This window comes from Paroedura picta, chromosome 8 (assembly GCF_049243985.1).
Source record: "Paroedura picta isolate Pp20150507F chromosome 8, Ppicta_v3.0, whole genome shotgun sequence".
Classification (NCBI taxonomy): Eukaryota; Metazoa; Chordata; class Lepidosauria; order Squamata; family Gekkonidae; genus Paroedura; species Paroedura picta.
Window position 1 is genome coordinate 21,252,103 of NC_135376.1, and position 52,288 is coordinate 21,304,390.

At 41.6% G+C, this 52,288-nt stretch overlaps 1 protein-coding gene and 2 long non-coding RNA genes across 4 annotated transcripts; 2 read left to right on the forward strand and 1 right to left on the reverse strand.

The window, feature by feature from the left end:
- Positions 1-752: 752 nt before the first annotated feature.
- Positions 753-45,047, reverse strand: GMPS (guanine monophosphate synthase). 2 transcript variants are annotated; one of them, XM_077348619.1, is made up of 16 exons: positions 44,742-45,047; positions 32,506-32,687; positions 28,550-28,664; positions 20,090-20,187; positions 18,934-19,037; positions 17,446-17,639; positions 16,970-17,135; positions 16,207-16,358; positions 12,938-13,111; positions 11,885-11,990; positions 10,902-11,017; positions 8,876-9,001; positions 8,276-8,391; positions 6,266-6,396; positions 4,856-5,028; positions 753-3,671 (listed from the first exon to the last, which is right to left on the reverse strand). In XM_077348619.1, the coding sequence occupies exons 1-16, from the start codon at positions 44,766-44,768 to the stop codon at positions 3,570-3,572; spliced, it is 2,082 nt and encodes a 693-aa protein (XP_077204734.1). In that variant the 5' UTR covers positions 44,769-45,047; the 3' UTR covers positions 753-3,569. The 2 variants fall into 2 exon arrangements, with proteins under 2 accessions (XP_077204734.1, XP_077204735.1); XM_077348620.1 differs by lacking the exon at positions 44,742-45,047 and adding an exon at positions 40,945-41,117.
- LOC143843066 (uncharacterized) lies at positions 13,107-16,775 on the forward strand. Its single transcript, XR_013233446.1, has 3 exons — positions 13,107-13,583; positions 13,717-13,838; positions 16,679-16,775. It is a non-coding gene; the product is annotated as an uncharacterized LOC143843066 (long non-coding RNA).
- Positions 45,048-45,128: 81 nt separating the features above from the next.
- Positions 45,129-52,000, forward strand: LOC143843067 (uncharacterized). The gene is made up of 3 exons (XR_013233447.1): positions 45,129-45,368; positions 49,094-49,154; positions 51,706-52,000. It is a non-coding gene; the product is annotated as an uncharacterized LOC143843067 (long non-coding RNA).
- The last annotated feature ends 288 nt before the right edge of the window (positions 52,001-52,288 follow it).

Below are 52,288 nucleotides of genomic sequence, written 5' to 3' on the forward strand. Positions count from 1 at the left end.
AATAACTCCAAGGGGAATCTGATCTGTCAGAGGGGAAGATGAAATTATTGCATATTTAATGCTTCCATCAGATCCTTCTCTTGGACCAGTCTACATTGTTACAACCTCTATATCAGTGGTCCCCAACCCCCGGTCCGGGGACCGGTACCGATCCGTAGATCAGTCGGTACTGGACCGCAGCTCCTCGTCCTCCTCCCTGGCTGCTGCCTTGGGGGCTGCCCTGCCACTCTGCTGCCGGCTCACCTTTGATGCTCTCCAGTGGCCGCCATAGCTGGGTCTTCCCCTCGGCATGGCACTGTGCAGCTGTTGCTGGCAGCGCCCCCCAGTGGGCAGCAGGAAGAAAGGGGCGCTGGCGGGAAAGCAAGTGGAGCAGGGTCTCAGGCAGAGGTGACGTCCCTCGCCAAAAGACTACCCCCCCCCCGGACCTCAGTAAAATTGTCAAGTGTTGACCGGTCCCCGGTGATAAAAAGGTTGGGGACCACTGCTCTATATGGTGCGTGGCTGAGGTCAGCCAACGACTTGGAATCCTCCTCCCATTCAACCTAAGAATACTTTCCTACTGCACAGACTTGAACTAGATCCTGAGTAGACTGGTTTAGGATTGCTTTCCTAGTCTGTGCTAGCTTCTATTATTTTGTACTTCTCTGTACATCACATCACATACTCTATAATATGGTTTCAGAGTGGAAGAGGTCATAAGAAAAAAGGGTCGCCAACAAAAACCCAAACAGCTTAAAGAAATCACACAAGTATCCAAATGGGTCACTTTTATTTGTGGATAAAAATTAAGGCTCACAGTACTTTTATCATTTACAAGCAGAAAATGTTTTTTTTGTTGTTCATTTTTTTAAAAAAATGAGAATGCTAGGAATTATTCCCTATACAAATTCCTTTGAAAACGTTGACATGTCTTACTGAAGACTAGAGGGTGAACAACAAGAGCAACTGCATTCATAAGCTACATGTTACATTCCCTTCTGGACAAGAGGACAATCTTCTGTGCACCTGTATCTGGCTGCGATTATAAGAATTAACACCATGGAATACATTCAAAAACTGTAAAGATGGCAATCAAAAGGTACGTTCTTTTTCCCTCCCAAAGACAATGTATGGATCACCAAGCAAAGAAAAACCTGTTCCTTACAACACTGGATTTTGGATTAAAATTTAACAATTCACTCACAACGTACTGACACCTTATGTACACCAGAGTAACTTCTGGTTGTGCCATAATTTCCTTTATGAAATTAGGAACCCTTTCCCAAACTCGTACATTCACCAAATCTTCTCTTTTAAATAAAAGCAAACAAATAATACAGAGGATACCATATCTGCAGATCTATCAGTGGTGAAACACAAATCCTATCAAGATTTCATTGTGTGTGTGCACCCAACATTGCAAATGTGAAAGCAATACTCAAACTCCAGCTGCAACCATTACCATCCACGGAGTTGCTGTGCAGTTAAACCTCTGGCATTGCTATGGCTATGTGTTATTATTCTCCTTCTCTTTGTTGCCTCATATGCAAAAATGATGTTACACTTAATCTCAAATGCTAGTTTAATGGCAGCATTTTAAATTTAAGCAAGTGCTACTGTCAATCGCCATAACCTCAAGTCTGGGTGAATGGACCAGGAGCCATCCCAGTACCTAAAAGTCCAGAGGAAGCCAAACACCATTAAGGTTCCGAATTCACACTTCCCAGTTAAGATGAACCACACCCATTGCCCACCATGAGTTGGGGGAAGAGTACGAAGGAGAACTGTACATCATCAATCTATTCCACTCCAAATGTCTAAACCCGCCCACCTAGAGCGCTCATACACGTGTTGCAAAATCAGGGAAGGCACAGCAGAGCAGTCAATACACTAAGAGCAAACCTCACCCTCTCCCAGCCCTCTCAAAACATCAGGAACAAATGTTTCCTATTAAATATATGAAGCCCTGCAAATTTCAGATAAGCCAAAATGGATTTCTTTCTCTTCCTCCCCAATTCTAAGTAGATGGTATGACAACTGTGTGTGTGTGTGGGGGGGGGGGGAGAGTGTGTGTGTGTGTGGGGGGTGACCATTAGGGAAGGAGATGACCCAAATGTTCTTATCCAGCCAGGACTTTGTAATTTTCACAGCTTCATCTTGAAGTGGGATCATCTTGCCACCAAGTCTTGCATTAAACAGAAGCTGTTTTCATCACCTCCTTTGCTAGGTTATAAATGTCCTGCAGTGTATTTAGCTAATGAGTGCAATTATACTGGGCAGCTTAACGTCTTTATTACAGACCATGACTACTAAAGTTTGCACTGATCTGTCACTGCACTGCTGAACTAGGAAAGTATGCAGTTCGGGAGGCAGTGGAAGCATGCAGTAGGGTTATCTTCTAGGAATAAAAAAAGTGCTTTTCTACTACTACACTGACAATATGCTGCCAGAAGCAGCTCTATGTGAGTGCAAGCTATTTGTTAGCCATCCCTTAAGTAGTGGTGATGATAAAACTAATTTATATTCAAATTGGCTTTCAGGTCCAGCTTAGCCAATCAGCATAAATATTTTAATACACCTCGTGAAGGATTTTATAAAAGCAACATTTCCCATGCCTTCAGAAAGCATCTAACAAAACTGATAGGAATAGCTGAAACGACTGGTAAGAATTTTTTTTAAAAAAATGGAGTAAGGTCACACAGATTATGATGGCTGCAAAGCAGATTTCTAACCACTCAGATTTTGCCTAAGCAACGTGACGCTTTTTCAACTGGATACATAATTCATATCTGTCTCTCTTTAATGTACATTAAATATAGATGTCACTCGATGGTGGGAAACGGCATGCTTTTACATTCTTAACAAAACCTATTTGTTTTTGTTTTTTTTAATGTTATGGGAGAGGGAAACGAGGGCAAAAGAAGGGGGAAATGCAGCTGTTAAATGAGCTGTTTAGGATTTCCACGCTTATTGCCATGGGCTTAATACTCCAAACAATATGGAACAGGGTTTACAATACACAGTGAACAAATACAATTAATTCCACAACTCGACGATACCCACTACTCCATTTGGCAAAATATTTATTTATAATAAATCTGTTTCAAAAGCAGTTGGTCACTTTCCCCCCCTCCCATTTTACATTATTAATAAGCTCTAACAATGGTTTTGGTAAATGTAAATAAACGGTCTCTTTTTACACAGTTTACAAAAAAAAAAATTAAAAAGAGACACTGAAATGACAGTAACAGTAAAAACACAAGGTGAAAACAAAAGAGAAAGCAAAACAGTAAGAGTCAATAAGACCAAAAAAACAAGGCAAAGCAATATGAAATCTATCTGCACATAGGCAACACTGCCCTAATTACCCGTACAGATCCTCAGCCTCACTTAACTTCTTCCCCCACCCCTCTCCCACATCATCACTCTTAAGTCGCAGATTATTTTCCAGGAGAGAAGGAAAAAAAAATCACATGTGATGTAGCAGCAGCTCCAGTCACTCTTCACAGTACTGCATGTCAACACTGGGAATGGTTTTTCTGATATAATTTAAAACTGCATACAGTACTTTCATTGAGGGGGGGAAATAATTACTCCCACTCGGTTGTTCCTGGTGGTTTTGAAGTCAAGTCATACATCACTCGGGAGATGCCAGGAATCTTCTTAATCTCTGTCACCATCTTCAGCACAACCTAGGTTTAGAAACAAGCATATAAAAAGGACAGGGAATGAATGACAGGATCCCCATTTATAAATGAGGGAGGATTGTCTAGATAGTTTTACAAACAATGTTATATAAAAATAGCATGCTTTAGTCCATCCCCAGAAAGGAACAGACACTTGGGGGTGTTTAGGGGGTAGGGTCTGGTGAGCATCCAATGAGTTAGCAGATGAGATGGCAACATTTATTATAGCAACTGCCTCGCCCCAATTTCCCTGCTCCCTCCTTCAGCCCAATTATTTGTAGGACAAAACCGAGATTACAAACTTAAAGGTAAAGGTAAAGGTATCCCCTGTGCAAGCACCGGGTCATGTCTGACCCTTGGGGTGACGCCCTCTAGCGTTTTCATGGCAGACTCAATATGGGGTGGTTTGCCAGTGCCTTCCCCAGTCATTACCGTTTACCCCCCAGCAAGCTGGGTACTCATTTTACCGACCTCGGAAGGATGGAAGGCTGAGTCAACCTTGAGCCGGCTGCTGGGATTGAACTCCCAGCCTCATGGGCCGAGCTTTCAGACTGCATGTCTGCTGCCTTACCACTCTGCGCCACAAGAGGCTCATTACAAACTTAAGCACACTTAAAATCAAATTTTGTACCATTAAACTGGAGACCTGCTTCTGTGTAAACATGAACAAAGGCTAGATCACCTGGTTTCCATGTTCAATCTGTAGCATCTCCAGTTAAAAATACAGGTGTGCAATTTGGCTTAGCACACCAAAAAAAAAAATAAATAAGATAAATGCTGATGGGGTGGTGGTAGGGTTGCATCTCCTAAACCGAATTGCAGTTTGCTCATTTGATTGAGGAGCCAAATTTTTTCCCAAAAGGCTGGAATGGCCTCCAAGCCATTCCAGTGATCTTTTGCATTTCCCTCCCTTTGAACAGCAGAAGCGAAAGAGAGCCCTGAAATGGCTGCCTGCCAGCCATTTAAACAGCTTGACCAGTTCGCTGTTCAGCTGTTAAGTTTAAATGTCTGGCAGCTATTTAAACGTTCCATTTGCTTCCCCTGCCATCCAAAGGGTGGGAAGCAAAAGGGAGTGTTAAGTTTAAATGGCCAGCTGCTAGCTGGCAGGGTGTGCAGGGAGACAGTTCAAACAGCCACCCCCCTTCTCCACCCCCAGCTCAAGCTGATCCTACAGAGAGATTTGACTTTACCTCTTCTGGTATCTCATTTCCAGGAGTTGCTGCAATGCCAGTCATGAAGTCACTAGTTATAAAGGTTCGAATAACAACTGATCTTTGACAGGAAGGCTGTTTCTGTAGGGGATCTCGATCAAAATGCAACGGTGTTAAGATGACTGGCATCTGGCTGATTTTTCCAGCATAACCTTTAATGAAAGAGAAAGATGGCTACAATTAATAACACTTAATACAGTGCCAGGACAGATTGTGCTCCAAGTATGACACAAAGCTGCCCTTGTTAGACCAAAATGTGCAACAGCAAGGATGGAATTTTAAAATATTCATGTCATTGTAATCTAGCACAGGGGTAGTCAAACCTGTGGTCCTCCAGATGTCCATGGGCTACAATTCCCATGAGCCCCTCCAGCGGTTGCTGGCAGGGCCTCATGGGAATTGTAGCCCATGGACATCTGGAGGACCACAGGTTGACTACCCCTGCTCTAGCATACATTCTCAGCTGATAATAGTGCATTTGCCATATCCTTGCCATAAGATTATCAGCTATACTGTCCACTTTATGATTCTATTAGACCCAGTTTAAATAAAATACTGTTTTGCATTTCTGGTTCAGCTGAGGACCAAATTAAGTTTCTTTTGTGGATTCCCAACAGTTACATTGGAGATAGCCACATTTATATTGCTATCCATGTCCATCAGGAAGAGATTTGTCTCTGATCCAACCCAGAGTTGATGGTATTTATTGTACAACTGTATGCTATTTTGGGATCTTAAAATATATATTAAGCCTTAATATTTTGGTCTGAATTTATTTTAATTATTGTCTTTTACTATTATTATTATTAATTAAATTTACAGCCCGCCTTCCTCTGAAGACCCAAGGAGATTACATAAAATATAAATCCCATAAAACCTCCTAACCCGTATAACTCCAAAGGTACCAAGATGGCCAGGTCCCTCCTACCTCCCACAGTCATCTAACAGCTCCACTAAAGGCTGTATAGGGAGCCTAAGGGGGGACCATCGCTCTGGCTGAGCTGGCCTCAACCACAGACCTGGTGGAAGAGCTCTGTTTTGCAGGCCTGCGTAACTTGCTTTAATTGTATATTTTTTAAATTGTTCTACTTTTGGTTGTTATGCATAAAGCTGCAACAATAAACTTATTGACAGGACAAATAATAATTGGCTGTACTAGCCTTTCTTTGGCTCTTTGAAGAATATGGAACTGATACCAAAACAAAACTTGCCTGTAATGGTTTTGAATGCCAAGGGTTTCCTTCCAGCAACACACTGCACATTGTACTAATCAAAATGCACATACAACCATTTTCTATTGGGAATCTTGCACTACTCTGCTGCAGCAAAAATCAGAAAAGCATTTTGCTGCACCTTAAAGACGAAATGGCTTTATTACAGTAGACTCACCAGATTCCCTGAGAATATTATGAGCCTCAAAATCAGCTTGCCGCAATGTGCTAAGGACTCCTGTTGTCAGGAAAGTGGGAGTAACGTCTGTGGGAGGTTCTTTGACTGGTGGGCCAAAGACATAAACAACTCTAGAAAGAGAGGAAATAGAACAACAAACAGTTTGTTTTATATCTAAATCAATAAAACATGGCCCCAAGTGACTTGTGTCTCTATTTGAGTAATGCATTTAAAGATACCATCGGACTATTTGGCAGTATTATAAGCTCTTGATTTAAATCAAACATACAAAAGACCTGAGTACATTGCTCAGCTATACCCTTCAGATGCTTCAGATGAAATGCCAACCCAACCTGAAGATTCCATGCTATTTTGGACATGGCAAACTCTAGTGGGGGGTGGCTTGCTGAATTTATTTTACTTCATTTATCATCCACCTTTCTCACTAAGCCTCAAGAAGAAGAAGAAGAAGAGTTGGTTCTTATATGCCGCTTTTCCCTACCCGAAGTAGGCTCAAAGCGGCTTACAGTCGCCTTCCCATTCCTCTCCCCACAGCAGACACCCTGTGGGGTGGGTGAGGCTGAGAGAGCCCTGATATCACTGCCCGGTCAGAACAGTTTTATCAGTGCCGTGGTGAGCCCAAGGTCACCCAGCTGGTTGCATGTGGGAGAGTGCAGAATCGAACCCGGCATGCCAGATTAGAAGACCGCACTCCTAACCACTACACCAAACTGGCTCTTTGGTAGATTACAATATTGTACATCAATGTAATAAATACCAATACAATATAAAAATGCAATAAACTTGAACCACAGAGTTAGAGAACAATGAAAAAAGTATAATATATCCAATGAATATTGCAACACCAGGGAAGGGAAATCCTGGGCAGTGAGAGGAAAGGAGGGGCAAGGAAGGTAGCTCTCATAGCCAATGGGATCAGATGTTAGGAAGATCTGCTTTAGGATGCTTTGGGCTGATCCTGCGTTGAGAGCAGGGGGTTGGACTAGATGACCTGTATGGCCTCTTCCAACTCTATGATTCTATGATTCTAAGATCACTAGAACTGTCTGCCAGTCGTTATGATTCTCCATGGCTCTCTGAACATGGGCAAAGATGATAAAAACCAATTCTGAAGCTAACCATTTCAGGGTTAAATTTTTTTTTTGAGTGCAACTGCTTGCTTCCCGTGGAGACCGCCATGGGCTGTATGGGAGAGCGGTATAAAAATCTAATAAAATAAATAAATAATCTGGTCACTGCCTTGTATTTCTGCTATCCATCTTGTTCTCTGACTGTGGACATCTTCAGGGCTTCTTTGCCCATGGTAGACTTTATTTTAAACTACAAGAATTTTTGTTTTGTTTTGCTGGAGGGTGGCTTTTTAACCCTTTCTGGTTATTTAAAAATAGTTTTTACTGTTTTTGTTTTGTGCCGTTTTTAAAGAGTTTTTCCACTTTGACTTTGATTCTCTTGGGCTTGCATTAGTCCTTGGTTCTGCTTTGCCTCTGTGGTTGGATATTCGTTCTGTCGGGCTTTTTGGTTTTATTTGCATTTGGAGACTTTTGTCCAGTAGTTGTTCTTGTATGCCTGGCTACTGGCTTCTTTGCCCTTCAGAAAGCAAACAATGGAGACTAGTGTGATGGGTGGGGGCATGGAATTGGATCCCTTGATCCAATCTGCTAGAAACTTGGGACTTTTTTGTGGACAGCCAGGACTGGATTCCCTGCAACTTTGGTGACATTTTCTAGAAAAACAGCTACTCCATCATCCTGGAAAGAGTCCCCCCCAAAAAGAATGAATAAACTGAAAGAATTTGGAAATTCTGAAAGATCCTAATCCAAATTCCAAACAATACTGGAGATCTAAATAATCCTGAATACTGGCACATATGACCTCCCCCAAATTTGAAATGTTCTGATGTAAATAAATTTCCCCCAGATTCAAAGTAGATGATTTAATAAACAGCAGTTGCTCTTGTTTTAAATACTATGTGTGCATATATATATATACCGATTTATGTTGTGACACATTCGTGGTATAAGTCTGGCTAGGAACATAAGGGACTCCCAGTGTGGAGTGTCTTTACTCGATATACCACACACGTAGCTGTAGGAACGGCAATCACCCTGTAAAACAGCAGGCAAAAAGGTCAACTGTTGAGAAATGCTTAATAAATAAATGCGTTATTCAAGTTATTTAAACAATGCCATTTCAAACTTGGGAACTATATTCATTTCAATCTTATCAAAACCAAATGATGCTCTAAGGCTATAATTACATAATAATTATAATTCTCAGCATTTAATTGGCTATGGGTCACCTAGGAGGGTTTTGGGGAAGCTGAGTTAAAATACTGTATCTTAACTCAGCTTCCAAGAGCAATGAGTAAAGGAACAGTCTCCAACAGCCTTCAACTGCTACTTCTGATCCAGCTGCCTGAACCTCATGCAACACAGTGCGGTTGACATTACTGGACCTTAATAATATATCACAGTTCTTGAAGTCTTCAAATAATATTTCCGAACAACACTCAACAGACTCTTTAGAAATATGAAATCCTTCACGTCTAAACAAACTATGCCTCGAGTCATTATGTATGGCTTCTCTAACCTGGACTCCCACAGTTTTGATTGGCAGCAAAAAGGCATTCAATGAATGTAGACTTGTGATCTGCATCAGTTTCTCCTGGTCCTCATCAGTTGTACAACTTTTGACTCTCTGCAACAATGTATGTGGCTAGATAGCAAAAAAGGAAGTGAAATGTAAGCATTTTAAGAGTTAGCACTGATAGTACATGAATTGTGTCTCAACCAAGTATCAATATTCCCTGCAATTCCTGGAAAACAAGAGATTCTTAGACAAAGAGGCCACATGCACATCTGGCAGGTGTATTGGGCAGACCAGCATCTCAACAAGTTGTAGTGAACACATGAAGCAGCTTTCTATGGAGTCATATCACTGCTATAGCTAACTCTGCCTGCTCTGACTGGCAGCAGCTGTCCTGGATAGAGAAAGAACTCTCCAAGCACATGCTACCTGAGAGGAGATGCCAAAGGCTGAATTGGGAATGTCTGCAGGCAAAGCAGGTGCCCCACATCACAGTTGTTTCTATATTCATTCATGTATTTTAAATATATATATGCCCATATTCTCAGCCAAAACGGGTTCCTCAAGATGGCTTGCGATAACAAATGACAGCAGATTAAAATACAGAATACTGATAAATCCGCAAAAATCTCATAGGGCCTAGCAGCAGCAAATGTACAATAAAAGAAGCGCCTCATAATGATAAACAACCATCATTAGGAAATATACAGCAGAAGAAAAACAAGCATAGGCATATGCAGATTATAACCACTCAAACACAAGGCCTGGAAGAAAAATTTCAATCTGAAGCCTAAAACTAAAAAAAAAACCCTGTGCCAAGCAACTAGACGCAGAGAGTGCATTCCACATCCAGAGAAACACAGCTGAGATGGTTCCATCTTTTCTAGCTGCCCACTTCATCTCAGTAAGTCAGGTCAGGCAGGACAGGACAGGATCTCTTTAAATGTGCTCGGCTGGTGGGCAGGCTCAGATAGGAATACGTGGCCTTTTCAAGTGCCCTGGACTTCGACTGTTTAGAAGTGTAAAGAGTCTGCAGACGGGCAGCCCGTGCAATGCTGTTAGAAATGGTAAAGTAGGTTCTTATAACTAATATCAGTCAAAAGGTGGACTGGAAGCTTTTTACTCAATGTCGCTTCCGAGCAGTTTTCAATGGTGCCTCCAGTAAAGCCCTGTAAATCTATCAAGCACTGTACAAAAATATCAAAGACATGCCTTGAAAGCAGGTGAGTTGCCTAAATAAGACAGATACAGAAGATTTTATCTTCTTCCTGGAAGCTGTTTCCCAGAACAAGATTTGTTTTTCCTTTTATGTAATGTAAAATAGCAGCTTAATGCTATTTGTATTGTCTTTAAATAAATGGAATTTAAAAAATAAAAATACAAAAGATAATGGGTAAGAAAACAAACTGATAACATTTAGAGGGGGAAATGGAGCAATCAAGATTAAACACTGTAAACAATGAATTTTGCTATTTTTGAAAAAAGAACATTGTTTTTAATTAGATTTTAACTAATCAAATCTTGATTAAGTTATAAAAAGTGCCTAGTTGCAAGTCTGGGTGGCATTCTAATATATTTTTGATTTATATATTTTGTTATATGCTAACCTGCCCCAAATGCCTTTTGCACTAAGGAATGAGATAAAATTTGATTAAATACATGCAATAACTTAGAAAATGTACTAGACCAGTAACTAATCAACAGTGCTCCAAAAGCAAGGAATTTAAGAGATTTAATTGGAGCTGTTATGGACTGAACTTGGGACTTTCTGCAAGCATAGGAGGTGAACTGCCCTTGAGTCATGGCACCTTCCCAGAAAAAAAAACATTCAGTATCACTTGCTATGCTTCTTCTTAAAGACCTTTAGTCCAGCACAATATTGTGAAATATAGAAGCTATTCACTTAAATAACTGAAACAAGAACTCTGCCATATTCATTACTATGTAGCCATTACATATGTGAATATGTAGCCATCAAATAATTTATCCTGACAAACCCACCTTTCAAATATAAAATATGATTACTTACTTTTTTAACACTAGCAGAAAAGTCTGCTATGATTTTCAAAATGTTGTTAGTTTCAGGGAAGTCTTTGCAAACGTATGGTTCTTCGGCACATATTACCCGAATTGCAAGGCCAGGACCTGAAACATAGTATCATATAGCGCACCACATGACAGTAACTCATATGTAAATGATAAAAGTTATATTTCAGCCAAGTGAAGTAATTGAAATTATGAGCATTATGTCCATTCCAGTCAGTAATTAATGACTTTGCAGATGAAATGGAAGGTGTAAGTTAACATCGCAGGGTTGTGTGATTCAGCAGCTGAAGCAGCCGTTCCCGCTGGTAGCAGGCAACGGCACACTGGCTGCTACCGGTAGGAACAGCTGCGTAGGCTGCACAACCTTAATCTGCATTAGTGACCTACAGTCTATTCCAAAGAGCTTCATGACCACTCTTTATCATGTAACTAGAAAAAGAGGAAGGAACTGCTGCCCTGCTTGAAACCCGTTTCTTTACTGACCTAAGGATCATACCTTGAATAAAATTGTTGGGTCTTAAAGGTGCTTTTGGACTCACATTTTGTTCTGCTACTTCAGACCAACACAGCTACCCAGCTGAATCTACACACTTGAGGGTTTGGGATATTTTATAGTAATAGTGATGGGTTACCCCCATGATTATCCCCTTATTACAGATGGGCATGGCTGACATTGCCCAAGCTGATGGCTGAAACACAGTTTGAACAGGGATTTCACGCCTCAGATTCCTGGCTCTTTTACCTCATCTTCTTACACAGGAAGTAGAGGAGATAAAACTTCTATAGTACACCTGCTATCAGCAAACCCCTTTTACACAAGAACCCCACTGAACCAGAGCAGTGGTCTACCTAATCCAGCCTCCTCTGGATGCTGCACCTCTGAACTGGTATCTAGCAGTTTACTGCCTCTGGAGGAGGAGGTTCCATTGAGTCATCAAGACTAGTAGCCGCTGTGAGGTCTTTTACCTGGGAATGGATGTCTTGAGACCAACTCTTCAGGCAGACCCAGTTCTCTCCCAAGCACCCTGACTTCATCCTTGTGGAAATCCTTCAGTGGTTCTATTACTTTGCCCTGTTAGGAAAAGAGCAATTCTGTATTTAAGGCCCCTCTCTGAAGCAGCTACAAACCAGCAAAAAGCTGCTTAATGAGCAAAACGATTTCTAACATAATTCAGCCACTATTAAAGGCTATAATTTAAACCATGCCTTGAGTGCCAGCCCAATGAAATATCACAGGAACCAAGGTAACAATGAAGTGATTCAAAGCACTCAATAAGGAGGCTTAGTAATTGCTCCCATGTGATTATGTGTGTGTGTGTTACGTCACTTGCATACACATATGTATGCATTCCACAACATTAATGCATTCAATAGGTGATTTGGCCTCCTGTTGCCTAAGCATGCAGCGATAAATTCTGGCCTGCAGTTAATACTGAATCTTACATTGTCCTGCAGGAAAAAACCTTTTCATTTATTCCGTCTACAATATCATCAAAGCGTGGCTGTATATATAAAAGGGCCACCAATCTATCATTTGAACATGTGTGACTAGAAATAAAGTGTGATCCATTGCTGTGTGTACTCATTTATTTAAATATTTCTTAACACATCTTTCTCCTGACACAGCTTGGTACCTAGGACAATTAACCATATGTAAATTAAAAATTAAAACGTCAATTAACACACAGTTAGCAAGACAGGTAAATATAACCAGCAGAGGCTGTGACCCTCAAAAACATAGATTCTTAGTCTTTTGTGCTCTCAGACCCCAAATCATTACTCAGCTGGCTCCAAATACTCTCCTCTGGAAGGATACAGCAGTTCTGGGAGGCTGTTTCAGAATACAGGGCAACATGCCTGAAAAAGTACACGTCTGGGCCACAAGTCATCCTACCCCTGACTATGAAGATAACAGGGTAGAAATGCTGCATGGCACATGTCAGAAGAGGCAGTCACTTGTGTGTTGCTTACCACATTCAATTAGCCTTTGAGAGAGCCTGAAAAAAAAGTTCTGTTTACCTCCTCCCTCAACTTTCTGATGAGTTCCGTGTCATTGTGATGAGTCTTGATGACCTCAGCTTTGCCACTGGCAACAACGGAAGCACTTTCAATGAGATCAGGCCTCAAGGTTCCCTGAGCAAGGAAGACTTCTTCCGGTTTTAGGTTCATTTCTCCAATAACTTCATTTGCAATCTGGAGTAGGGGAGAGGGGAAGGAAAAAGACAAGAAAGTATATCACTCTGTAATCCGGCATCTAAACCTTTATAGCATGAACTACAGTCTTCGGTTCATTAATAGGATGTCTGCAGTAGCTAGTCAATAGACAGAAGGAAAAGACTCTTATCTAATCTGACTCCATAAATATCCACTCTGAGCTCAATTTAACAATAAATTTTGCCATGGCCATGAACCACACAACACAGGGCTAAAACAGTGGCTTGGACATAAAGAAGTGAAAATAGAGTGGAGTTCACTGAAAGGCTCTCTGCTGCCTATCCTCATCTATTACAGACATCAAATAAGCTGTTGTGAACAGCCTGGAACCTCAGCTGGGGAAGGAAAAGTACGTGACAGGGGAGTGACTTGAGCCTCCATGCAGCCTCCCTGTGCCATATCCCAGGACACATTCCTGGGGCTCCCCCAACACTCAAAAGTGACATTTAAGGTAAGTCCAAGGGAACCCCTGTGTGAAAGGGAAGCTAACAAAAGACCCCTCCAGGGATCGGTTCATCTTCTATTCTCAAAAGCCAAGCCAGCACACTGTTTGACAATGCCGTCTTATTAATTTTTCACTATAGATACAGCACTACTAAGCTATGCTAATGAGAGATGCTTTGCTGGAGTTCACTGCTTCATATCTCAAAACTGCCTTGCTCCTTATCTATGAAAGTATTATGAGGAAAGCTCCAGTTACACAAATGTAAGTTTAAAGCAATAATTTTTCAATGTGTTTGTGTGTGTTTGCAGTTCAGCTTTCATCTGGCAGGCCACCTTTGCTATGCCCAGCCAGAGGGATTCTCTGACATGTGAAAGGTAGCTCAATAAGCATCAAATGCTCCGACTGAACTTGGATAACGTGAGCTGTCTGATTTATCCTCAAATAGCTTGATTCGTTGAAGCTTAAATCCCAAGTGGAGGTGGGGAGCTTGCCAATCTCGCATGCTAATATAGATTTTTTCTTTAGGCCCTCTCTTCTCGATGTAAGGATAGGGATGAATGTTTAGTATTTTATTCACTGTGTTCCTATCACATTTCCTATTTGCAATAAAGTGTTAATGCAAACCTGCTCATCGTTTTTGGCTGATACTGCAATAAGTGTGTTGTAAGAATTTGTTCCAGCTGCAACACAAACTTCCTTCAAATAAGGTACACTGCCATTTACATTATTTAAGAAATAAGTTGAAGTGGGTTCTGGGTTTGAAAGAAGAAGCTGAAATGTCACAGGTACTACTGATTAAAGTGTTCCCACTGGATTGTGACTGGTCATTTTGAATTTACAAGATAGAACGGGAAGTGGGTGACCTCTACTGGTCAAAACACTGGACCTTACTTGAAAGCGTGTATCAACAAGCTAACTTTCCTGACAGCATGTAAAGATACAGAAAGCAGTACTGGGTCTACTGTGTCACCCTGTGCAGAGCTACACTCTTCTAGGCCCAGTGGATTCAGCTGACTGCCATGAGGCAACACAAGCCCAGACTCTGCTAGAACAGATGGTGATGGGGGGGGGGGGGAGGAAATGCAGAATTGTTCTACTTAAGCAGCAGCATAGAAGTCTGAGCATGGAATGAGTAATCCCAGCTCTCGCGTTCAGGGGGTATGCTTGGAACTACTGGATGTTTACATTACAGCGGTTTTGTACAATACATGCTCCAATCAACCCCCCTATCAGGAATATATTCACAAGGTCAGTATTTCAAAAATGTATACAATGCAGGGAACCTGCTAGAGACTGCTTACCAAGGAAAACATTATGCAATGTCTAGCTTGCTAGTTGAGATCTGCCTCACAAGCACTGCCCCCTGGGCTTCTGCTTTCAGAGGTGAAGTGAGTGACAACCAAAACCGGGACTTTTTCTGCAGTTGCACCACACTTGTTGGAATGTCCTTCCCCCTTGAGGATCACCTGATGCCTACTTTTGTTTTCTTTTAGGCACAAGGCCGAAATATATCTGTTCACCTGAACTTTTAATTAAAGGGCTGCTCTGTTAATACTATTTTGGCCTGGAAATTGTTATTTTAAGCTGCTTTTATTACCTGTGTGTTTATGTTTTAAGGAGGAGCTATGGCTCATAATCTGCTTTGCTTGCAAAAGGTCCTAGGTCCAGTCCCTAGAATCTCCAAGTTAAAAGGAGCAGGGAGTAAATAACGTGAAAGTCCTCTGAGATCCAGATAGTTGCTGCTAGTCTAAGTAGACAATACTGACCCTGTGCACTGCCAAGAGAAAAAGAGTTGGTTTTTATACCCTGCTTTTCTCTACCCTAAAGAGTCTGCAAGTGGCTTGCAATCATCTCTTCTCCCCACTACAGGCACCTTGTGAAGCAGGTGGGGCTGAGAGCTCTGAGGAAACTGTGACTAGGCTCAAGATCACCCAGCAGGCTTCATGTGAAGGAGGAGTGGAGAATCAAACCCAGTTCTCCAGATGAGAGTCTGCTGCTCTTAATTGTTACACCATGCTAGTACTCAGCTTGGTGTAGGGATTAAGAGTGATGGCCTCTAATCTGGTGCCAGGAAAGCCTCAAGGGAAAAGGAATTCCATAGGTGAGGTTGCCACCACTAACAAAAAAAAATCCCCTTCCTTGGTTGCCTCCCTCCTCCTATCTATACCAAGGAGTACAGAGAACAGGGCTTGTGAAGAGAAATCTGGCAGATTGAAATTGTTGAACAAACCTGTGCATCAAGAAGCTTAAGTCTGGAATAAAAAAAAACTACTATTTTACCCAACAGGCAGTTTAGTACAAGCATACTTCACGGTAGCTGACCATAAGGAACTGGTGATGGTAGAAAGGGCCATCAATTCACAGCCAAATGATAGTAACACCACAGGATTTTCAAGGCAAGACATGAATGGAAGTAGTTTGCCACTGCCAGCCTTAGTGCAGCAACCCTGGGCTTCCTTGTGAGATTGAGCTCCCAAGACGCAATGAGAGTGGGTCAGGACATAATATAAACAATCACAATTTAATACAGTGAAAAATAGAGTCCTGTATCTATATTAATGGAAAGTGTTTACAGACATTTGCTTTTAGGTACATTAAAATCAAAACTGGCGATGCTTAAAACAGATACCTTCACAAAGGTGTCACCAATAATTTTTCTTTTTTCCTCAGGGCTAGTAGTCATATTTAATGTTTTGCTGATTCTTTTTCGTGGAGTTCTGTCTTCCTCAGAGATAGGCAGGGTTGTCGTACCATTGTAGAACGAATGGGCTGCATTTACCACTGTACAACATGCAAGATTGTTTTGATGAGAGACATTCCAAAGATTTCTAAGATGCTTGAAAATAATTCACTGAGGCATTCTTGTCTACTTCTACTAACAACATCTGGCACCGGAAGAAATTAATCAAGCTAGCCAACACAATTGGAAAAAAACTCCTGACAGATGTAAATCTGTGTTAATTGTGAACTATTACATACTTCATGTTTATAAGTTCAAAATGGTAACATAACAATTCGATCTGTAACTATCTATGGCATGAAATATAACTGATATATTATAGCACTCTTCTTCTATGATCATATCCCCATAATTATATCAGGCACTTGAAAGAGTTAAAAGAAGCAACACCTGACAAAGATAGCTTAAAAGTGGCAGAATGTAGAAGCCTCTAACACCTTAAGGAGAACTTTTTCAGGTACGCGCATTAGTTTACAGACTAATATACAGATGAGTAAATTTCTGGCATTTATTTTCCAAGAAAACTTTTAAAAACCCTTTTGGGTGAGGGAGGCAAATAGAGAGACTGAAATGAGATGAACCAAAGAAATGGACCAATGAAATGATTGTTTTTTCCACTTTTCAGATTAATACAGACACTGTAATGCAGTACCTTTGACTTGAATTCCTAACTTTTTGAGTGCTTCCTCCACCGACTGACTTTCCCTCTTGCGCATAAATCCATTATCTATATGCACTGCTATCACTTGATCTTGGTTCAAAGCACGATTCAGTAAAGCAGTACATACTGTTGAGTCCACACCTCCACTGAGTAAAACCTACAATGATTGAGAAGGAAGGAAATTAACTGAATGTATTTAGTAAATACAATCATCCCGTAACATGAACACCGCATTTCATTTGCATTACTACTATTCACAGTCTGCAACTTCACCAAAGTCATAAATACACATAGGTCATGATGCACTATGCAGGAAAAGCAAGCCTCTTTTTTAAATGTACATATTTTAAAGCTATATTTTAAAGGGATTATTTCATTTGTTTAAAATAAATGAATGTTGAAGTATCAAATATTGCCATTATGAACAATGTGGATTAATTTTCCAATATCTTTAATAGCTTCCTTACCAGGACCTTTGATGAACCCACTTTGTCTTTGATATCTTGAATGCACTCCTGTTCTCGGTTCTGAACAGTGAAGGTGCCACTGCACCCAGCAATTTCATAAAGGAAGTTTTTCAGCATTGCTTTTCCATTTACGGTAAGGCTAACTTCAGGATGGAACTGGGCTCCATACAGTTTTTTAGATTCATTTGCTATGGCTGGGGAGGCATTAGAAATAGAAGAATTATTAACAATATATATATTGGACAAGAAGAGCTAAAATGGGTAAATTGAGGCTACTGAACTTTGGTCACACTATGAGAATACATATTTTATTAATAATTGGCACTTAACAAACACACATGAGAATTTATATATGTATCAGAAAGTCTTTCATATGTAAATTCAACCATTATAAAGGATTTAGAGAATTATTAATAAGATATGTTCTTGAAAATCACACTCAAGCATACTCTCATCCAAAGTTTACAAAACAAATCCTAACAAAAACAGGTCAAAAGAATCAGTTGAAAGTACTCAGAATAAGTCTTTGTAATGCTGAAACAATGAACTGGTATTTAATCTACAGTTGATTTCCCTTAATACTTTATTCAGTTTCCATTTTCTCAGTTCCCTGGGGAGAAAAGAGGCACAAAATGCCCAAATAAACTGATTCAAAGGGCCACCAACAAAAGATAAATAACTGCTTGGGCACACAAGCAAGGAATTGAGCACTACAAAGCTCAAATTTGTTAATCTAGGACAATTAAACAAACAGCTGCCAGTTCTGATCAAAAGTTAGCTCACACACATTGAACAAAATCTCTGGAGACTTTATTTTTGTTAGTACAAGATTCTACAACAAAGGAAGTGCATCTGTCAGTGGTAGATTAGACTGCTGCTTTAAGAATCAAGCAGATCCTCCCCCACCCCACCCCCCATTCAATCAAAGGCAGATTTAAGTTAAAATAATACTTAAGAAACCTATAAACTGAATTTTTCATTTATCTGCTTTCATAAATCAATTTTTAATTTAAAAAATAATTTTCTTTTTTAATGTTAAGAAATTCATAAAGCTTTCTGAAGGCTTCATTCACAAAAACAGCTTTTACAATGATCTTTTGCAAAAAAGTGAAATATTTTATCAAGATTTGAACTGTGAAATCAAATTCCAAACATACTGACTCCAACTTATGCACACACATCATTCCTTGCTCCCCACAAAAACTGCTTTGGATTTTACATTCTTAGAACCACAAAGCATGTTTGCTTCCCATTCACAATGTTACTCTAATATAAATACTGAAAATCCAAATTTGTATAATTTATCACTGAAAACAGAAATGATACACACATTTTTTATTGCAATTTGAGGTTGCTGACAAATGTTTTTCAAAATCGTATCTTGTTTGGAACCACCAAGATTACAAATAAACATCTGTGTTGCAGAGTTTGATCAACACATTCCTGGAAAGGAAGTAGTGTCAACATAAATTAAATGTTAATACATACCTGCTATAACATTTCCTGACTGTGCAACAACTTTGAAGCCATCAGCTACCTTATCTACACTGTCTCCATGGGTGAGGAGTACACACTCTTCCTTCTGTAGCCCCCTGAGAACAAAATCAATAAATACAAGAGCAGCTTTATTAAGTAAGCCATCAACTAAAACTGGTGAAGATGCACCATAATACTTGCAACAAGTCCTCTGTTTGCCAGCCACCACCTAAAGCTGCCAGCTCTGGGATGGGAAATATCTGGGGGCTGGTGTTAAAGAGTCTGGCGAGGATGGGATTTGGGGAAGGAAGAAGAAGAGTTGGTTCTTATAGGCTGCTTTACCCGAAGGAGTCTCAAAGCAGCTTACAGTCACCTTCCCTTTCCAATCCCCACAACAGACACCCTGTGAGATAGGTGAGGCTGAGAGAGCCCTGATATAACTGCTTGGTCAGAACTGTGCTGTGGCGAGCCCAAGGTCACCCAGCTTGGCTGCATGTGGGGGAGTGCAGAATCAAACCCGGCTCCCCAGATGAGAAGTCCGCACTCCTAACCACTACACCAAGCTGGGTATCCTTAACACTATTTCTCTCCCTTATATATTTGGGAAACAGCCTCCTGGGAGGAGACTGTCTGGGGCCCTGTCCGTCCAGGTCCACCCCGATTGGCCCTCCCCCTCCAGCTCCCACCCTCCCTCCTTGCCTGCTAGAAGCCTTGTGGCTGCGGCCTCCATTGTCACCCACGAGGAGAGAGGCAGCGACAGGGCCTTGCAGCCCACAGGTATGCCCCTGCTGGGAGGGAGCCGGGGGGGGGGGAGTTTGAAGCCTCCCTGAGGGCTGCAAAGCCCTGTCGCCGCTGGCGGGGGGGGAGGGATTTCCACTCCCTTTAGCCCGCTTTTGGCTCGCTTTTAAAATGGGCTTTAATACTAGTATTGCCATAAAGTCCATCCTCCAATGCAGCTGTTTTCTCCAGAGGAAGGGATCTTGGTCACCTGGAAATCAACTGTCACAGAGGGAGGTGGCCAACCCTATCACCTCCGAGTGAAACACTTTGCCAAGCAAAACGTTTCAGTTTTAAGAACTATTTTTAAAACTATTAGGGCTAACTCCAAATGCCATTGCCGCATCAATTCCCCTTCGTTCCTATTTTGTACTTACAAGTGCATGCATACCTGAACAGTGAGCAGGTATTATCCAGAGTAATACTGAAGACTCCATCTTCTCGAACATCTTTTTTGTGAACTGTACCCCCAAATACTTTGTTCATCATCTGTCAAAACAGAAAAGCGAATTGAATTACCAGACTCCACTTTGATTACCACACTCATATTTATCCCCTTTTCACTATCACTATATTGACACATGCCAGAAACCAGCCAACCTCTTCAGCCTGTAAGACACACAGGAGAGCTTCAGATAATTTGTATCATAATTGCTAATAGCAATGAAACTGGTCACCCAGACTGCTCTGTTCATCTGTACAGCTTTACTCCCTGCCCCCAGTACACTAGTTTGGTTCACAGTCTCTCCTCTAGCCTCAACAGGTTCTTGGCTCTTTAAATCTGCAGGATGTGGGAGAAAAGAGAAAGGCAGGAGAATGCAAAGTATGCAACCTCTATAATGTTGTGCTCTTGCCTTTCCTCCCTATCTAATTTGTATTAGAAGTCTCTGCAGAATAGGGCTATTTAAGTAATTACCAATAATAGTTCCATCAGGGTGACAGTCTGCTGTCAGTAATGTGTCATTTTTGGTTTATTCCTGAGCAGTCTCAAGATCTATCATTTCTTGACTAGGATGGATCCGTTAGTATTTCATTAATTTCTTTACTGGGTTTTATATTATTTCCTTACTTTAAAGTATCATCAGAATCATTTAAAATGTATGACCAGAGAACAATATTTTAAACAAAAGATCCAAACACTTAACAGATTTCACAAGAACTACTTTTGGTTACTTATATGAAAGTAGCACTTCACAGAATTAAATGCATTTTAACTACTCAGCACACTTGCAGATACCTTGGATTGGAAGACCCAGTAGGTAGCATTTTGTATAGCCTCTGTAAGATTTTGCATTATCCTTTAACAGACAAATCTTCCCCTTTATTAGCCTCCCCAAGACAGTGGCAATAATTCACATTATTGTACCATGGACTACATAGCACTGTCTGGCCTCATCATTGGCAGCAGGCTTGTTAACACAAACAAATGCATGCCTAGAAATTTTCTATGCCCTAATTAGTTCTTTTACATTTGATCCTAGGGTGTCATTGCGATCGAGTGGCTTCTTTTCATGTGTGCTGATGGAATGTATTTTACTACTGCATAAACCTAATATGTGTTTCACCACAGTTCACGCCATGCTACAATGTGAACTATGAACTTTCATCCACTGGCACATATACTCTGGAGATTTCCCAAGCACTTCCTCCAGAGGAACAACAACTAAGTCCCCTCACTGCTTTTAAATCCTCCTGATTATAAGATGGCAATTTTAAGCAAAACTTGCAGGGAAACATCTGGTGCATAGTTTTTGCTATCACTGAACCCAGGGGACATTTACTTTTATGCTGTTAGGTCTAGGTCACTTCATGAAAAGTAAAGAAAGTGGTAAATCTCTTTCTGGATTGCAGTACTCTAGAATTTAGCTGAGGATTCACATCATTGAATGTTCTCCAATATTAAAAGCAAATCAATCCCTGCACATGGAACTAGAATTCTAGGTTATAATGCTTTTGTCTGGCTCCTATGTTTTCAAGGTGCAAGAAATTTCCACATGGAGAAATAATCAAGTGAATCCACACCTGCCATCTGAACTGGTACAGCTCAGACACAGGAATTTCAATGAATGCCTCTATCCAATTAGTCATAAAAAATAATGTAGATATATGCCTGCTTTTGACACAGAAGTAATCATTATTTCTGGCTTCTGAGACCCAGTTCCTTAGTGAGCTGTATTATAAAGTAATCAGATGACACTTCCATTTCTCTTATTACAGTGTTCATCCAGATGCAAAAAACCCTCAAAAAACATTCATTATTCCTTCACCATCACATCACAGTGGAAGATTATCTGTTCCACTCAGACCACCAGTAGACCAGCGTTTTTCATCTTGGATATCCAGCTTCACAGACATTTCCTTCCACATATAAACATTACTATGACAGTTAGCAATTTAAATGCCTGTTTTATTATTGTTTCTTCCTATATTGCATTTGAACCCCGCACAAAGCCTCACTATTGGAGGGTGTTGTGTTTTGATGAGGCATTTGTTATGCTTGACTCACTCCACATTGTCACTGTGCATTTGAAGCAGTGGTTTGATTTTGCAGAGATTAACAGAACTGACGCACCACCGTCTTGTGCAAACTTACTGAGGGAGGCAGAGTTCCAAAGTGGCTAATTCTGGGCTTGTGTGCAAGAGGAAAAACGGGGACACAGCAAACAAGCTGTGACACTGCCCTTTGTGGACTGACACAGGTTTGTCATGACTTCTGAGCACAGACATAATTTCTTTCTCTTGTCTCTCCTTACTTTCCCAGAAACCTGGATTTCTCCAGTGACAACAAACCCCTGCTGCTCTTTCTTGCGCTTCATTAACCTTTCCCCGACATCCTCTTCCTGCAGGGAACAGAGGTGGCTTATCTTCTTGCTAATTTCACCTTTTGCCCCAATTCAATTGCTGTATGTTTTTGTTCTGTGCCTAGTAATACTTTATTTGTTCAGTTTTCTAGAAGAGAATCTTTGTCCTACTTTTCATTATCTTTAAGTTGTCCCTTTTTAATGCTAGTTTTGCTCTTAAGGCAAAGCTGCTGAATACCTCTTTCTAACAATGTTATTTATTTTATTTATGTTTCGATTTATCCTCCTCTCGATCATGTTACACTATCATCCTATTCATATATTTTTATTTTTCTGCAACAGAAATCATACATCCAATTCAGTCATCTTCATTTTCCCTGCTTATTCAAACTCTCTTTAATCCATTTTCTGGTCCCACTCTGCTCATTCTTTCATCCTCCTTGCAATTTGCATCCCCCCCCAATATTTTACTTATGTCTGTTATTCCACCTTTGTTATACCTGCTCCCCCTTATTGATCGTAATATTCCTGTTGCCAATTTGTCTCTCCTTTTTTTCCCGTGCCTGCCTTTGTTCTTAGTTTCATTTTTTCCCCTAAACCTATCACTTATCCTTTTGATTCTCTGCCAGTTATACTAGATTTGGGGTGGAATTCTAGCTTGCCTTCTCATAGCATACCCTGGATAATGCTAAAGAGCTAGAACTTGTAGCTGCCAGATAATTGTAGGATCTCCTGGCTACAGCACACACATGGAAACAATCAACCAATCCTTCTCAGGAGTACTTGACAAGGGGTAGTGGCATCTGAATTTGCTAAATTAATATTGAGGGTATAAGCAAGTCTAAATACCAATACTTGTTTGTGAATCTTGTTGTTGTTGTTATGTGCGAAGTCGTGTCCGACCCATCGCGACCCCATGGACAATGATCCTCCAGGCCTTCCTGTCCTCTACCATTCCCCGGAGTCCATTTAAGTTTGGACCTACTGCTTCAGTGACTCCATCCAGCCACCTCATTCTCTGTCGTCCCCTTCTTCTTTTGCCCTCGATCGCTCCCAGCATTAGGCTCTTCTCCAGGGAGTCCTTCCTTCTCATGAGGTGGCCAAAGTATTTGAGTTTCATCTTCAGGATCTGGCCTTCTAAAGAGCAGTCAGGGCTGATCTCCTCTAGGACTGACCGGTTTGTTCGCCTTGCAGTCCAAGGGACTCGCAAGAGTCTTCTCCAGCACCAGAGTTCAAAAGCCTCAATTCTTTGACGCTCGGCCTTCCTTATGGTCCAACTTTCGCAGCCATACATTGCAACTGGGAAGACCATAGCCTTGACTAAACGCACTTTTGTTGGCAGGGTGATGTCTCTGCTTTTTAGGATGCTGTCTAGATTTGCCATAGCTTTCCTCCCCAGGAGCAAGCGTCTTTTAATTTCTTTGCTGCAGTCCCCATCTGCAGTGATCTTGGAGCCCAGGAAAATAAAATCTGTCACTATCTCCATTTCTTCCCCTTCTATTTGCCAGGAATTGAGAGGGCCGGATGCCATGATCTTTGTTTTCTTGATGTTGAGTTTCAAGCCAACTTTTGCACTCTCCTCCTTCACCCGCATCAACAGGCTCTTTAGTTCCTCTTCACTTTCTGCCATTAGAGTGGTATCATCTGCATATCTGAGGTTGTTGATATTTCTCCCTGCAATCTTGATCCCAATTTGTGACTCCTCTAATCCCGCATTTCTCATGATGTGCTCTGCATACAAGTTAAATAGGCAAGGCGACAGTATACAGCCTTGCCGAACTCCTTTCTCAATTTTGAACCAGTCAGTGATTCCATGTTCAGTTCTCACTGTTGCTTCTTGACCTGCATATAAATTTCTCAAGAGACAAATAAGATGCTCTGGTATTCCCATCTCTTTAAGAACTTGCCACAATTTGTTGTGCTCCACACAATCAAAGGCTTTAGCATAGTCAATGAAGCAGAAGTAGACGTTCTTCTGGTACTCCCTAGCTTTCTCCATGATCCAGCGTATGTTGGCAATTTGATCTCTAGTTCCTCTGCCTCTTCGAAATCCTGCCTGTACTTCTGGAAGTTCTCGGTCCACATATTGCTGGAGCCTAGCTTGTAGGATTTTGAGCATAACTTTGCTAGCATGAGAAATTAGTGCAATGGTGCGGTAGTTTGAACATTCTTTGGCATTGCCCTTCTTTGGGATTGGAATGTAAACTGACCTTTTCCAATCCTGTGGCCATTGTTGAGTTTTCCAAATTTGCTGGCATATTGAGTGTAGCACTTTTACTGCATCGTCCTTTAAGATTTTGAATAGTTCAACTGGAATGCTGTCACTACCACTAGCTTTATTGTTGCTCAGACTTCCTAAGGCCCATTTGACTTCACATTCCAGGATGTCTGGCTCCAGGTCAGTAACTACCCCATTGTGGTCATCAGGGATGTTAAGCTCGCTCTTGTATAGTTCTTCTGTATAATTTTGCCACCTTTGTTTGATCTCTTCTGCTTCTGTGAGGTCCCTACCATTTTGGTCCCTTATCATACCCATCTTTGCATGAAACGTTCTCTTCATATCTCCAATTTTCTTGAAAAGATCTCTGGTCCTCCCCATTCTATTGTTTTCTTCTATTTGTTTGCACTGTTCATTTAAGAAGGCATTCTTATCTCTTCTAGCTTTTCTCTGGAATTCTGCATTCAATTGGGTGTATCTTTCTCTTTCTCCCTTGCCTTTCACTTCCCTTCTCTCCTTAGCTATTTGTAAAGCTTCCTCAGACAGCCATTTTGATTTCTTGCATTTCTTTTTCTTTGGGATGGTTTTAGGTGCTACCTCTTGTACAATGTTGCGAACCTCCGTCCATAGTTCTTCAGGCACTCTGTCTATCAGATCTAATTCCTTAAATCTATTTGTCACCTCCACTGTGTATTCGTCGGGGATATGATTTAGTTCATACCTGAGTGGCCTAGTGCTTTTCCCTACTTTCTTCAATTTAAGCCTAAATTTTGCAACAAGAAGCTCATGATCTGAACCACAATCAGCTCCTGGTCTTGTTTTTATTGACTGGATAGAACTTTTCCATCTTTGGCTGCAGAGCACATAGTCAATCTGATTTCTGTGTTGACCGTCTGGTGATGTCCATGTGTAGAGTCGTCTCTTGGGTTGCTGGAAAAGAGTGATTGCTATGACCATTGTATTCTCTTGACAAAATTCTACCAGCCTGTGGCCTGCTTCATTTTGTACTCAAAGGCCAAACTTGCCTGTTATCCCGGTTATCTTTTGGCTTCCTACTTTAGCATTCCAATCCCCCATGATGATAAGCACATCATTTTTTGGCGTTGCTTCTAGAAGGTGTTGTAGGGCTTCATAGAACTGATCAACTTCATCCTCTTCAGCAGCAGTGGTTGGGGCGTAGACCTGGATCACTGTGATGTTGAATGGTTTGCCTTGGATTCGAACTGAGATAATTCTGTCATTTTGGGGATTGTATCCCAAGACTGCTTTTCCTACTCTCTTATTGATTATGAAGGCTACTCCATTTCTTCTGTGAGATTCTTGTCCACAGTAGTATACCTGATGGTCATCTGAATTAAATTCACCCATTCCTGTCCACTTTAGTTCACTGATTCCTAAAATGTCGATGTTCAGTCTTCTCATTTCTTGTTTAACCACGTCCAGCTTGCCTTGATTCATGGATCTGACGTTCCAGGTTCCTATGGAATAAAAATCTTTACAGCATCGGACTGTCTTTTCGCCACCAGTTACTTCCACAACTGAGCGTCCTTTCGGCTTTGGCCCAGCCGCTTCATTCATTCTGGCGCTACTCGTACTAGCCGTCTGCTCATCCCCAGTAGCATATTGGACACCTTCCGACCTGAGGGGCTCATCTTCCAGCGTCATATCATTATACCTATTGGAACTGTCCATAGAGTTTTCATGGCAAAGATACTGGAGTGGTTTGCCATTTCCTTCTCCAGTGGATCACCTTTTGTCAGAGCTCTCAGCTATGACCTGTCCGTCTTGGGTGGCCCTGCACGGTATAGCTCATAGCTTCACTGAACTACGCAAGCCCCCTTGCCACAACAAGGCAGCGATCCTTGAAGGGGGAATCTTACTGGCCAATAAAATAGATTTAGCTCTTGTTCAAGAAACTCATCTTGTTAACAAAAATCATGCCAGCCTTAAAGTGAGAATTGTGGGATATGATATTACCGGCATAATGGCATGCCCAAAGCAACACTGAAAATGTGAAGCTGGTATTGACCAACATCCACAATGACATCCACACAATCAGAGTAAGTTAGGGGAGTACATCTTGCATCACATTTTCAATGCTAGAGACAGAGGCACCTTCAGATCAGTGACCTGGAACATAGAGTTCAACCCCAATTTAACATCTGTTTCATCTGACCAGAGCTCTTGCCTATACCCAGACTTTTTAAAAGGCTTTCCCACATAGCATCAACCTGCAATCCTCAAGTTAGGAATTAAAATAACCAGTTATCAGCTCTTTTCCAAGATCGCAATGGAATTTAAAGAGGGAAAATTGGAAAGAGGGCAAATATCTGGTTTCTTGGTGTCTCCAACACATAACAACTATCACTGAATCACTGGAGATGTTGTATCTATGGTACAATTTGGGCTGTCTCTGCTATAGCACCTAGATACTCAGCTTTGAGACTGAGGTAAAGCACTGTGGAATATGGTGCTTCAGTGTAGCTCAATAGCCCCGATGTACACAAGCTTGATGTCCAACTCAACAAAATGAAAACCCTCAGCAGTTGTACTAAACCCACTCTGACCTACTGGCTACCCACACTGTGCCACAATGGGCTTCCGTATCTCCGAAGAGAAGTCCTTCTTCCTGAATACAGAAAGATCATTGAGAACAGACTGTTGCTGATGTGAGCTTATACAGACTAAGATCCCAACATCCAGCAATAACAGCTGCACAAGTCCTGCAAACACAGAATTTCAATCTAGGGAACAGATGGTTGCAAACATGGATGCAATCAGTTCTACCACATATCCATAACCTGCTGCTCCTCATTAAACTTTTTCTAACTTTAAAGCACCTTAATAGTCCCTTGAACCATCCAAACTTTCACTGCTTTCTATTGTACTTGTAGGTTCATACATTAATTACGCTAATGATCTTACCAGGCCTACACTTCCTTGCACCATTCCCTTAACTGCATGCTTCTCCTTTTTTGGTTCCCTTATGTGTAGAACTTTCCCTTTAAAAAAATGGCAGGTTTCCTTGTCCACGCTTAACGGATTATTAAAAACACTTTTTTCTCTCCTGTTCCATCCTTCATGTTCTATTTTTATTTATTGTTTCTGTTAGACCTATCTGAATATAACTTTTTCTTCCTTCCAGTCTTGCTGAACTAGCCCTGTACAGTCCTTCTCCCTACCATTTTCCCACTTATAATGCCTCATGCGTTTAACTGGATCAGCAACCTTGGGGAAGGAACACATATATTTTATTCATTTCAGCACTTTATAGACTTTGGTGCTTCTATAAATGATGCAGCAACAATGAGGATGAAAGAAAAGTTCTTTTTGCAAGTATTAAAACTGCCCCTAGTATCTTAATACTTCCAGAACTTCTCAAGGGCACAAATAAATGTCAAGCTTAAATTAACTACTAAAACCTAAGCACTTACTGCCACAAAAAGGCCAGACAGATAGCCATCATATTTATTCCTGCACATATATAATGCTGCACATCACACATTTCTGCATAACACACAGCAGACACATCGGCAGAAACCTTGTGTCTATACACAGACCATACCTTGCTTGACCAGAGTAACAAGTTAATGAACAGGAAGAATCTAAGTGCTACATATGATAGGCATGGAAGAGGGAATTCATCATTTCTCAGTTTCTTCAAAAATAAATTGTCACCACTTGCTTACTTTACCTTCCAAAACACAAATTTCCCACATTTTATTGCTATAGTCAGATGGCGCATACACTAAATTAATGGCGGTAATTTGTCCTTAAGTCTATGACATATCACACAACCATTCAAACAACAGTGAAGATTTGTAACTAGCACCTGCATGCCATAGCAAATTCCAAGAACTGGTTTGCCTATTGTAAATATTGCTGGGTCAAACCACGGGGCATCTTCTGCATAAACTGAATTTGGTCCTCCAGATATGATGATAGCCCTGCAAGGAAACAGATTTTTAAAAAGTAATTAGTTCTTAAACACACACACACACACAGCACTTTAACAAAAGGTATTTTTACTTCTGCTTCCAAAGGACATTTATCATGGCAGCAGGACAAACTTCATATGCATATTCACATCTTCATCCATAAATGTCTACCAGATTAGAATAACAAATGGTTTGGTTTCCCTGCCCCCCTCCCCAACAGTTAATCTGCACAATCAGTTCTTAATCCAAGCCATCATACAAACTACTGGCTTTAAAGCACAGGCTTCCAAGCCAATTAACATAATTTTTTTTCATTCTAGCAATTAGAGAAACAATATTAATTACAATAATTTTAAAATATATATTATTCTTTGTAAAATATAGAAAGACTCTGAAGTTTTGACACTATACTGTAGAGCTCCAATGTACATTCTTCTGGTAGCTTTTGCCACATTTAGTGCAATAATATGGGGTATATTTCCAATGAAATTAAGAAAGCAAATAAGTTATTAGGGTGATTGCAAAGATTTCTATAGCTTTCAACTATATCATTCATGACTTAATGGACTCCCACAGTGGGAGAATTTCCAAAGCGAGATTAAAGAATCATCAGCCCTTACTTGTGCCCAGTTTATGTATTACCTATCAACATAAAGATTACACCATCTGCCCACATGATCGCTGTAGATCATGTAATTAGACACTGCATGACAGGCATACAACCCTTCTAAGAAAGACAGCAGTCGCTATGGTCCTGCAGTCTGTACTTCAGCACAGCCTGATATAAATTTCATCATAATTTATACCCCCTATTTTAGACACACACTCAAGTTGATTTACAAAGAATGATAAAAATTAACCTGTGTCTTACACAACTGAAACACTGCAGCAGCACTGTGAATCCTTTGCCACAATGACTAAAGGAAACTTTCAAATTCAGAAGAAGTAAGCTGTCGAATACAAGTGCTAAAAGGAGGGGCTTAAGCTCTATGGCCTCTTGTTTGTTCGATCTCCAGGGGAATTGGCTGGCTACTGTGTGAAACAGGATGCTAGAGTAGATGGACCAATGAGACTTTATGTTTGCCAGTAATATTCCACTTTAAAAAAAACCTCATCCTCTAAAAGATCAAAGCTGGTAACCCACTTACCCTACTTAAGATCTTAAAATGTGGAATAATCTGATAATATCCTACCAACTAATACTTTACACATTTATTTGCCATCTTTAGTCTCAGAAGATGAGGCAAAAATATTTTCAATAAATAAAATCTGTGCTTTAACCTATTTAATTAATCTATTTTATTCTCAATACTTATCACAATTGGTTTCAGGTTTACCATGCTGTTACTCAACAGCTTATGAAATACTGTAGCTTCTGTTTGCTGGGAAGTGTACGTACAATGTTCAATAACAAAAACAAGCAGTGCTCTGCCTCCGCAGGCACATGGATCTGCTGTCCACACACTGCTCATTTTGAGACTGATGTCTCACTTAAACCAGAAGCTACACAGGCTTGAAACGCAATTCTTGAGGCAGCTAAGAGATCAGTACAAGCTTATCTTTAATAGGAGAAAATCTCAGTGGGTAGGAATGAGCTTTGCAGAGAACAGCAGAGGAGTTCTGACTTTCCTGAGGGCTCTAAGGGCCTATTTATACAATGAACTGAATCAAGTAGCAAAGCTTTTCCTGAATAGGATATGGGGGGTTGCATGGTTTTAATATTCTCTCATGAGGAAAAAAAATCACTGTAATGTTGTACAGAGAAAAACAGCCTGTCAAGGAAATGGGTTCTAGCTTACCAATCTTTCTGAAGCTCTAACCTCAAATATGCTGCCATTCCCTGACCCCACAGGAGCCTGAATTATTGCTAACCTCAAAAAACCTTCACTACTTGGGTCTACATATGCCCTTAGAAAATGTCACGACTCCACAGGTGTTGCCCCTGTTGAGCTTACTCCTACCGAAAGAAATTCTCTATCAAATATACGTGTTCAATGTATACAATCAAATGGTGAAGTGTTTCCTTCAACAGTGTCATTTCAAGCTATAGACAACTGCATTTTATTATTATTATTTTATATTTTACATCAGAGCTTCCACTCTACTTCCTAATTAAAAGAACCCAGCCAACTGCGAATTACACAGAATGAGGGCATTATGACGCCATGAAGACAATGAGATATCACTAACCCATGATATTACACAGTGAGGGCAGAGAGCACAGGCTCTACCTTGTCCCTAAAAATCTGCTTAAGCAGCACATTTTTGAATGTTGAAAAACAGTTTCTAAACAAACTCAAATCCATTTTCTTACTGAACAATCACACTTTATATTTACAGAAACAATTAATGAACCAAGAACTCTTGTGACAGAGCAAGTTACGAACCATATGAGTGAATACACTGGTGGTGATTTAATATGGAAATCCTGCAACATTCCTTAGCACCATTTGTTTTGTTTTGTTTTGAATTCCCAACACTGAAAAAACTATTTCTGGTCATATTTGGCCACTTATTGTTGATAACAGCAGATTAAATGTGTACAGTCTATTAAATGAAGTAAATATTTATTTTTATTTATACCTCACATTGGCTCACATTGTTTTCCACTCCTCCATTTTATCCTCACAATGACCCTGTGAGGTATGTGAGGCTGAGAGTATGTGACTGACCCAAAATCACCCAGCAAGCTTCCATGGCAAGTGAGAATTCAAACCTTCATTTCCTAGATCTTTATCTGACACTGTAACCACTATGCCATGCTGGTTATCACACTCTTTTAAAATCTGTTAGCTGAACTCACTTCCCTAATGTTTTATATAGTCATAATTCAAGTTGTGCTCAGTACATGTCTTTGTTTGAATTTGTGACAAAACTGGGACCACAATATCAATTTTTCTCAGAAGAAAGGCATACAAAAGGCATCATCTTTCCTACAGATGTATCAAAAGTGAACGTAACAGTTGTTGTTATACAAAAAGAGAAGTGGACATGTTTTAAAGGCAGAAAAGAATTTGTCAGACAAAGGACAGGTGAAGAAGATAGAAAAACAAGTGTTACAATAACAACCCTTTTCTGAAGTAACAGATCTCTGTCACCCTTTATCCCTGTTTCATTAGCAGCCCAACAACACTGGACTGAATGCCTTAAAAGAAAGTAGGAGGGAAGAAGGGGCAAAGCACTGTCATTCTAAGAAGAGCTTTTTGTATTCCAGATCCACTTGAATTCACTGAATACTATCCTCACTGAAATGTAGACTGTATGCCTACACTGGTCATCTAAATGTACTAGTTTGCTACTTCACTAGTGGAGGCCCTTCTACTAATGGGAAAAAGAACAAAAATACAAGTGATGCTTGACATACATGAAAGCCAAAAACCAACTGAAGCACAGTTCTAAAAAAACACCATAGAACTGCAACTCCAGAAGGGAATAAAACCCACTGCCCCTGAGGCCACTATATTTGCAATGTTCTATTCAGCAGAACTTTCGTGGGTGTTGGCGAACCACAATGGGAGCTTGCATAGCCATGCTGTCTATAGTCAGTTGCTGAGTTATCTGACAAACAATCTGACTGAAAGTGGATCCAGAGAAGAGGACTGTAAGCATTTGCTGGCAGGGGCTCATGGGAATTGTAGTCCATGGACATCTGGAGGACCACAGGTTGACTACCCCTGATGTAGATCATTCAAGGTTCCCAAAGTCTAAACTGAGATGAGAAAAAACAAAAAATTTTCATAGCAATTTGGCAGCCCAGTGGTTTAAGGTAAATGAAGGCACTGTTAGAAGTCCTATTCTGAGAGTACCATTTAAAGTGCAAAAAAAGTGTCAACACAAAGACAAATCTTACCGGAATCCCTGTTCTTTGATGGCAAAGGCTGGCGTTTCCAAAGGGAAGATCTCCGACTGGACGAACAGTTCTCGGACTCTGCGATCTATCACTTTCCCATACTGAGCACCGGCATCAAGTATGACTACAGCTCCCTCGTAACGGCAGAGACCATCCTTGAGATCTCCTCCGGTATTCTCCAACTGTGAACATTATTTAAATAAGCACTTTATCATAAACAGAAGATTACAAGAGCAAATCAAATAAAGTCTTTTAAAAAGAGCACTAACTGGGAATTATTAGCAAAGCATCTTGCAGTGTCTTGGTATAGACAGGTCTTCAACATAATTAATAAAACCTTGTAAACAACTTATTATTTACAATGCTGAAAGACTCTTTATACTGAAGTTTTAAAAAATTATAGCACCCTATGAAGTGGTGAATATATAAGAAACGACTTTTAATAAGCAAAGTTCAGCACATAGTGCTTTCTGCAAATAAAGTTTTTAATTCTTTTTGGCCTTCCCTGAGCCTTCAAACCTTCTTCCCATTCACTAACCCAAGCCCTGGAAGGCACCTGGCATTTCTGGAAGTTGTGCACAGCAAGTCTGAAGAACTGCTTTTGCCTTATAACCAAAGTATGGGAAACAAACACATTTCCCCCTTATACAGATCCTTGGTATGTTACATTGTGAGAGCTGAGAAGAGTTTTTTAAACTATCAAAAAGCATCCCAAATCAGCTTACAATAATCTTCCCTTCCTTTTCCCAAGACAGACATACTTGAGGTATGTAGGGCTGAGAACTCTAACAGAACTGTAACTAGTTCAAGGTTTCCCAGCTGGCTGTTAGTGGAGGAGTGGGGAATCAAACCCAGTTCTCCAGAGTCCACTGCTCTTAATCACTATACCACACTGGCTGTTGTGGAAGCCAAATTTCTATGGCAGAGGCGTATGGGAATTGTAGTCGATGGACATCTGGAGGGCCAGTTTGGCCACCCCTGTTCTAGAACCACCAATGCTGCAAGAATCAGCAGCTATCGCTGCCATAAAGAGTGGTACCAACTTCTACTTAGCAGCTGGTAAAAGACTGGAGGCCCACAATATTCAGTTAGAAAGTAGGAATTTACAGCTTAACAGCTCTTTAACTGTCACAATATGACTGCAACCTGCAAGCAATAGTGGGTTTAGTTATTTATTATTTTATTTATTTTTGCTGCTACAGGAAGAGATGACACAAGTCCCTGGAAGGGAGCAAGGAGGGTCATCAGAGAGCAGGCTTGTAAATAGCCCTGCCTCTGGCAAGTAACAGTTGCTTCTAGGGCAAACAGGTGAGGAAGTTCCTGTAAAATAGATTTTACTGGATTTATTAACTACAAAAAACTGCTAACTCAACTTTTTCCTCCTGCCACGGGGGAATTAAAAACAACAACTGAAATATATATCAATGTTTACAATATACATAATCATTCAGGTAAAGGTAATGGTATCCCCTGTGCAAGCACCGGGTCATGTCTGACCCTTGGGGTGACGCCCTCTAGCGTTTTCATGGCAGACTCAATACGGGGTGGTTTGCCAGTGCCTTCCCCAGTCATTACCGTTTAACCCCCAGCAAGCTGGGTACTCATTTTACCAACCTCGGAAGGATGGAAGGCTGAGTCAACCTTGAGCCAGCTGCTGAGATCGAACTCCCAACTTCATGGGCAAACAGCTTCAGACAGCATTTCTGCCGCTTACCACTCTGCGCCACAAGAGACTCTACATAAGAGGTATTTGGCTAGTGTTCATCCAAAAGCAGACAGGCTGACTTCCAAGGGAATCTATTCCACAAGGATCAGGGAACTGTTAAAAAAAACCCAAGAATGAGCAACAAACTATTCTCACCAGCCTGGTAGATAGCACCAAAAGTGAAAGCCAGATCAAGATGCTTTTTCAGGTAATACCATGAATGACTCAATTGTCACCTAAGTTGTTCACCCCTAGCAAACCTTTAAGCGTGGCCAAAACTCAGACAGGCTATATCTGCACCCTCGTGCAGCATAAGAAGTGGTGCTCATGGGGGAAAGGTATGAGGCCATATAAAAATACAGAACCCTGTCCACGTATTACATCACTAAGCATTTCATGCAGAAAGTGGCATGGCCTGTGCATATTTCCATAATCCCCACCCCTGTAGTAAAAAGGCGATTGTGATTCAAAGCATGCCAGAGCTGTACTGCAAAGCCTTCTTGAACTTATCTATGCACCAAATAGAAGATCAATATGGCTCTTTAACATGGAGGGCATTTTCAGACACTAGAGCGGACTATGTTTTATTCAATCTAATAACGTTTAAACCTTCTGGTTGCGATCAAAAGATTTTACTCATTTATTTAAAGTAGTTATAAGCCTATCTTTCAGCTAGAAATCTACAGCACAATGAGGGTAACAGTATTACCCAGAATTAAAGTGATAAAAATACAATTCAGTCTTTGGCTGGAAGCGAGTCACAGAATTCCTATATCAGTTTGCTATCTAAAAAATGCATACTGCTGCCCTTCTATGAAACTGCAGACATCCTTCTAAACCAGCCTTTCTGAACTTTTTTTACCACTGAGAAACCCCTGAAACATTTTTCAGGCTTCAAGAAATTCCAGAAGTGGCACAATTGTGCAAAATATGGTTGGGAGGCATAGATGTGTACATGTCCACCCGAGGTTCCTCCCCTTCCCACTCCAGGCCATTAGCCATTTGGGGAAGAGGGTTGACATGACCATATATGGTCATCGTGTCCAATACATAACATCTGAAAACATTATTAAAAATAATTCCCACCTATTCAAGAAACCCTTTCAGAGCTGTCAATAAACGCCAGGGTTTTTTTAAAGATTTTCTCAAGAGTTCTGGGAGGTTGTTCCAGATAATCAGGGCAGAAGGGAAAGGCCCAAAATTAAGCCACATTTGACACTACTCCATTATGAAGACTTGTGTAATGACTGAAACTGTTGTACAGTTACATTCATGTTATTCTTTATCACCCAGCATTTTTAAACCTCCAAATTTTACTACCATGGTAAATGCAACTCAATTGTACATTGATTTTTTTCTGTACTATCCTTTTTATGCCGAGGCCCGAGTGGAGTTCATCCATCCCTTTGTAAAGCAAAAGTTAGGACAAACTGTAACACATATGACAGACATTATCAATAAACTACCGTCTGATGAATCCCCCAAAATCACTAAACCTGTTGCTAAATTTTGTTCAATAGTATGTAGAGTTCGTGAAACTGGTAGGAAAAATGAAATACGAGGATTTTGTTTCAGGCTCAAAGTTATTTCTGCTCTAGTTTTAAAAATCCACTATACATTTTACTACCAAGTTTTAAAGTTACTTTTAATAATACATATACATATTTGTATTTTAACATTATGTTTTATCTGGGATGCATTGTATGATTTCCTCTGTTATATGTCTGATGCAAACCATAATAAAATTTCTATATCATTAAGTGATTATTTGTAGAAAAAGATGAATAAATAGCATTGGGCCATTTCCTATGCCAAATAAAAAGAACAGTTCTTTGAAACCTATACCACGTTTCTCTCCTAGGGTTAATAGCACCTCCAGGGGGTACCACTTGAAAGAAAAAAATGAAGGGGGGGGGAATTAAACTTCATCTTTGCCCACTTCTACAATTCAGATGCAGCTCTGAACGCCCTGCAAATTCTACTTTTAAAACACTTAAAAGAAAAAAGGAATCTAATCACAGTCTTGCCTAGTTCGGCCCCATAACATATATCCCAATTAGGAGAGGCCCATGGAGAGAAACTTCAAACTGACCTTTTAAAGTTCCAGACTTAAAAAGCAACTTGGGAGTGGATACGACCATGGAGATACACATGAACTAGGATGGGGGTATAGATCACAAGCACAAGCAACAGTTTCACTACTGCCAGTTTTTTGTGCCAAGTCTAAACTATTTCCACCCTCAAAATGTAAAGAACTTTGGAGGGTCATTACAGCGGACTACCATTTAGGAAGCAAATGTGAGCGGTTGTTCTCTCAAACCCTCTGAGCCAGGGGTAGTCAAACTGTGGCCCTCCAGATGTCCATGGACTACAATTCCCATGAGCCCCTGCCAGCATTTGGGAATTGTAGTCCATGGACATCTGGAGGGCTGCAGTTTGACTACCCCTGCTCTGAGCCTTTCCTCATAAATACCATGCGGAGGAGGAGAAAGCCACTAAAGGATGAGATGAAACACAGGGACAACCATGAAGGCATTTGCCATGGTTAGCATCACAAATGTACCTTTTCCCTCTGAGAATGATGAGGATATCCTGTTTCTCTCTCCAGCTCAGAGGTGCTGCACCTTCATCTGCTCCAATGGGCAAGGTATTCTGCTGCCTTCAAAGTTTATCATGACATTAGTCATTTTAAAAAAATTCCTCTTGGCAGTGGACAGATTGGCATGAACAACAAGAAATTCTGGTTAGCTGTTAAGTCCATTCAAACTCTGTAAATCCATGAACTAGTGCAAATCAATGGTGAGAGACTAAGATCTGGGAGGCCCAGGTTCAAATCCCTCCTCTGCCATGGAAGTTTGCTGGGTGACTTGCAATCTACGTTATTGACAGGGCTACTGTGAGGAAAATGGAGGAAATGGGAACGATATTGGGTCCCCAGAAAATGTTTCCCTGAATCTATTGCCTTTTCCCTTTCCTAACCCCCCCCCCTCTTTTTTTTCTGTTTGCTGAATGTTGAACAGGTTAACTTGCTTCAACATCACAGTCAATCATGCCAGGACTTCTGAGATTTTAAGATACTGAACCCCCTTCACCTACAATGTACCGTGGAATTTTAAATGACAATGGTGAGCAAAGGCTGATTGAGTAGCTTGGGAATATTCTCATTCAAAGGGTCCAAGAACATTTGCTCCTTAGACAGGACTGCTTTTTTGAAGCCGCTGCTATGTGTGGGGAAGGGGTATCCACAAAAACAAGCGCTCATCAAATGCTTTGGTTCATCACACCAAAAACATTTAAACCATGTCATATTCTTGATCATATGAATGCATTCTAAGAGCATTCACAGAGCATGATGGTCAGTAGTTGGTACAGCAGGACTTTGTAATGAATAGCATGCAAATACTACTGAAATTAAGTAAGGGGGGAAATCATTAACAAGCTAAGAGCTCTTTGGCATGTGAATCAGAAACCTTCTTTCAGGAAAGAACACTGCAATGGTGAAGGAAGAGGTCAGAGTAAAATTACAATAGGCCCCTTTCATCCCTTTTCAAGCTATCAGATTGTGGACATTAATTTAAATCACAAGAGCGGACACTGAAAGAAATAATCTCATTCATGAGAAGTAAGCGGCTGTCCGTGGCTGATCAACCAAATAAACCAATTACATGACAAAATATTTTATAGTCATCTCATGATCTGCTTTGCTGGCAATTTCGAAGAACTGCGTAAATCTGAGGGAAAAGCTAATCACAGAGTGATTGAAATGTGGAATTCATTGCCAGAGGATGTAGTGATGGCCATAGGAAGAAACAGCTCTATAAGGGGATTAGATAGATTAATGGAGGATAAGTCTATCAATAGATACTAACCATGCTAACTGAGGGGAACCTCCGTGTTCAAAAGGCACCAGGGGAACTGGCTGATCACTGTGTGAGACAAAATGCTGAACTAGATGGACACTGGTATGATCCAATAGGGTTTTTCTTATGTTCTTATGTTATGTCAAATAAATAATAAAGATTAGTGTCCACTTCTGTTAATTTATGCCATGGAATAGACCTTTCTTGCTCTAGTGCTGAAACATCTCTGCTGTGGGGGGGGAAGAGGGCTCTGTGGCAGAAGTGTGTTGAGCAAGTGGCAAAGGCAGGGGCTGGGGAAGTAGCCTCATAAGGCCCATGATGCTGTGGCCTTCAGAGATCTGCACTGAACAAAAGTACCACATTTCAGTGCCATGTCATTTATTATGCAACCACGTTCCATGTGTGAAAGCAGCGAGTAGGATAGTGGCTGCCCAAGAGAAGACTGGGATTTCTTTTAACGTCAGCCACTAAATTTAAAGTTCAGCTATACATAGGCTGGTTCACATCCTGGATCCACGATACGCTTTTTACAGTATTCAGAACTGATTAACAATTCACGGCAACATATTCCCAGCACGAATCAAAGGACACAATCCTAAGAATGCTTTTGTGAAAGCAGGCCCACTGAAAAAAACCTGGACTTACTACTGAGTAGACTGGCTCAAGATTGTTCTTAAACAATCCAGTGGCCTATTCTGTGTTCAGGAGTAACTACTTGCGTGCATGCACATTTCTTCATTCAAATTAGAATCTGTTAGCGCAGAAGATATAAGGTAGATATTGAAGACAATTCATACAAATTTTGGGTTCTTTTACTGATTCACCTTCCCAAAGCCCAGTTCCAATGTTCACTTCTAATACAGCAAATCTGCTGCAAAATTATTTCATTCCATCAATTTATTGTGGAGAGTATTTCTCAGTGTTCCTCAACCCCCAGGCCGCAACCCGGTACCATGCCATGATGGGGGGGAGGTGTGGGTGTGGAGCAGGCTAGCCCCCCCCTGCGGCGCAGCCTAGCCGCACTGCGGGGGGGAGGCGCGGGCACAAATGTGCAAGTGTGGCAGCTTCGCGCCTGCGTGTTTGTGCCCGCTGGCGAGCGCCATTCTCCCTCCCTCCCCCGGTTCCTGGGCCTCCCCCCCCCCCAGTCCCTGGCCTGAAAAAGGTTGGGGACCACTGTCTTATATAGTGACAATCAGTACATACCTCACCAAGAGGATTGTCACATGTTAAAACTTTTCACCTGTCAAGGCTTATGAATAACAAATATTTCCCAAAATGTGGAGGTGACAAGGTAAAATAACTTCTTTAAGGCTCCAGTGAAGAATATAATGTAAAAATCCAGGGCCAGTTTATCCATGTGGTACGTGCTGCAGGCTCTGCACTTCCGGGGACCCCACACTATGCCTCCTCTCCTATAGACCAGGGAGCATGCCAGTAATGGCAGCTGGCAGGAGAGTGGGGTCGGCTTGGGAAACAGGCAGCTCGCGCCTTGAATAGGTGCGTTGCTGCCATCTGAGGCTGACCCCACCCTCAGGAGAGCTGGAATTCTCCTAGAACAGATGTTCAGTTAACTGACCTCAATAAGATTCCTGGACCCTTAAAAAAAACTGGTATATTTGTCACTTTGTGTCACCTAGCACAGAGGCCAATTTTAACAAGTTACATTTTGGTTGGCAGATCCAACAGTTTTACATTGGAGTTTATGTCCTTAGGTTTTTGCCATGTAGACTTAATGGTTTTCAGTTTTCTTAGTAGTCCCAGAACTTTGCCTCTCATTGCCCCAATTTGGTTCAATTTTTCAGATACCCTGCCCAAACCAGCAGCTCTGCTGTGGGTATGTGAAAATAGATGTAAATAATTAATTTAGGTCCTCTACCCTCATCACATCTTTCTTAAGCAATCCTTTCATTCCTTTGTCATTCAAAGGGCCAGTTTCCTGCTCTTTGTATATTTGAAGGAATGTTTACTGTTCGTCTTAACCTTTCCAGCAATCCGCATGTCAAATTCACTTCTTGTCAACTTACATTTGTAATGCCCGAACCTGTGCTTCTTTCTATTCTCTTTGTTGAGGTGTTTACCTTCCAGTTTTAACAGAAAACCTTTTCTAGCTTTTATGGTTTCCTTGAACTGGGTTTTAATAACCACACAGGCATCCTTTTAAACTTGGTAATACCTTTCCTGCCTTGAGGTATACATCAATTAGTGCAGTTTTCTAGTTTATTTGATTCTTGGCCCTCTTTAATACTGACAGCAAACTCCCCACATGTCCCTCTTGTCTGTAAAGTTATTTCCAGGAATAACTATTTCCCATTGATTTTCCCTGTTCCACCAAGTTTTAAAGAGACATTGCAGTATACCAAACAGCTGGCCAGGTCTACTTAAAAGAGGTTTTATCTTCTGTTCCTTAAGAATTAATTCAACTTTCCCCTTTCTTAGCATTCTGCAGGCCTGCTTCTTCTAGTATCCCTAAACATACACTAGCATACCTTTTCTATCTTTTCTCTTGATCTGAAGCATTCAAAAGATGCCAGTGCTTCCAGTAAAACATAGTGGTAGCAACTATGTTACCTACTGCATACATAAAATCATATGTTTTCTTTTACAAATCTTTAAAACTACAATCCGGGGGAAATATTAATGTGCTCAGGTGTACCTCAGTCTGTAAATGCAAAAGCATCTCTGTTAGGTTCTCTATCCTAGGAATAACTGAGCATGCCTTTAACTAAAAAGAATAATTTATGTGTTGCATCGCAAAGTAAGATGGCAGCCTTTTTTTACAGATGTCTTAGGTGGAAATTCTGAACCTGTATCTGGGATTAGTGACACACTTGACTACAACAGAAGTTTAAGGCAGACAAGGCAAATGGTATTGACCTGGAGTGGGTGTTATGCTCCTCTGGAAAGTTCACATCCAAAACTTGTAGCTATTCCCAGGTAGTCAAGGAGTGTCTGTGGCTTTTAATCGTTTTGGTCAATTCTCCTGCTGTGCCCTGTCCTAGACAGTGTACACTGACCATGGTTAGGATACAGTTACACCTTCTACATGGCACTAACTGCCTTTAAGAACATTCAGAACTTGCAGTTGATTCAAAATATAACTGACAGAATGCTGATGGGAGACAGCCCATGAAAGCCATGGGACTGTTCCACCTAGACTGACTGCAGTTTCTGGGCCCATTTCAAAGTGCTGGGTGTGACCTATAAAAGCCCTAGACCAGGGGTAGTCAAACTGCGGCCCTCCAGATGTCAATGGACTACAATTCCCATGAGCCCCTGTCAGCAAATTGTAGTCCATGGACATCTGGAGGGCCGCAGTTTGACTACCCATGCCCTAGACAGTCAAGGGTCATGATGTTGTAAGGATGACCTCTCCCCTACAATCCCATCCAGACCATAGAGGTAATATGCTCCATACAGTCCTTCAGAAATACAATAGGAGCTCCATGATTGTGGAATGCTCTTCCCACTTACATCACCCCTTCTTGTTTTCTATTGCATGCTAAAGACTGGGTATCTTTAACTATACACTGGTAATTCTGCTGGCTATTAAGTCCAGTGTTATAGGCACCTGAGTTTGTTATAGTTGGATTTTACTGACTTTGAAAAAAGTCTTGCACCTTTTCCCAGTAGGCTGAAAAATAGTGGATGTTTATATTTTTCTAATGGTTTGTCTTTTTAAAACATACTGTTGTTGTGCTTGTATTGCACAGATTTTATAAGGGGTTTCTCTGCATTTTTAAATACACTGTGACCTACAATCCATATGAACAGATAAGGCTGAGATAGAAATACTTTTAATAAAGAGTGCAGATACCGAATCCCTTGGAAGGAATCTCTAAAGCAAACTTGTATTTTTGTGACAACTTGTTGAGAATTAAAGGACAATTTCTCAGAGTTAAGATGAAGCTGCAAAACTTATGAAAACTACCTTGATCAGCAAAACCTCAAAAACAAAATCAAGAGAGAAGTTAAAAACTTTGCATTTTAAATAATTACTTGTGTAAAGAAACACATCTGACCACAGGTACTTCTGTCTGGCATAGACAATAGTTATTTGTCCCTAAATCAAATAAATAATATTTCTTCCACCAGTCCATCATCAATGCATGATGTCTGCAACTGAAGAGAAAGGGCCAAAGAAACATCTTATTGCCTTGAATCATAAATATATGACAATTCATTAGGTAAACAAGCCTCGGACAAAATTCAGCTCATTCACTCTCTCCTTCCTTTTCCTTAACCAGGCAGAAATATAAACATTTTTGCTTCCACAGCAATTTATAAATCAATGATTATACATGAACCACAAACTATAGTATGCTCCCTTCTCTTCAAATCAGGAATCTTAACAAGGATGTAATCCAGGTCTGGACTCCTGGCCTGTCATGAAGAGTGGTTTAAATGCATCAACAAACCCTGATTTCCCATGAAAGTGAAAGTCCTGCATTACCAGTGCATGAAAGACCAAAAAAGGGACAAGAGAGCAGGACGGCTTCACAATCTCTCGGACCCTTTCATATTGGCTCTGCAAATGGATGGTTTTTAAGGTTTCACACACCTTCAAGACAGAATACTGCCCTCCTTAGTAAAGACTTGATCCTGGTTTTTCAAAACCTGCTTTGATTTGAATTTTGTTGCATTTTATCCTTAAGGTGTGTGAAACTATTTTTTAAAAATCTGTTTGCTAAAATAGCTTAAAGATCCTGTATGAAAGAGACCTTTATGGAAAAACTATGGGCCAGATCCAGCACAGTGCAAGGTCTTCCACATATGAGCAGAATTTCTCAACTTCTTTCAGCAGCATGAAATGCCCCTTGAAATCCTGGGGAATGCTAGGAGCTGAATGTTGGGCATATTAAGTGCTGCTGTCATTAGGTCTCAGTTATGCTACCAGTTTAAGACCTCAAGCAGGTATCTTCTTCTGTGCACAAACTACTGATAGATTCCAAAGCATGTTATCACACTGTATCTATTTATTGTTGACAGAATATAACCTTTTTAAAAAATCAAATTTGACTTTGACCAAATATACATAACTTTAGAGTTGTAATTTGAGAATTAAGGACATACTACAACACACACAACTACCATACAAGAAAAATATAAGAAAAAATGTTCCTCATAGGTAATAGAAGTAAGTGTGCTTTACACTTGTGCTGAAGAAGCTAGCTATTAGACACCATGGAAGCAAGCACAGAAGCAATTTGATCGTGCAGCTTACTTGCTACACAAGTGTGTCTTATAAAGGTTATCCCTGTTTTTGTCCCACCCACATCACAAGCTCAAAGAGCAGTAGGAAAAAGGCAAGCAGCTCCTGAAATGTCTTGCAGTAAAGACACAATGTCCACACCATACAAGCATCCTTTAAAAACACTTCTGCTCTCTGAAACTGCTCATTGATTTGAATCCACACTTCACAGACAAGAATATATCCAGAAGTGAGTGTTGGAAAATACTTTTACCACCTCACCAAGCACAGTTAAAGGGGCGTTAAGTTCTCAGTGCACTCAAATATACTTGGAGCAGGGTGGAGGGAAACTCAACCTAGACATCTTTTAAAGAGGCAAGCTTGTTGTGATGCAGTTTCCAAACTACCACTGTAAACCACTGCAGAACTACTCCAGTGCCAAACCAATGAAAATAATGCGCTTAGATTGGAATAATTCCACACAGGTTAGCACTCCAGGCCTGGGTTCAAATCCCCCCCCAGCCTAACTTTTACTCGTAGCCCTAGGCAGCCTTATTCCCGCCGAAGCCCACCGATTTCCGTCTTCAATGACTCAGACTGAAGTAACTGCACATAGAATTAAGCCGCCTTTAATCCAACTCTCTCAAGTCTACCTCACACGGTTGTTGTGAGCAGAATACAGGAGAGAACCGCGCACTCCGCTCTAACCTCCCCCGGGGTGGAGAGGAATGTCATTTTAAAAAGACAAACTCTCTTCTGTTTTTAAAATCCAGGAAGACGTAGCCACCGCTTTTTCCACAGGGGGTGGGAGGGGCCACTCGCCCCTAAGCTAGCGCCAGGCTTTCTTCCGCTTCTGGGAGGCAGCCCCCAGCTCCTTCCCGCCCCGCCGCGAACTCCACGAGCCCCCCACCCCTCGCCCCGCCGGCCTCTCCTCCCGCAGCACCAGGGCCCTCGCCCCGCCGGCCATGTGGGACAAGCCGCCGCGGGAAGGTGCCTGAAGGGGAAGGGGAGGGACTTCGGGGCGGCGGACTTCGGGGCCGAGCTCCGGCCGCCTTCTTCCTCCTCCTCCTCCTCCTCCTCTCCGGGTGCCCGCGGCGGGGGAGGCGAGGCGAGTGCCAGTCACCCTTCTCCCCTCCCAGGTGCCCGGCGTGGAGCCTCCGCACCGCCTCCCGCCAAGAGGGAGCCTCGCTCTCACTGCGACGGACGGACAGACGGGCCGGCCAGGGCTGGCTGGGAGAGGGGGGGGGAGTCCCTGAAGGGCTCCCGGGGAGGAGAGACGGCGAGCGGCGCTTCACCCTCCCCACAGCCCGCCTCCGGCACTCGCGCAAGCACACACAAAGCACCCCGGAGGAAGCGGCCAGGCCATGAGCGCGGCGAAGAAACGCGAAAGGAGAAGAGACGAGAGGAGCGAGGGGGCTCCTTCCTTCCTTCCCTCCCGCCCGCCTGCCTTGCCGTCGCTTCCTCCCGCCGGCGCGGCACTGACCTTGGCGTCTCCATTGCACAGAGCCATCAGAGCCGGCCGGGGAAACACAAGAGGGGGCCCGAGGAGCTCCGCGCTCGCCCAGCCAGCCAGCCAGCCGCCGGCGCTCAGCGGAGGGGCGCTGCGAGGCGACGAGGCGCGGAGAGGCAGGCTGCCGCGGACGAGCTGCTGCTCTGCCGCCGCCGCCGAGATGAGCTAATCCTGCCGCCCGCCCTGCGAATACGCGCCTCCCGCGAGGAGGAGTCGGGTTTCGGGAGCCCGCCTTCTCCGCCGGGCCCCACAGGCAGGGAAGGCCGAGGCAGGCGGCGGCGGCGGCGCGCGCGGAGCCCGCCTCCTGGCGACCGGCTGAGGCGCCAGGAGGCCGCCGGGGGGGGGGGAGAGAGAGAAGCTACATCTCCTGCGAGGGGGCGGTTGACATCGTCGTCCGGTGGGGTTTGAAGGATGGATGAGGGGGGGGGCGAGACTATAAAGTTGATCAGGGGGGTTGCTGCGCCCTCCCCCTCACAGAATTTTGGGGAAACCGAAAGAGGGGCTTTGACACCCCCCACCCCCCAGCCGTTCAGAGAGCTCGAACGCGCTCTTGTGCTTCGCGCCACACGCCAACTGCCTGCCTGGCTCGAAGGACGGCCTGTAAGTTTAAAGCCTTTTCAGACGTCCCTGCAGACAGCACGTGGGAAGAGGAGCCGGGCCGGCAGCTGGTGGCCGGTCTCGCGACGCCCGTGCGCTCAGAAGCCTTCAGCCCCCACAGTAGTCAGGGCGAGGGTCGCAGAGGCCGTCCCGCTCGCCTGGCCGATGGAAACCGGGAAAGGGTTTAGCGGAGGGAGCGTTTCAAAGGTTGGCCAGAACAGTTTCCCATTTTTCTGCTGCCTCCACTCCAACCATGTCCTTAAGAGCAGGGATTCGGAATGGAGGATGCCATTTGTTAATGAGTCCTTGTATTTTCAAAATCGCTGCAAGTAGAAAACTAGTATATCAGGGAGAAAGTTGGGCTAGGGCTCAGAGGTGCTAAAAACTAGTGTTTTTTTTAGGGTTTTTTAAAATTTTGGATAAAATGATTAAAGGTATTTCCTAACTACAGTCTGGTGCTATCTACTACCTCAGGGATAGTCAAACTACGAACCTCCAGATGTACATGGACTACAATTCCCAGAAGCCCCTGCCAGCGAATGCTGGCAGGGGCTTCTGGGAACTGTAGTTCATGGACATCTGGAGGGCCGCAGTTTGACTACCCCTGTACTACCTCCTTCCCTTGTCTGGCGAGTAGTTAAAAACCTCCTTCATAGGTCTGGCAAGTAGTTACAAACCTGAAATAGATGGGCAAGAAGACCACTCTTGGTAACCTTCACATGTGCTCAAGGTGTCATTTAAACTGGTCCACAAGGCAAACAGTATTTTCCTGCCAGCACAACACCCACTTGGACCCATTAGGTTAGCACATGTTAAAGTGCCAAACACCCACTTGGACTTTGGCACTTTAAAATGTGCTAACCTATTGGGTGAATGCTTGTCAAAATGATATGCTGAGGGTATTCAGTGTCACACAGGTATAGTGTTGAGTTCCAGTGTCTTGTTTAAATTGGAAATAAAAAGTTGAATATCCATATTGGTCCATGCAAAATCTAAAAACAAGAACAAAATCAAGTGCTGCCTTTTAATGAGGACAACAAAATGGCTACAGAACAGTTTTGTTGTTCACACTCACCAGAACTCTTATTGGGCTGGATGTTATAATAGTTAAAAAAATAGAACTCTGGATAGCAGATTTTTCTGGGCCATGATGTTACAGTCTGATCTTGTATACACTCTGTGTGAGATTCAAGCATGCAATTAGCTGAACTTTACTGCTTATATTAAATAAAATGATTTAAATGGGTCCTAAAGCTAACAAAGAGAAAGAGATGGTAGAATCCAACTTGTTGTTGAATGTACCACTTATGGGGAATACCTGTAAACTGTGGTGTTGTTCTGACAATGTTGCTATGCATGCATCTTTAGCATACCAGTGCTTGGGTCACAAATCTGTAGCTTGCTAAGCAGCCCCCCATTTCAATCAGATGCTGGCTGTGTGAAAAGTGACTCATAAGATCTTCTAACCTGCCAGCATGTTGTTTAAACCTGGCCTTAGGCTCTGTCATAGAAGAGAATTTGTTCTGACCATGCTGGAAAAGTGAGCAAATCAGAACAAGATGCAATTCAATAAGGAGAAGTGTAGAGTTCTACATCTGGGTCACAGAAATGAGAAGCAGGCATGCTGAATGGGAGATACATTTCTGGGTAGCAATGTGTGTGAACGTGATCTTGGGGTACTTGTAGGCCATAAGCTAAATATGAGCAGACAGTGTGATGTAAAGAAGGCGAATGATCTGGGGCCTGGGGACCAAGCCCTATAAGAAAAGGGTGAGCGACTTGGGAATGTTCAGCCCAGAGAAGAGGTTGAGAAGGGAACATGATTGCTGTCTTTAAATATTGGAAAGGCTGTCACTTAGAGAAGGGCAGGGAGAGGTTCCTGTTGGCAGCAGAGGATAAAACCCGCAGTAATGGGTTTAAACTACATGTAGAACAATATTGGCTAGATATCGGGGGGGTGGGGAATTCACAGAATAGTTTAACAGCCTAAGGAGGTAGTGAGCTCCCTCTCACTGATAGTTTTCAAGTAGTGGCTGGACAGATACTTATGGATGCTTTCAGCTGATCCTACATTGAGCAGGGAGTTGGACTAGATGGCCTGTATGGACCCTTCCAATTCTATGATTCTACAATAGTTAAAAACAGGCTGGAAAAGGAAAGCAAGTTGGAATGAACGACTTGCTTTCTACCATCTACTCTGCTTCTCTTGGCATCCTGCCTCAGTAGCAGTTTTCAAGCAAGGCTGCTGAGGGAGATAAAATAAAGAAGCACAGATCGGGCCAGGAGATTGAATCATAGAGTTGGAAGGGGCCATAAAGGCCATCTAGTCCAACCTGCTGTTCAATGCTGGATCAGCCTAAAGTATCCTTGTTAAGTATCTGTCTAGCCACTCCATGAAGGCTTCCTGTGAGGGGGAGCCAGTACCATTCTAAAGGTAAAGGTAAAGGTATCCCCTGTGCAAGCACCGAGTCATGTCTGACCCTTGGGGTGACGCCCTCCAGCGTTTTCATGGCAGACTCAATACGGGGTGGTTTGCCAGTGCCTTCCCCAGTCATTACCGTTTACCCCCCAGCAGCAAGCTGGGTACTCATTTTACCGTCCTCAGAAGGATGGAAGGCTGAGTCGACCTTGAGCCGGCTGCTGGGATCAAACTCCCAACCTCTTGGGCAGACAGCTTCAGACAGCATATCGCTGCCTTACCACTCTGCGCTTAAACCCATTACTGAGGGTCCTATCCTCTGCTACCAACAGGAAACTTTCCCTGCCCTCCTCCAAGTGACAACCTTTTAAATGCTTAAAGAGAGCAATCATGTCCCCTCTCAACCTCCTCTTTTTCAAGCGGAACATTCCCAAGTCCCTCAGCCTTTCCTCATAGGACTTGGTCCCCAGGCTCCAGATCATCTTTGTTGCCTCCTTTTCTCCCTCTCAATTTTCTCTACCACTTTTTGAAGTGAGGCCTCCAGAATTGCACATACTACCCCAGGTGTGTGACCAATGCAGTATACTGGGAGACTATGACATCCTAGTCCCTGCTGTGAGAGGCAGGTTTGACAGGACTCTTGGAGATAGCTTTCAGACGGGAAAACCACCTGCCCCTGAACATTTTCACAGCTTCATGACTGCAAAAACCTATGCTACAGGGCAAGGGTAGTCAACCTGTGGTCCTCCAGATGTTTGCTGGCAGGGGCTCATGGGAATTGTAGTCCATGAACATCTGGAGGACCACAGGTTGACGACCCTTGCCACAGGGGAACAAAATGTTTGAGTTTTAATATAACCCTGTTTATTGTAAGGGTAGCTTTGAATTTTTTTGCAGTATTATTGTACTTGCGATTTGTAAGGGGAAATAATGTACAATAGTATTTTCAGTTGATGAAAATCAGATTTTTGTTTGTGTTCTCAAATTACTTTGATTACATTAGATTGATTTTTAACAAATTGCTCAGGCTTGAGTCATTTTTCAGCTTAATAAAACTGAAGTTCAAGGTTGGCTAGTCTGTTAGTTTGCTGAGCAATCAGATCTAAAATGTAGCTTTGAAGAGCGGCTGAACTTACTGAAGGCAAAATTTTTCAGCGGCAGCCCTGAAAATACTTTTGAGCTGTTTCTTAAACCTCAAGTGTACCCACGAGGTCTCAATATTGCCCCCTCTGAGTGCTTTCAGTTCCTGGAGCCAAAGTCCCAAAGTATGATTGTTACACCAATTTTATACTATATTTTCTATTCTCAGAACACCATCCTGAGCACACTTAAAATATGTCTTATTGAAAATCTGTTCAACTGGTTTCCAGGTGAGTATAATTTTGCACAGTTCTAGGGGGATAACATAGGCCCCTTTTAACTCAAATAGGTCCCCCCCCCATAAACATAAACCTTTGGAATTAACTGCACGTAGGAACTACAGACCACAAACTGCTACAGCAGGAAGGCAGCATGTTTTAAATACGTGTCTAATGTGGGGCTTGAAAAGTAAACTTTTTGAGCCTGATTCAGATTAGGAGGGTAGAAACAGTTCACAAAAACTTTTCATCTGACGCAAAAGCAGTGCTTTTCGCTAAGCTTGAAAGGGGGTGAAGCTTTAGGTACGGAAGTTTCAGTACTGTAACAGTGTACGTAAGAAAGTATCTTTAAGCGCTAACAGCCCATCCAGAAGCAAAACTGTCTTCTCCGAACACAGCCGGTGACCTTGTCCCAGTGCTTACACAAAGTGAAAGCAATACATTACAGGAAGTACTGCACTCGCTTTGAACTGGTTTTAAGACATCTTCTTGCTCATGCTCATTATGTGATCCTGACTGGCTAAGGAAAAAAATGGTATTTAGCAGCTGCAGCCAGAGATTTAAAATAAGAGCAATAAGTTGCTGGGAAATAGTTTTTTTCTTCCCTGAAAGCATTGTGTTCATGCTGAAAATGATAGTTGTGCAAATGTTCATCACAGCAGAATTACAAAAACAACATAACCACCACTCTCATCAAGTGAGAGAGGGTTGGAGGATGGAGCTGTGCCCTCAGGATGAATCTAGAGATGCTTTGCTTCCTTGCAATAAAGATGGTGATTGGAGGTTTATGTATATTCCTTTTATATTCCTCAGGAACAGGATAATCATCCACTGGATTATTGTAATGCAATTGCCATAATGATAGAGGCCTATTCATATTAGGACTATAGTCCTAAACAGCCTTAATGGAAAGCATGTCCACTGAATTTAGTGTGTGGTTATTTCTGAATGATGTTCAGTAGCTAAAAGACTGAACTTTGGCCGAGATGGCCCTATTTCAGACTTCTCTTCTGACATGAATTCACTGGATAGGTTAAGCCGTTTTTTTTTTTTTTTTTTTTTTGCAATTCAGATATTTTATTATGATATCAAACAATATAGCTATACCCATTACTAATTCATCAGTTCACTAACCTAACATTCAGTCACAAATACAAATATATATTAAAGACTTCTCTCCTAACCCTAACAAACTAAGTAGTAAAGCCTAGATCTGTGACATAACATTATACTTAAAACCTGCTGTTACTGTGTTGAATTTTACAAATCTTCACAAAGTCTGGATAGTTTTTTTCCCCATATAGTTCCAAAACAATGCCCACTGCTTAACGTATTTTCCAAGATCTTTGTAGACGGCAGACAATTTGGTGACTTTAGCATAGTCCACCAATCTCCTCAACCACTCTTCGGTTGAGGGAATATCAGGGCTCCCCCATTTAGAATCAAAAACAATTCTAGCTGCAGAATTCACGTACATAAATAAAACTCTAAGAACCTTATGGACCTGTCCTCCAAAAAATTCAACAGAAACAACTCTTTTTTTTTCAAAATTAAATTTTAACATTTTTTAAAATTCCTCAAGTATATTCTCCCAATACAGTCTTGCCTTCTTACATTCCCACCACATGTGGGAAATGTTTACATTTCCAACATTTGTCCCATATTTTTTAATTCCATTTTTCTAAACTAACAGGAGTAAATGTTCTCCATAATAGAATAGCAAGGGGTAAATTGCATATCGAACTTCCATAACCTTTTCTAAGTATCCAGACTCACCGAGTAGCCAAAATCCCTAGCCCAAGAAATCATTACTTCTTTGACTTCTTCCATGTTACATTCTCACAGCTGCTTATAGAGTTTTGAAATTTCTCTACCCTCCTGCTCTTATTTCTTTCTAAAATCTAGATTTTTGTATATTGAAACCCTTTTCTTTGTGTATTTTAAACAATTCCACCATTTGGTAAAAATCAATCTATCCTGTGATCTGAAAGGTCTTTTCTTGATCTCAGTTTAACAGTTTTTCCATCAATATAAATCAATTCCCTATAGGTTAGAAACAGTTAGAAGTTTCCTTTAATCTGCAAAGTTTCAACATTTCTTCTGGAGAGAGCCGTAATAGGGTATAAGGTTCCATCCTACTTTTATATCTTTTCCAGACTGTTATTAAGTTTCTTCTCATGCAATGGTCCTTAAACTCTGTGTATAACATCTTTATCATGCCAGATATATTGGTGCTAACTGAAATGTTTTATTAAAACCTTCTAATTCCAACAATCTAGTATCTTTCAGACAACACCATTCCTTCATCCATGTCAGCATTGCTGTTTCATGGTAAAGTTGAAGATTTGGAAGGGAAAAACCATCTCTAAGTTTATCATCTGTTAACAATTTAAAACTAATCCTATTTTTTTTTCAATTCCAAATAAAATCTTGAATATTCTTATGCCATATTTGAAATTATTTTATGGGGATAAATATTGGTAATGTCAGGAACAAGAATATTAACTTAAGTATGAATTTCTGATGGGTAGTATGAGGATAATAATGCTGACCTATCCTACAGGACCCCCTTCAAGGATTGCAACTAAAACCATCTCAAAGAAAAAGAAATGCAAGAAATCAAAATGGTTGTCTGAGGAAGCTTTACAAATAGCTAAGGAGGGAAGGGAAGTGAAAGGCAAGGGAGAAAGAGAAAGATACACCCAATTGAATGCAGAATTCCAGAGAAAAGCTAGAAGAGATAAGAATGCCTTCTTAAATGAACAGTGCAAACAAATAGAAGAAAACAATAGAATGGGAAGGACCAGAGCTATTTCAAGACAATTGGAGATATGAAGAGAACGTTTCATGCAAAGATGGGTATGATAAGGGACCAAAATGGTAGGGACCTCACAGAAGCAGAAGAGATTTAAAAAAGGTGGCAAAATTATACAGAAGAATTATACAAGAGTGAGCTTAACATCCCTGATAACCACAAAAGGATAGTTACTGACCTGGAGCCAGATATCCTGGAATGTGAAGTCAAATGGGCCTTAGGAAGTCTGAGCAACAATAAAGCTACTGGTGGTGACAGCATTCCAGTAGAACTATTCAAAATCTTAAAAGACGATGCAGTAAAGGTGCTACACTCAATATGCCAGCAAATT

Coding starts and splice junctions, on each gene's coding strand:
- GMPS (XM_077348619.1), bottom strand. CDS start 44,768: ATGGCTCTGTGCAATGGAGACGCCAAG. Junction 32,688..44,741: donor TGTGCAATGGAGACGCCAAG/GTCAGTGCCGCG, acceptor TAATGTTCACAG/TTGGAGAATACCGGAGGAGA. Junction 11,991..12,937: donor TCAGAAAGTTGAGGGAGGAG/GTAAACAGAACT, acceptor TTTTCCTAACAG/GGCAAAGTAATAGAACCACT.